Source organism: Pseudophryne corroboree, chromosome 11 (assembly GCF_028390025.1).
Source record: "Pseudophryne corroboree isolate aPseCor3 chromosome 11, aPseCor3.hap2, whole genome shotgun sequence".
Taxonomy (NCBI): domain Eukaryota; kingdom Metazoa; phylum Chordata; class Amphibia; order Anura; family Myobatrachidae; genus Pseudophryne; species Pseudophryne corroboree.
The window spans coordinates 104,247,863-104,319,951 of record NC_086454.1 but is presented as its reverse complement, the minus strand read 5'-3'; the positions used below and the strand labels follow the sequence as shown (position 1 = coordinate 104,319,951).

The 72,089-nt window shown below is 44.8% G+C and overlaps 1 protein-coding gene and 2 long non-coding RNA genes across 3 annotated transcripts; 2 read left to right on the top strand and 1 right to left on the bottom strand.

Moving 5' to 3' along the window:
- Nucleotides 1–38,757: 38,757 nt before the first annotated feature.
- On the top strand, nt 38,758–39,962 carry LOC134969003 (uncharacterized). The gene is made up of 4 exons (XR_010189369.1): nt 38,758–38,812; nt 39,299–39,366; nt 39,456–39,577; nt 39,747–39,962. It is a non-coding gene; the product is annotated as an uncharacterized LOC134969003 (long non-coding RNA).
- Nucleotides 39,963–44,487: 4,525 nt separating this feature from the next.
- Nucleotides 44,488–55,093, bottom strand: LOC134969984 (uncharacterized). Its single transcript, XR_010189601.1, has 2 exons — nt 54,935–55,093; nt 44,488–45,628 (listed from the first exon to the last, which is right to left on the bottom strand). It is a non-coding gene; the product is annotated as an uncharacterized LOC134969984 (long non-coding RNA).
- Nucleotides 48,266–49,984, top strand: LOC134969983 (uncharacterized). Its single transcript, XM_063946114.1, has 3 exons — nt 48,266–48,400; nt 48,476–48,688; nt 49,304–49,984. The coding sequence occupies exon 3, from the start codon at nt 49,315–49,317 to the stop codon at nt 49,981–49,983; it is 669 nt and encodes a 222-aa protein (XP_063802184.1). The 5' UTR covers nt 48,266–48,400; nt 48,476–48,688; nt 49,304–49,314; the 3' UTR covers nt 49,984.
- Nucleotides 55,094–72,089: the final 16,996 nt, after the last annotated feature.

Here is a 72,089-nt window from a genome sequence, read left to right as displayed (position 1 = left end):
ACACGTATCAGTTTGTACGATATGTGCACAGTATCCTGGTGATACCTCTCCAACTCTCATGGTCCTACTTCCTAGGGTATACCTATATCGGAAATATTTCCCACTACCGGCTATGTGGCGTATAAGTTCTGTATCTGTAGGCATTCTATCGGCTCTGTATGAAAAGGTCATGGTTTGGTTATTCCATGACACTTCCCAATTTCCTGGCTTTCGGGGATTGGAAATGCTAAAACATACTAGGGATCTATCCACATGATATTGGTGGAGCTTCAAACTAGGAGGACTGGAGATATTAAACCTCCTGTCCACCGGCCTCCCACCACTTAGCTCAAGTACCTCCCCTATAGTTAAAGGGAATGGCACTAATCCTGATTTGCTATGGCCTTGAGGTACTTGAGCGCATACCCAACAATCTGTCTGATTTAACACTTTACCCACTAAGGAGTGATAGTCACTCAATGGATGCCGGTCCATGTGGATATTAAAACTGGATTGGCATTTCTTGATACACCCATCCTCAACTACACTGTCACAGAGTCTACAGATACATTTCTCTTCAGCTAACAATCCTTCACAATGTCTATAAATAACATGGCTGCTGGATCGTTTCCGGTACTCGCCTTTGCTCGGTGATTGTGTTGCTATTGGAAATTTACACCTCCGTCTTAGTCATCAGAAACCCATTCTGGATCCTTTCTCGTCCTCACTGGTACTCTCACCGAAACAGACTGCTCTGGTCAACATCATGGTCAACAGGAAAATCCATATCACAGTCTCTTGGGGCAAGTCCATCTTACAGGAGGAGAAAAGGAGAAATTTGTAATGGGGGTACAAAAAAAACAGTTTGAGGGGGAGAGAAACTTGTTACGATAATTAGTTCTCTAGTCTTGTTGTTCTTCTTGTTCTGCTGTCATCTCAAAGGTGCTGTCTCTAAGTCTTCCAACCGAACACTACGGTGATACAATATTTCTTCCAAACCAGCGATCTTTCTGTAAGGAGCAAAAATCTTGCATCGCCATTTGTCTAACTGATGTGTGACATACCATCTTTAAAACACAAAAACATGAGTGAGAAGAGAGAAAACAGAAAAAAAAAAAAAGAGAGAGAGAACAATTCATATACATATATATTACATAAACCAACAATAAACAACAACAGGAAAAAAAAAAAAACATTTTTCAAACATTTTAAAACATTGTCAGATCTGCCGTTCATCATCAGGCTGTCATATCTACATGTCCAATGGTATCCTTGCTCAGTCCCTCCCACCAGCACCTCCATACTCCACCCTTTGTATCTGGCCAGGATACATTGATGCGGATAGGTCATGCTGGGGTTTGGTAGACTTCTGCAAAGACCAAGTAGCTATGCAATGTTTGAGTCCTGCTGATGACCGTCAGAGATGGGGAAAAAGAAAACATTTCACAGATACATTACAAATTTTACCCGGTCATTCCTGTGTCTTCAGGGAATGACCTCCCAATTTATTAACCGTTACCTCAGGCTTACCATCAGTCCTAATGATCAATTTTCCTAATCATAAATTATATGTGTGGACCAAAATTTGACATGCGTGATACCTGATTATACTTCCAAGTGTCGTAACTCTGCTCGTGTTCTTGTCTAGGGGGTTTGACTTTTGTATATTTCTTGATCTACAATCTCTTGCATAATGGCCTTTCTTCTGGCAATTATAACACCTTATCACCTTGGACTTACCCACAGGGATCTGAGGCTCCTTACGTCTCTGTGTTTCCCTGTGCTTGCTGATGTTTTGCTCATGCCCAACAGCGGACTTTCTTAGTGCAGCCACCGAGATATTTCTCCAGTTTGGGTTGGTGGTCTGTACCCTTGTTCTCAACACCTCCTTTAAACCATTCATTAATACTTTAACCGCTACTTCTCTATGCTTCACATTTGTTTTAATGTTTGCTATACCGGTATACCTAGTCATGTCCTGCAATGCCCGATGGAAATAATTAGAAGTACTTTCCCCTTCGTTTTGTCTTATGGAGAAAATTTCATTCCACTTGACAACGGCAGGGAAATATACTCCTAACTGTCGGTTGATCTGCTTAATACATTCCTGATTGTGTTCCTCCGTACAAGGTACCTCTGTGTCTAATTTACAATCAGCAATAACTTTCGCAGGGTCAACACTGGAGGGCAAACATGCCCTCAGCACTGTCCGCCAATCTTTGTTGGTGGGTTCTGTGGAGTTTCCTAGTTCTTTGATAAATCTCTGACATGCATCTAGATCTTTCCTAGGATCAGGGAATTCAGACATAATTGACCTTAATTCTGTCCGAGACCAGGGACGGCGCATTGCACTGTCCTTGACGGGAATGATTCCCTGAGCGTCAGTCTTCCCATTGGGGACTGTGATCACCCTGACAGAACTAAATTCAATTACATCATCTTGTGTTGGTCTTACAATATGGGGTACATTTGTTTGTGCGTGATGTATAACACCGTACGTACCTGTGGACACGACCTCACCTGACCCTCTGTTAGGGGGTTTGATTACTGCCTTTACCGATTTGGTCGCGTCCACCTGGATGTCTTGTAGGATGGCTTCTGGAAGAGGTGCCGACATCGTTCTGGGCTCACTTTCTTGCTGGTAATCCTGAGGGAAGTTTAACATGGGGTGCGACTTGCACAGGTTAACAGTTGTACATTGAACAGTATTGCAATTATCATTGTTACGTTTATTACAATTATTCTTATCATTTATAATACATTTGCTAAGTGCATTTTTATCGTACACCATTGTGCCATTCTCTGCAACCATAATCCTCTCCATTGCCATGTCTCTCTTCCCAAGATGAGAGTCAGATATATAAGTTAAATTTCTTTGCATTTCACTTTCCTGTTGCCACAATTTTAAATAATCATAATGTTTACTACGCCTTTTTGAAGATTTAATCAGGCACACTCTTCTCCTTAAATTCTGTAACACTTCTGGATTAAAACCACCTACCCGGGGAAACTTTTCCCCGTCATGCACAGTCATCCTTTCCCATTCATTGCATAATATTTCTGTGTGATGACCATATTTCTCACACATTACATACCTTGCCGACCCGATTGGTCGGTTTACTAAATCAACCCGAACCAAGGTTGATCGCCCCCTACCTGAACAACTGGCCCCCATCTCTTGCAGGTGTTGCTTTCACTACCTCTGACCTTCAAATCAGGGTCTTCAGCTAAACCTTACAAAAACCAAGATGTTCGAGATAGGCCGGCGGTGGCAGTTTACCGAGTACTCCACTCACTCGCCCACGCCGACCAATACGCCCACACACTGCCTTAGCTCTGGCGTACTCGACCTAGGGCCCCTGCGACCTGAACCTCTATTTACTGGAACATGTGGGTGTGATCCGAAGAGCACTTAACCCTTTCCAGTAACTATTGGTTGTTGGATAGTTCCCAAGTGACCAGCGAACCTCCCTTATCACGTTAGAATGTACAAATAGCGTTTATGACCCCTTTCGTACGCAAATGGTACTGGGTCAAATTACTAACTAATGCACACAATTACGTGCGGTACAATCGTTCGGCACATAAGCAACTAATCTTATGTGCGGAGCGACCAGTGGAATCGAAAATTATGGCTGCGAATTCCTTCAGCCTGAGCTTAATGGCCTATATGGGTTCCGCACCAACCCTTTCTGGTGTTGTGCTGTTTTTATCTATAGCGGACTTCTTAGTCTGCTGTACCTGGACCTCCTGGTCTGTGCTACAGTAGACCTCCTGGTCTGTTATACTCTAATGCTCTTTTTTTAAATGTTTAACAAGGGATGCCTCCCAAGCCACCATGCATGTCACTTACATGTATGTACCTCACGAGAACTCGATTTCCTGTGGTTCAATCCCAAAAAAATTGTAGAAACTTATATATATATATACACACACTCACCACATGTACACTTTTAATTTTTATTTCTGCGCAGAAATCCTTTCATTCGGTATTAGCCTAACCCAGAAGAATTGCAACAGAGAAAGTCTTTTTCTTTTAACTTTTAAACTTTTGGATTTGAGATAGATTTGTGTTATTTTCGCGTTATTTCCTTATTGCTTACTAAACAATACTATCGTGCGGTTTGTATCATGTGGGCGTATCCGTACGCTCCGTTGCGTAATACACGCTCCGTGCGTCGACCCTTGCTGCGTACGCCCTGCCCTTGTAAGGACACGTGTACACAGACCAAGTACGTCCACAGTTACACACTACACATTTATCAATGTGAATGATCTTTAACAGTAATCCTTCACTGACCACCACTCAAATCTCCCTTGTATTCTAGGCGAGATTGTGTGCGTGCCTTTTACAATTATTCCCTTAAATATTACTTTTAACTATTAATAACAACAAATGTCTCAACACGTTATCACTAATGTGTGGCAATCAGGAGAATGAAATACGGACAAATAATAAAGACAATAACGTACTGTTCCTACCTTTTACGTTCCGGATTCCTTCAGCACTCCTTACTAAGCGAAGCAGACGCTTATCTGGTCAGCACTACGAGGAATATTACCTCCCGCCTTTTTGCTGACCGATAATGTCTGCTGAAATTACCTAGTGCAGATATGTGAAGAGCGGGCGAGTCCCCAATTGACAATGCCTATTCTATACCTTGTATAAAACACTCTAAAAGGTTAAAGAACACAGTACGCAATAATTGGTGCACGAGGTACCGTAAGGGTACGCCCTTAGCGTAGCGGACGCTGTATCGGAAGCGAGCCGCTCGAGCGACACAAACCCTCGCGAGAATACGCTGTTGGTATCGGGCACACTATAGGTGAGCGACTACCGTAATGCTACGCTAACAGCGTAGCGGACGCTCGAGACCACGAGGAGATCACGAGCGGCGCAGACGCTCACGAGATAACAATCAGTAGACCTTAAATGTAACACACAGAAAGGATATTCTTATACTGTAGACCTTGTACTGAAACACTGTAGCGATATAAAGCTGCTTAACCTTGTTTACACTAAAGCTGTTTGAGCGATAGAGACGCTCCTATTACCCTCTGCAATATAATGAACACACAATACCGGTCTAAGGGTCTAACGCCTTTTAAGGAAATGAATGAACGTTCAATCGCAAAAGAATAATACAATACAAGTTATACACTACCAAGATAACATAAAATACCTAACCGAATCACTACACATAAAATACAATACAGATACAATTACATTTAAGGGGGGGAGGAGAGAGAGAATGGCTTATAACATTACATAAGAGACAATATGGTTGCAGAGAAACTTACGCACAAGGGGAAACAATCACATGCGCCTTTCTGGATATCCAGCTCCCGATTATCAGCAATGAGAACCGTTGAAGAGAGTAGAGAGCTGGCCCAGATCGGCTTGTCCTTTTATACACTTACACACAGTACAGTACAATGGTCCCTACATTCTTATTGTTCATTGGACACAGGAATTCGTCTTCGCATTATAACAAAAGGTCATAGGTTGGTTCATACAGGTGGGCTGTGACTATTTCAAACTGCTCAGGTGGGAGGGAAACTGGGTTTCCCGCCGCATGGGTAATAAAGTGCAAATATAGTAAATGTCCATAAACTTCTTATGTCCATAACTATACGCACGAGCGATTAATCCGCTTCAAACCAACACCGGAATTTTGCTAATTATATTCTCTTCCGATGGATACTAAACACCACTGTGTAACCCCTGTCTGACCCTTCGTATCAAACAAAGAGGGATCTCTTTGTCTCTGAACATACTACATTAACTAAACTTTCAGATTCTATCAAAGGGACCATAATCTACAAAATACATTATATGAATAAAATATGTTACGATTGAGTCGCCCGCTAGTCGTACACAAACTCTACCGTAAATGCGCATACCGCGCGTCCGCAAATGCACGCGACCGCAAATATACGCACGCACGGGAGGGCTCATGCACGTGCAGCGGGCACACGCATGAGGTGCATATATGGCAGTGTGCAGCGTGATATTTTTCTGACTTTGACAACCGGAAGTTGTGTACCATCGGCGCCGCGCTGTATAAACAGCCTAGTCAATCACCATAACTAGCAATGTTAGACTCCCTTCTAGGCAGCCTTCCCAGTTGTACAGTGTAATCTGCGGCCGCTGCGGTCAGCCGAGTAGTTTCCCCGGCTCGACCGCTGGTTGCTATGGTAACGCGTAATGCCGCTAGGTCACTTCCGGTCTAAACCGGAAGTAGTGCGTTCCACGCTCGTAGTGTTATGCGTGTCAGGCAGTGATCATGTTCACTGACAGGGGACTTTTACAAACATGTAGTGGCATAAGAGTAAAGGATGTAGAAGTGGTAATACAAGGGAGTGTTGGTCGGTATAACGGAGACCTGGGAGACTACACATAGTATTATAAATATAAGTCAAATCATAACATACATAATAGTGTGCGCTACGCGCGTCACACCAATGCAGAAATAAAACTGATATATGCCAAACAAGGTTTAAAGTCAATTGTGTATAAACGTTACCCTAGGCGAGCCTTCGCCCCAGGGATATATATACATAAATATGCAACAAGGAATCAGGGCAGAGGGGCTGCCCACCCGGGTCAAGTCAGAGATACCCAGTCCTACTTAGGGCACATCTTAGGGCCCAGTTGTGACCAGTAAGGTGTTTTAGCAGTGTGTCATGCGCAGATGACCCCTCAGGGTGATGGTGTAGTAGTGCGAACTAAAGTCTTGCCGCCAGCCCAGATACTCTTATGCCACTACATGTTTGTAAAAGTCCCCTGTCAGTGAACATGATCACTGCCTGACAGGCATAACACTACGAGGTTTAGACCGGAAGTGACCTAGCGGCATTACGCATTACCATAGCAACCAGCGGTCGAGGCGGGGAAACTACTCGGCTGACCGCAGCGGCCGCAGATTACACTGTACAACTGGGAAGGCTGCCTAGAAGGGAGTCTAACATTGCTAGTTATGGTGATTGACTAGGCTGTTTATACAGCACGGCGCCGATGGTACACAACTTCCGGTCTAACCGGAAGTGACGCGGCGGCCACTGAGACATATGATTCCGGTGTCCATTAGCATTTAGGTATATATAGGGGACCTGGGAGGCATTATGCAGGTCCTGGTTCCTCCTTGAAGCTGCTGTTGTTGCCACTGATACTCTGAATATGGATTGACTGGCATATACCTTGAGAAAGGTCCTAATATAGGACCGAAACGTTGGTGAGCCCCTTCTGTGTATATACTGTATTTGTGACATTAAGTTACATGGAACCAAGTTTTTGAATAAATGACTTTATTGTTTATACTATATCTTGCAAGTCTGGAGAGTGCTATCTTTCTCCACTGAAGTGTGGAGAAACACTGTATTAGATATATATATATATATATATATATATATATCAGGGACGTGCAGTCAGGGGAGGCAGGGGAGGCAGTGCCTACCCTGTCATTCTCCCCTGTCATTAATGATTGCAATAATATAAAGAAGATACTTCTGACACATATTCTGTGTCCTAAGTATATGCTTTATATTATTTTAATCATTTCTACATTTTCAAACAGGTGAAAATTTTTTTTAGAGGCATCGAGAGCGGTGCCTCCTGTAGATAATGACAAAGGTCCGGGGGCGGGCAGGGGGCGGGGCCAAGGAGAGGGCTGCAAAAGCCCATTAAAAAAACCAGGAAAAGCGGCACCAGTGTGAGTGCCTCAGTGACAGGGGCGTGCTTTCTGCCCATATGAAAGCACGCCCCTGCATCTGAGGCAGATATGATTGGGCACTGTCCGATTCTCCTTCCTCCGGCCAGACCCGCATCACCCGCACACCGCCGGCGCCGCCGCTCATCACCCCCGACCCCTTTCCCCCTCACCTGGTGCTGACCTCTCCTCCTGACTAGGCGGCCGTGTAGAGCTGTGCGCCGCTAATCACCCGCACACCACCGGCGCCGCTCATCCCCCCCCCCGCCCGCTCACCGTCAGTGCTGCCCACCCCCCGCAACCACCGCTGGTGCCTCTCATCTCACGGTGTGCTGCTCATCATCCCCCCCTCCCCCCCCGCTCAGTGCTAGTGAGTGTTGCTCATCTCTCCCCAACCCCCTGCTCACCTGGTGCTGCTTATCATCTTCTCCCCACCCCCTCCGCTCACCTGGTGCTGCTCATCTCCCCCCTGCTCACCATCACTGCAGCTCATTTCTCCCCCCTCAACCACCACTAGTGCTTCTCATCTCCCCCCGCTCGGTGCTAGTGCTGCCCGTCTCTCCCCCCAAACCCCCCCCCCACTCACCTGGTGCTGCTCATCTCTCCCGCCCCAACCACCACTAGTGCTTCTCATCTCCCCCACGCTCGGTGCTAGTGCTGCCCAGCTCCAAACCCCCCCCCCCTCCCGGCTCCGCTCACCTGGTGCTGCTCATCCCCCCCCCCCCGCTCACCATCAGTGCAGCTCATCTCTCCTCTCATCTCCCCCCCCCCTCTCAGTGCCAGTGCTGCTCATCTCTCCCCCCCCCCCCTGTTCACCTGGTGCTGCTCATTACCTCCCCCCACCCCACTCATCTGGTGCTGCTCATCTACCCCCCCCCCCCACCACCACCCGCTCACTGTCAGTGCTGCTCATCTCCCAACCCCCCCACCCCCCAAACAACCGCTGGTGCTGCACATCCCCCCCCCCGCTCAGTGCCAATGCTGCTCACCTCTCCCTCCACGCTCACCGCCAGTGCTCATCATCCCCCCCCCCCCGCTCGCTGCCAGTGCTGGTCATTCCCCCCCCCCCCCGCTCACTGCCAGTGCTGCTCATCTTCCCCACAGCCCCCACCCCTCCTTCCGCTCACCGCCAGTGCTTCTCACTTCCCATCCCGCTCACTGCCAGTGCTTCTCACTTCCCACCCCGCTCACTGCCAGTGCTTCTCACTTCCCACCCCACTCACTGCCAGTGCTGTTCATCTTCCCCACAGCCCCTTCCCTGCTCACTGCCAGTGCTGCTCATCTCCCCCCCGCTCACTGCCTGTGCTGCTCATCTTCCCCACAGACTACTCCCCCCCCCCCCCGCTCACCGCCAGTGCTGCTCATCTCCCCCCTCCACCTCATTACCGCCCGCCGTTCACTTGCCAGCTGAGCTGAGCTGGGCTGTCAGCTGGAGGGAGCGCAGGAGAAGTTGCAGAGGCTTGGCCGCAGCATCTGGGATTATGTGAGAGGCCACAGCCGCTATTGACAGACACTGGTGACTGGTGAGTAGCTTGTAAATTCCCAAACTCTCCCCACCCAGTGGCGCCGGGACGTAATTACGTCGCCGTGGCTGCACACGCAACAGACCAGGAGGCTGACTGTGAGCTGGGGGTGGAGCCGCGAGCTGAGGAATTTACTGCCCATGGCTCCACCCCCAGCTCACAGTCAGCCTCCTGGTCTCTGGGGTATTGGGCGCCTGGGGGAAGCTGTAGTGCCAGCCCATGCCCAGGGCTTCACTGACACTATCCTGCGCTCACCCCCCGCTGGCAGCTCATTGAGTGTCGGCCGGGGGAAGCTGCAATGCTGTGCCTGGGGCTCCGCTGAGACTGCTGCGCTCACCCCCGCTGGCGACTCATGTGATGTATGAATACACCACATGAGCCACCAGCGGGGGTGAGCGCAGCATAGTCATACGCCAGATGTGAATTTCGGCTCATTCAGTGTGCTATAATGTGAATTCCGGCTCATTCAGTATGCTATAATGTGAATGTCTGCTCATTCAGTGTGCTACAAGGTGAATTTCGGCTCATTCAGTGTGCTATAATGTGAATTCCGGCTCATTCAGTGTGCTACAATGTGAATTCCGGCTCATTCAGTGTGCTACAATGTGAATTCCGGCTCATTCAGTGTGCTACAATGTGAATTCCGGCTCATTCAGTGTGCTACAATGTGAATTCCGGCTCATTCATTGTGCTACAATGTGAATTCCGGCTCATTCAGTGTGCTACAATGTGAATTTCGGCTCATTCAGTGTGCTATAATGTGAATTTCGGCTCATTCAGTGTTCTACAAGGTAAATTTCGGCTCATTCAGTGTGCTACAAGGTGAATTTCGGCTCATTCAGTGTGCTACAATGTGAATTTCGGCTCATTCAGTGTGCTACAAGGTGAATTTCGGCTCATTCAGTGTGCTACAAGGTGAATTTCGGCTCATTCAGTGTGCTACAAGGTGAATTTCGGCTCATTCAGTGTGCTACAATGTGAATTTCGGCTTATTCAGTGTGCTACAAGGTGAATTTCGGCTCATTCAGTGTGCTACAATGTGAATTGCGGCTCATTCAGTGTGCTACAATCTGAATTGCGGCTTATTCAGTGTGCTACAATCTGAATTGCGGCTTATTCAGTGTGCTACAATGTGAATTTCAGCTCATTCAGTGTGCTATAATGTGAGTTTCGGCTCATTCAGTGTGCTATAATGTGAATTGCGGCTCATTCAGTGTGCTACAATCTGAATTGCGGCTCATTCAGTGTGCTGCAATGTGAATTTCAGCTCATTCAGTGTGCTATAATGTGAGTTTCGGCTCATTCAGTGTGCTATAATGTGAGTTTCGGCTCATGTGTGCTATAATGTGAATTTCAGCTCATTCAGTGTGCTATAATGTGAGTTTCGGCTCATTATGTGTGCTATAATGTGAATTGGGCACCAGTACTAGACAGTATAAGGGGTTCTACTATTGTGGGGTATATGGTGTGGTAAACTACATGGAAGGACACGCACCCCTTGTGAGTGGCCATGCCCCCTTATCAGGAGCGCACGCGCCTTCAGTGCGCACATAATTGCAACCGTCACTTTTCCATATCCCCACTTCAAAATTCCACTTCGACCACTGTGAGGGATGGTATCAGAATCCTGGCACTTCAGATGACGACGGTCAGAATACCGACAGCGTCATCCCGATGTGCAGGATCCCAACAACCCCCCCAACCCTGGCCTGCAGCCTGTTTCTAAACTGCGCCAGGTAGAGCCCATTCCTATACTGGTACTGCTTGCCAGGGATGACTCTGCTTGTCTCCAGTCTCCATCACAAGCAGCAGTGCAGCTGTTGGGAGACCTGCTGCTGCTGGCAGAGAATGGAGGTGAGCAGAGTCTGTCCCCATGCTGTCCAAGAGGAGGCTCTGGAATCTGCTCCCTACTGCTTTAGTGCAGGTAGAAGGAGACTCAAGCACAGCAGGCACAGCCAGGGGCGGTGATGACAGGATATAGTGCTATGGATTGTATGAGGAAGGGGGCCCCAAATCCGTGTGTTGCTTAGCGCTCCATGAGGTCTAAACTCGCCTCTGGTAGCAGCCATAGCGGCGGCTTTAGTGGGCATGCCTCACCAGCCACTGACCTCACTGCACGCCACTGATATATATATATAGTTACCAAATGTCTTTTTCAAAGAAAGGACGAGGCGGCACTCCCACAAATTGAAATCAAGCTGGTGTATTTAGGCAATCATCATAATCTCAGATGGGTGGATGTCGACGTTTCAAGGCTCGCAGGCCTTTTCGTCAGGACGTGAATACAAGTGAAAAATTCCTAGAAACATATCTCATTACTGTGTCAGTCTTACCTTTAAATAAGAGTGTGCAGTCCGGTACACGGACGCCCGCTGCTCCCGCCTGGCCGGAAGTGAGGAGGGTCCCATACTGACGTGTTTCCTGTCAGACGGTTACCTCGGAGACGCTGTAGCTTCGGAAACACCGTGGCCACACGCGTCCTACTCCGTTGCCTGGGTAACAGCGCCGCGGCCGCCACTCGTTCCTGCACATAAATACACAATGTGAAAGCATCGTGATACATTATGTATAGATACATCGGTGTATAGATAGTGTTAAAAAATGTGAAACATACAACATATATAATTAAAAATTGGTATATCTGAGAATACATCAACTGCACTTTAGTTAAAAAATTCCATTAATAATTCAATTAATAACTAAATCATAGACAAAACACCTTATATACAGTATATTCACTTAATATTCATAACATTATTCTTTAAATACCCGCTGGTTTATAGCAACTCTCAGAATTACAGGAATATATTCCAGGAAATTTTTTCGTTAAGGCCTCTAGGTGAAATGGTGTCCAAAATATATATCCATTTTGATTCACACTGACTAAGGCGTTTCTTACGGTCACCACCTCGAATATCATTAGGAATGTGATCTATTATTTTGTACCTTAAAGAGGCTAAAGTGTGTTGAGCTTCCTTGAAATGGCGAGTCACCGGTTGGTCGCAATCTTTATTCTCCAATGCTGCTTTTATAGCCGAGCGATGTAAAGCCATACGCTCTCTAAATGTGCGAATAGTCTGACCAACATAATATAGCCCGCAGGGGCACATAATAATATACACTACAAATTGCATCATGCAATTTAAGACATGATTAATCTTAAATTTACGGCCCGTATGTGGATGTTTAAAATATACTCCGGGTTCCATAAAACTGCACGTTGTGCATGATGCACATTTGTAACAACCCAACTTCTTTTTCTGTAACAGGAAAGAGCTACTGGGACTGACGGGTACATGCGTGATTGATGAATTTAACATCAGTTACAAAATATAATTGGAGGATAAAAACATAAAGCGACCTGGGAAAAGCTTGCACAACAATGTGAGTCCTATCGACAAGAGTTACTGAAATTTAAAAAAAGCAAATTGACCGTGGTACAAACTGACTATGAGGATCAAAGGGTGTACCATTGGTTGTCGGGTACTACTACCAAGGGCAATCGTTCATATAACCGCCCTCGTACATCTCAAGATAGAAGACAACAACGAGGAAACCAATCCAACAGTGATAGCGACTTCAATGTCAATGATTCTGATGAAACTCACTCATAAAGAACGCCTGTGAGTAGATTTACCCGGTCAAAAAACGAGGTTCCTGGAACAAGCCCACGCGACGGGGGAGGCAGTCGGAAAGAATATACAAAGCCGCTAATAAACAAGAGCAAGGCCAGGAACTAGTCTTTAATTTATCTTCACGTACCTTGTCGTCTACAGAGATCTCGGTACTCAATAAAGGACTATCATTTATTCCCAGTAATCCACACAACGACCTTAAATGGAAAATTGATCTTCACCGGTTCAATAGATCTCTTCGGATCAAAGAGTTTTTCCAAAACCAATTGCCTGTACAAGATGATCCATTCCGGGACTTTCATAAAAAGTTTTCTAGATCTAAATTTGATCCGGCTTCTAATAATTCTTCTTTAAGAACATTCTCACGTTTGCTAGATGAATCCGTAAATAAATTTGATATGGCGTCCAAAAAACAATTTCATAATCTGGATAGATTACAGAAACAAGCTTTACGGGACTTAAGATCATACCCTGATATTGTTGTACGGCCCGCGGAAAAGGGCGGGGCAATAATTGTTATGGACACTAGCAAATACATTGAGGAAATAGATCAACAGCTAGCAGAGCCAAATACCTATTTGAAATTAACGCAAAACCCGAGTGATCAATATAAGCGTGAACTTGATTTGATCTTAACTACTGCTGTGAGGAACGGAGTTATCAATAAAAAATTTCATGATGCATTGATCCAGTCTCATCCAGTCACCCCCTATTTTGTATACGATTCCCAAGGTACACAAGAATGCCCAAAACCCCCCGGGTAGGCCGATTATATCGGCGAGAGGGTCTCTTTTACAACCAATATCTCAATTTTTGGACTATTTGTTACAACCGTTAGTGGTTAAACAAAGTACGTTCTTGAAAGATACCACGCAATTTTTGTTAAAGTTGGGCCAATTGAAGAATATTCCAAGCGGGGCATTCCTGTGTACCCTGGTTGTGAAAAATTTATATACAGTAATACCACATACTATGGGTCTAGACTGTATGAAGCTATTTTTACATTCTAATAATTTTACTGATTTTGATATTTCACTGTTTTTGGAATTACTTAGATTTATCCTTACAAAAAAATTTTTCTTACACAACGGGAAATATTTACAGTGCACTGGCTGTGCGATGGGGGCGAATGTGGCCCCATCGTACACCAATGTATTTATGTTTGAGCAAGAGCGTAATTTTTTCTTTACAGATCCATCTATATCTAAAAAGATCATGATGTATACAAGAGACATAGATGATCTTTTCATTATTTGGACAGGCTCAGAATCTGAGCTAATAGAGTTGGTAACAAACATTAACTCTTTAAACCATCCGGTAAAATTTACGTTTCAATACAGCCAAACAGAAATCAATTATCTGGATGTATTGGTTAAAATTAAGGAAAACCAATATATTTACGGAAGTTTTCCATAAACATACAGATCGGAATACTCTGTTACATCACAGTAGTTGTCACTCTCCACCATTAAAAAAAGCTCTCCCAAAATCTCAGATGCTTAGAGTAGCTAGAATCACTAGTAACCCTAGTCAGCTTGCACCTGCCCTTGATCTAGTTTCAGAGAAATTCACTAAGCGAGGATATCCTTTATCCTTATTAGAGGAAACTAAAACAAGTGTTAGCAACCCCGAGACAAAATTTGCTAAAGTCAGAATCAAGGGATAAAAAACAGGATAGGATTCCACTAGTTTCTGAATACACTTTGGCTAGCCAGGTTTTACCACGTGCCACCAAAGCATTGTGGCCTATTGTATCAGGTGATAGTGAGTTACCGGTTTTTAAAAATAAAAATATCATGCCCTGTTACAAAAGGGGTAGAAACTCGCGTGATCTGTTAGTGAAAACTAATATCAGGCATGTACCCGTCAATCCCAGTAGCTCTTTCCTGTTACAGAAAAAGAAGTTGGGTTGTTACAAATGTGCATCATGCACGACGTGCAGTTTTATGGAAACCGGAGCATATTTTAAACATCCACATACGGGCCGTAAATTTAAGATTAATCATGTCTTAAATTGCATGATGCAATTTGTAGTGTATATTATTATGTGCCCCTGCGGGCTATATTATGTTGGTCAGACTATTCGCACATTTAGAGAGCGTATGGATTTACATCGCTCGGCTATAAAAGCAGCATTGGAGAATAAAGATTGCGACCAACCGGTGGCTCGCCATTTCAAGGAAGCTCAACACACTTTAGCCTCTTTAAGGTACAAAATAATAGATCACATTCCTAATGATATTCGAGGTGGTGACCGTAAGAAACGCCTTAGTCAGTGTGAATCAAAATGGATATATATTTTGGACTAGAGATGAGCGGGTTCGGTTTCTCTGAATCCGAACCCGCCAGAACTTCATGTTTTTTTCCACGGGTCCGAGCGACTCGGATCTTCCCGCCTTGCTCGGTTAACCCGAGCGCGCCCGAACGTCATCATGACGCTGTCGGATTCTCGCGAGGCTCGGATTCTATCGCGAGACTCGGATTCTATATAAGGAGCCGCGCGTCGCCGCCATTTTCACACGTGCATTGAGATTGATAGGGAGAGGACATGGCTGGCGTCCTCTCCGTTTAGAATAGATTAGAGAGACACTTGATTTACTAATTTTGGGGAGCATTAGGAGTACTCAGTACAGTGCAGAGTTTTGCTGATAGTGACCAGTGACCACCAGTTTTATTTATAATCCGTTCTCTGCCTGAAAAAAGCGATACACAGCACACAGTGACTCAGTCACATACCATATCTGTGTGCACTGCTCAGGCTCAGGCCAGTGTGCTGCATCATCTATTATCTATATATAATATTATATATATCTGTCTGACTGCTCAGCTCACACAGCTTATAATTGTGGGGGAGACTGGGGAGCACTACTGCAGTGCCAGTTATAGGTTATAGCAGGAGCCAGGAGTACATAATATTATATTAAAATTAAACAGTGCACACTTTTGCTGCAGGAGTGCCACTGCCAGTGTGACTAGTGACCAGTGACCTGACCACCAGTATATATAATATTAGTAGTATACTATCTCTTTATCAACCAGTCTATATATTAGCAGCAGACACAGTACAGTGCGGTAGTTCACGGCTGTGGCTACCTCTGTGTCGGCACTCGGCAGCCCGTCCATAATTGTATATACCACCTAACCGTGGTTTTTTTTTCTTTCTTTATACATACATACTAGTTACGAGTATACTATCTCTTTATCAACCAGTCTATATTAGCAGCAGACACAGTACAGTGCGGTAGTTCACGGCTGTGGCTACCTCTGTGTCGGCACTCGGCAGCCCGTCCATAATTGTATATACCACCTAACCGTGGTTTTTTTTTCTTTCTTTATACATACATACTAGTTACGAGTATACTATCTCTTTATCAACCAGTCTATATATTAGCAGCAGACACAGTACAGTGCGGTAGTTCACGGCTGTGGCTACCTCTGTGTCGGCACTCGGCAGCCCGTCCATAATTGTATATACCACCTAACCGTGGTTTTTTTTTCTTTCTTTATACATACATACTAGTTACGAGTATACTATCTCTTTATCAACCAGTCTATATATTAGCAGCAGACACAGTACAGTGCGGTAGTTCACGGCTGTGGCTACCTCTGTGTCAGCACTCGGCAGCCCGTCCATAATTGTATATACCACCTAACCGTGGTTTTTTTTTCTTTCTTTATACATACATACTAGTTACGAGTATACTATCTCTTTATCAACCAGTCTATATTAGCAGCAGACACAGTACAGTGCGGTAGTTCACGGCTGTGGCTACCTCTGTGTCGGCACTCGGCAGCCCGTCCATAATTGTATATACCACCTAACCGTGGTTTTTTTTTCTTTCTTTATACATACATACTAGTTACGAGTATACTATCTCTTTATCAACCAGTCTATATATTAGCAGCAGACACAGTACAGTGCGGTAGTTCACGGCTGTGGCTACCTCTGTGTCGGCACTCGGCAGCCCGTCCATAATTGTATATACCACCTAACCGTGGTTTTTTTTTCTTTCTTTATACATACATACTAGTTACGAGTATACTATCTCTTTATCAACCAGTCTATATATTAGCAGCAGACACAGTACAGTGCGGTAGTTCACGGCTGTGGCTACCTCTGTGTCGGCACTCGGCAGCCCGTCCATAATTGTATATACCACCTAACCGTGGTTTTTTTTTCTTTCTTTATACATACATACTAGTTACGAGTATACTATCTCTTTATCAACCAGTCTATATATTAGCAGCAGACACAGTACAGTGCGGTAGTTCACGGCTGTGGCTACCTCTGTGTCGGCACTCGGCAGCCCGTCCATAATTGTATATACCACCTAACCGTGGTTTTTTTTTCTTTCTTTATACATACATACTAGTTACGAGTATACTATCTCTTTATCAACCAGTCTATATATTAGCAGCAGACACAGTACAGTGCGGTAGTTCACGGCTGTGGCTACCTCTGTGTCGGCACTCGGCAGCCCGTCCATAATTGTATATACCACCTAACCGTGGTTTTTTTTTCTTTCTTTATACATACATACTAGTTACGAGTATACTATCTCTTTATCAACCAGTCTATATATTAGCAGCAGACACAGTACAGTGCGGTAGTTCACGGCTGTGGCTACCTCTGTGTCGGCACTCGGCAGCCCGTCCATAATTGTATATACCACCTAACCGTGGTTTTTTTTTCTTTCTTTATACATACATACTAGTTACGAGTATACTATCTCTTTATCAACCAGTCTATATATTAGCAGCAGACACAGTACAGTGCGGTAGTTCACGGCTGTGGCTACCTCTGTGTCGGCACTCGGCAGCCCGTCCATAATTGTATATACCACCTAACCGTGGTTTTTTTTTCTTTCTTTATACATACATACTAGTTACGAGTATACTATCTCTTTATCAACCAGTCTATATATTAGCAGCAGACACAGTACAGTGCGGTAGTTCACGGCTGTGGCTACCTCTGTGTCGGCACTCGGCAGCCCGTCCATAATTGTATATACCACCTAACCGTGGTTTTTTTTTCTTTCTTTATACATACATACTAGTTACGAGTATACTATCTCTTTATCAACCAGTCTATATATTAGCAGCAGACACAGTACAGTGCGGTAGTTCACGGCTGTGGCTACCTCTGTGTCGGCACTCGGCAGCCCGTCCATAATTGTATACTAGTATCCAATCCATCCATCTCCATTGTTTACCCGAGGTGCCTTTTAGTTGTGCCTATTAAAATATGGAGAACAAAAATGTTGAGGTTCCAAAATTAGGGAAAGATCAAGATCCACTTCCACCTCGTGCTGAAGCTGCTGCCACTAGTCATGGCCGAGACGATGAAATGCCAGCAACGTCGTCTGCCAAGGCCGATGCCCAATGTCATAGTACAGAGCATGTCAAATCCAAAACACCAAATATCAGTAAAAAAAGGACTCCAAAACCTAAAATAAAATTGTCGGAGGAGAAGCGTAAACTTGCCAATATGCCATTTACCACACGGAGTGGCAAGGAACGGCTGAGGCCCTGGCCTATGTTCATGGCTAGTGGTTCAGCTTCACATGAGGATGGAAGCACTCAGCCTCTCGCTAGAAAAATGAAAAGACTCAAGCTGGCAAAAGCAGCACAGCAAAGAACTGTGCATTCTTCGAAATCCCAAATCCACAAGGAGAGTCCAATTGTGTCGGTTGCGATGCCTGACCTTCCCAACACTGGACGTGAAGAGCATGCGCCTTCCACCATTTGCACGCCCCCTGCAAGTGCTGGAAGGAGCACCCGCAGTCCAGTTCCTGATAGTCAGATTGAAGATGTCAGTGTTGAAGTACACCAGGATGAGGATATGGGTGTTGCTGGCGCTGGGGAGGAAATTGACCAGGAGGATTCTGATGGTGAGGTGGTTTGTTTAAGTCAGGCACCCGGGGAGACACCTGTTGTCCGTGGGAGGAATATGGCCGTTGACATGCCAGGTGAAAATACCAAAAAAATCAGCTCTTCGGTGTGGAGGTATTTCACCAGAAATGCGGACAACAGGTGTCAAGCCGTGTGTTCCCTTTGTCAAGCTGTAATAAGTAGGGGTAAGGACGTTAACCACCTCGGAACATCCTCCCTTATACGTCACCTGCAGCGCATTCATAATAAGTCAGTGACAAGTTCAAAAACTTTGGGTGACAGCGGAAGCAGTCCACTGACCAGTAAATCCCTTCCTCTTGTAACCAAGCTCACGCAAACCACCCCACCAACTCCCTCAGTGTCAATTTCCTCCTTCCCCAGGAATGCCAATAGTCCTGCAGGCCATGTCACTGGCAATTCTGACGAGTCCTCTCCTGCCTGGGATTCCTCCGATGCATCCTTGCGTGTAACGCCTACTGCTGCTGGCGCTGCTGTTGTTGCCGCTGGGAGTCGATGGTCATCCCAGAGGGGAAGTCGTAAGCCCACTTGTACTACTTCCAGTAAGCAATTGACTGTTCAACAGTCCTTTGCGAGGAAGATGAAATATCACAGCAGTCATCCTACTGCAAAGCGGATAACTGAGGCCTTGGCATCCTGGGTGGTGAGAAACGTGGTTCCGGTATCCATCATTACTGCAGAGCCAACTAGAGACTTGTTGGAGGTACTGTGTCCCCGGTACCAAATACCATCTAGGTTCCATTTCTCTAGGCAGGCGATACCGAAAATGTACACAGACCTCAGAAAAAGAGTCACCAGTGTCCTAAAAAATGCAGCTGTACCCAATGTCCACTTAACCACGGACATGTGGACAAGTGGAGCAGGGCAGGGTCAGGACTATATGACTGTGACAGCCCACTGGGTAGATGTATGGACTCCCGCCGCAAGAACAGCAGCGGCGGCACCAGTAGCAGCATCTCGCAAACGCCAACTCTTTCCTAGGCAGGCTACGCTTTGTATCACCGGTTTCCAGAATACGCACACAGCTGAAAACCTCTTACGGCAACTGAGGAAGATCATCGCGGAATGGCTTACCCCAATTGGACTCTCCTGTGGATTTGTGGCATCGGACAATGCCAGCAATATTGTGTGTGCATTAAATATGGGCAAATTCCAGCACGTCCCATGTTTTGCCCATACCTTGAATTTGGTGGTGCAGAATTTTTAAAAAAACGACAGGGGCGTGCAGAGATGCTGTCGGTGGCCAGAAGAATTGCGGGACACTTTCGGCGTACAGGCACCACGTACAGAAGACTGGAGCACCACCAAAAACTACTGAACCTGCCCTGCCATCATCTGAAGCAAGAAGTGGTAACGAGGTGGAATTCAACCCTCTATATGCTTCAGAGGTTGGAGGAGCAGCAAAAGGCCATTCAAGCCTATACAATTGAGCACGATATAGTAGGTGGAATGCACCTGTCTCAGGCGCAGTGGAGAATGATTTCAACGTTGTGCAAGGTTCTGATGCCCTTTGAACTTGCCACACGTGAAGTCAGTTCAGACACTGCCAGCCTGAGTCAGGTCATTCCCCTCATCAGGCTTTTGCAGAAGAAGCTGGAGGCATTGAAGAAGGAGCTAAAAGGGAGCGATTCCGCTAGGCATGTGGGACTTGTGGATGCAGCCCTTAATTCGCTTAACAAGGATTCACGGGTGGTCAATCTGTTGAAATCAGAGCACTACATTTTGGCCACCGTGCTCGATCCTAGATTTAAAGCCTACCTTGGATCTCTCTTTCCGGCAGACACAGGTCTGCTGGGGTTGAAAGACCTGCTGGTGACAAAATTGTCAAGTCAAGCGGAACGCGACCTGTCAACATCTCCTCCTTCACATTCTCCCGCAACTGGGGGTGCGAGGAAAAGGCTCAGAATTCCGAGCCCACCCGCTGGCGGTGATGCAGGGCAGTCTGGAGCGACTGCTGATGCTGACATCTGGTCCGGACTGAAGGACCTGACAACGATTACGGACATGTCGTCTACTGTCACTGCATATGATTCTCTCAACATTGATAGAATGGTGGAGGATTATATGAGTGACCGCATCCAAGTAGGCAAGTCACACAGTCCGTACTTATACTGGCAGGAAAAAGAGGCAATTTGGAGGCCCTTGCACAAACTGGCTTTATTCTACCTAAGTTGCCCTCCCACAAGTGTGTACTCCGAAAGAGTGTTTAGTGCCGCCGCTCACCTTGTCAGCAATCGGCGTACGAGGTTACATCCAGAAAATGTGGAGAAGATGATGTTCATTAAAATGAATTATAATCAATTCCTCCGCGGAGACATTGACCAGCAGCAATTGCCTCCACAAAGTACACAGGGAGCTGAGATGGTGGATTCCAGTGGGGACGAATTGATAATCTGTGAGGAGGGGGATGTACACGGTGATATATCGGAGGGTGAAGATGAGGTGGACATCTTGCCTCTGTAGAGCCAGTTTGTGCAAGGAGAGATTAATTGCTTCTTTTTTGGGGGGGGTCCAAACCAACCCGTCATATCAGTCACAGTCGTGTGGCAGACCCTGTCACTGAAATGATGGGTTGGTTAAAGTGTGCATGTCCTGTTTTGTTTATACAACATAAGGGTGGGTGGGAGGGCCCAAGGACAATTCCATCTTGCACCTCTTTTTTCTTTTCTTTTTCTTTGCATCATGTGCTGATTGGGGAGGGTTTTTTGGAAGGGACATCCTGCGTGACACTGCAGTGCCACTCCTAGATGGGCCCGGTGTTTGTGTCGGCCACTAGGGTCGCTAATCTTACTCACACAGTCAGCTACCTCATTGCGCCTCTTTTTTTCTTTGCGTCATGTGCTGTTTGGGGAGGGTTTTTTGGAAGGGACATCCTGCGTGACACTGCAGTGCCACTCCTAGATGGGCCCGGTGTTTGTGTCGGCCACTAGGGTCGCTAATCTTACTCACACAGCTACCTCATTGCGCCTCTTTTTTTCTTTGCGTCATGTGCTGTTTGGGGAGGGTTTTTTGGAAGGGACATCCTGCGTGACACTGCAGTGCCACTCCTAGATGGGCCCGGTGTTTGTGTCGGCCACTAGGGTCGCTAATCTTACTCACACAGCTACCTCATTGCGCCTCTTTTTTTCTTTGCGTCATGTGCTGTTTGGGGAGGGTTTTTTGGAAGGGCCATCCTGCGTGACACTGCAGTGCCACTCCTAGATGGGCCCGGTGTTTGTGTCGGCCACTAGGGTCGCTAATCTTACTCACACAGCTACCTCATTGCGCCTCTTTTTTTCTTTGCGTCATGTGCTGTTTGGGGAGGGTTTTTTGGAAGGGACATCCTGCGTGACACTGCAGTGCCACTCCTAGATGGGCCCGGTGTTTGTGTCGGCCACTAGGGTCGCTTATCTTACTCACACAGCGACCTCGGTGCAAATTTTAGGACTAAAAATAATATTGTGAGGTGTGAGGTATTCAGAATAGACTGAAAATGAGTGTAAATTATGGTTTTTGAGGTTAATAATACTTTGGGATCAAAATGACCCCCAAATTCTATGATTTAAGCTGTTTTTTAGTGTTTTTTGAAAAAAACACCCGAATCCAAAACACACCCGAATCCGACAAAAAAAATTCGGTGAGGTTTTGCCAAAACGCGTTCGAACCCAAAACACGGCCGCGGAACCGAACCCAAAACCAAAACACAAAACCCGAAAAATTTCAGGCGCTCATCTCTATTTTGGACACCATTTCACCTAGAGGCCTTAACGAAAAAATTTCCTGGAATATATTCCTGTAATTCTGAGAGTTGCTATAAACCAGCGGGTATTTAAAGAATAATATTATGAATATTAAGTGAATTTACTGTATATAAGGTGTTTTGTCTATGATTTAGTTATTAATTGAATTATTAATGGAATTTTTTTCCTAAAGTGCAGTTGATGTATTCTCTGATATACCGATTTTTAATTATATATGTTGTATGTTTCACATTTTTTAACACTATCTATACACCGATGTATCTATACATAATGTATCACGATGCTTTCACATTGTGTATTTGTGTGCAGGAACGAGTGGCGGCCGCGGCGCTGTTGCCCAGGCAACGGAGTAGGACGCGTGTGGCCACAGTGTTTCCGAAGCTACAGCGTCTCCGAGGTAACCGTCTGACAGGAAACACGTCAGTATGGGACCCTCCTCACTTCCGGCCGGGCGGGAGCAGCGGGCGTCCCTGTACCGGACTGCACACTCTTATTTAAAGGTAAGACTGACACAGTAATGAGATATGTTTCTAAGAATTTTTCACTTGTATTCACGTCCTGACGAAAAGGCCTGCGAGCCTTGAAACGTCGACATCCACCCATCTGAGATTATGATGATTGCCTAAATACACAAGCTTGATTTCAATTTGTGGGAGTGCCGCCTCGTCCTTTCTTTGAAAAAGACATTTGGTAACTATTAAGAATTTGGGATGGCACCCCATTTCGATGCAGTATTTATCCAGAGTGCCAAGCTACAGTATATTATATTTATATATATATATATATATATATATATATATATATATATATACCAGCCCAAAAAATTGGGGAGCATCACCCCCCCCCCTTTTTTACCCCACGCCCAGTGCCAAAAGATGTCGTCCCCCCCAATTCCCCCCACTTCTGTGGAAGCCAGTCCCCCTAATCTCTTTGCAGAGTGCAGCATAAACTGGGCAGAGCCAGACATACACTGTAGGTACAGATGTGTCCACATACATCTTTGCTATATCCGGCCATGTATGGCTTGGTTTAACATACTATAGACTCAGAGATTTAGCCATGCCTTGTGATTTTTCTTAACTTGCTTCTTTAATATGTTACTTTATACATATTCTATTATGGCAAACAAAAATTTAAAAATCCATCCACTCGTTACTCATGCAAAACACCTGAGCCATGTTTTGCATGTTGTGCCAAATTTAGCAAATTAGCAAAGATGTAAGTGGACACATCTGTATTATAGGCAAATGCCTATCATTTGGAATGCCTTGTGGCATCCCTACTCTAGGACCAGCCTGTCTCTCACTGGTGGCAAAGTGTATTAAAAAGTTTTTTTTATTTTTTTATGAACAATTGCAGTGTAGCCTTTGGCTGATGCAGGAGTGGAATAGGGGTAGAGTAGGCACTGTGACTGATCACCTGCTCACCCAATTAATTACTTTGACATACTGATTTGACCACCATGGTGACCAGTGTGTGGATGCCGGGGCATGGCGTGGGTGGAGCAGGAGCTAATGAGGAGTAAGGGCAGGCTCCATCAGTCATGGAGAACACTGCTGCTTTTACCTGCTGCGGGCCAATGGAGAAATGATGGCGGTTGAGCCTATGGGAGTGCCGGTAAGGCCCCACATCTGTGAACAAGCTGCATCCTCTGGTCTGAACTTCACCAGTGCGTGCTCAATTTAGTCTGAGCAATGCTGCTTACTATATCAATGTAGCTGTCTCTTCTTTCCTCCAGGCACCAGTAAACTGTATGTGTCACCATGTTGACCCCCCGAACAGCTACAGTGTGCGTGTGTCTTATGTGTGTCATTTTGTACCCTACAAGGCCCCAGTGTGTATGTAACCATGTTCCTCCCCAAACTAGTGTGTGTGTCATTTTGTACCCAACAAATTCCCACTGTGTATGTATCCATGCCCCCCAACCAAGATACAGTGTGTGCCATATTGTACTGTCTTTGGTCACAATGTAACCATTCCCCCCTGTTTCTGCCCCACAGTCTCCAGTGTGCCACCTTGCAACCACTCCCCAATATGTATGTCTTCATATCCCTGTCCAGGCTCCATTATGTATGCCACCATGTCCTACCAGACCCCATGGTGTATGTCATCATGCACAAGCCCCAGTGTGTATGTCACCATATCCCCACCAGGCGCCTGTATATATGTCACTATTCCCCCCACAGGCCCCAGTGTATATCATCATGCCCCCACCAAATCCCAAGTATGTGTGTCACCATATACACCCAGGCCCCAGCATATGTCCTATGCCCCCATGCTCCTAGTGGGTATGGCAACATGCCCCCAGGCCCCAATATGTATGTCACCATGTCCTCCAAGACCCCAGTATGTACATATGTCACCATGCCAAGGTCACAGTGTGTCACCATGGCCTCAGGGTGTATGACAATATATCTTCCCAGGCACCAGTGAACCTCCTCCAGGCCCCAGTGTGTATGTCACCGTGCACCCCCATCCAGGCTGCAGTGTGTGTGTCACCATATCCCTCCATGGCACTGTATGTATGTCATCATGCCCCCCCCCCCCCTGGTTCTAGGGTGTATGTCAACATGCCACCCTATTTGCATATAAACACTAAGGTTTGTGGTGGGATTATCTGCTAGGGGGCATTAACCAAAGTCTTGAAGTCTTGCCAAATCGGTTAGGGCCATGTCTGAGTGCGGGTCATGGGCAGGACTGATAATCAGTACCCCCTGCTATAACTGATCTCTGCATATGCAGTGATCAGCATAATTGTGCTGGGAGGGGAGAAATGTTCCCATCATCGCATGTTTACTTCCGGCGTATGATCCCCACTTTGAATTCTGGGGCATGATTTTGGGAGTGATGCCGGTGGTGAGAGACTGCCGCATCACTCCCAGGGGTGGCTACAGCAGGATGAAGTCTATATTGCCCCTCCAGGTCCACTGGGATGGTAAAGTATAAACAAATCTGTTTTTGAGCAAAAATTCTTTAAAAACGTATGTTGGCATTTTGACATGTCGCCATTTTGAACATGTTGGTATAATGAATGTCTGTATTTTGACCATGTCAGTATTTTGAATGTTGATCAATGGCTGTTGGGATTATGACCATTGTTATTGTGTCTGTCTTTATATCAACTGCTACCCATCATATGTGCTAAGACATTGCCAAGTAATGCACTATTGGCTGCGGTCATATCACATACATTATTGCCAGTTAAGTGGTGAATCCAAACCTTGATCCTAACAATAATGCTCTAACCAAAACTTTAACCCAAACCCCTAATCCAACTGTAACCCCTAACCCTAATAACCACACCCTAGAAAGATAGACAAGATGGCCAAATGGTTCTTACCTGCCTTCAAATTCTGTTTCTATGACATCATGCAACCCGGGTGGAAAAAAAATAAACTTTGAATGTGTTTCCTGCCAGTCTCCCTCTTTCTGCCTGCGCCCTGCTGAATACAGCACAGTATGTGATCTGGAATACCAAGAATCTTGGAGCCCAGTACAATTGTCTTCCATGAACTCCCCTGTTGCCGGGCCAGCATAGTGCTTTTGAATACCCTTGGACTCTTCTCTAGGTTGTTCTTTGAACTCTGTGGGCCTAATTCGGACCTTATTGCAGCAGTAAAATTGTTCTCCAATGGGCAAAACCATGTGCTCTGCAGGTGGGGCAGATATAACATGTGCAGAGAGTTGAATTTGGGTGGGGTGTGTTCAAACTGTAATCTAAATTGCAGTGTAAAAATAAAGCAGCCATTATCAGTGGCAAATGCAGGATTTCCATGGGGGGGTTTCCAGAACTGGGAGAAGCCAAGCACGGGAGGTGACCCAGTATATGCTGGGTCCGTAAAACTAGTGTGTGTGTGTGTGTGTGTGTGTGTGTGTGTGTATATATATACACATATGTATATATATATATATATATATACACACACACACATATACATCTATATATATATAGGTAGATGGAATAGGCGGCACTCTGCAGACTGATATGAAGAATATTTCCTTTATTGGCAACGGGCCCAGACTAACATAGAATGCATACAAGACATATATAGCAAAAACCACCAACAATTAACAACCCTGACCATACTCACCTGCTCCACGGCGCACCCGCCCGCCAGCCGTCGCGATCCACTTCCGCGTCTCACAACCGTGACGTCACGGATGCGCCGCGTCCCTCCATTAGAACATTTCTGCGCATGCTAGAAAGGGAGGGTAATGTGTCTGTAGGCCATAACCCATTTAGCAACATGTCTAAAGCAGAGATGAATACATTGAGGGAATTATCAGCTAGAACAGATATTGTTGTGCGTAAGGCTGATAAGGGGGGTTCAATAGTCATCCAGGATCTTGATGCCTATGTGAGGGAATGCAACCGACAGTTGGAGGATGCTAATACATATAGCAGGCTCACAGGGGACCCCACGCGGGAGTTCAAAGTAGAACTAGATCAGTACCTGTCACGCAGTGGGGACCAGGGTCTTATTTCCAGTGAGGTGGTTAATGCTTTAACGGTGGATTTCCCTAGGGTACCCCTTTTCTACACTGTACCTAAGGTCCACAAGTCGTTGGAGGACCCGCCCAGCAGGCCCATAGTGTCTGCAAGGGGGTCCTTATACCACCCAGTGGCAGTGTACTTGGACGCCTTTTTAAATCCATGCGTCCAGGCACTCCCCTCTTATCTTAAGGACACCAATTCTTTGCTGATAGAGTTACAGGAGCTGGGAGAAGTCCCTGAAAATTTGCTTTTGTGCAGTGCAGATGTGACCAGCCTCTACACTTGCATCCCCCATGATGCGGGTGTGGAGGCGGTCCGACTGCTGATACAAGATAATGATAAATACTATGTTAGTCTGGGCCCGTTGCCAATAAAGGAAATATTCTTCATATCAGTCTGCAGAGTGCCGCCTATTCCATCTACCTGTATTATGGGAAGCCTTCTCTCATGAGGAGGGCACCGCAGCATTTTTTCGTTCTTTTCTTCTGAGTGCCGGACACCGCTTTGGACTATATTTGGGAATGTGCAGCAGCAGTAGCTTTACTGCAGAGTGCACTATCCGGTCAGGGCACCTTTCAAGCATTAATACTCAGTAGTGGATACCTCAGCAAGGGACCAGCCTTCAGTTGACAGCCTACACTCAGCTGTTTTTTAATCATATTAGCATCTGGGGCTAAAGGAGCATTGAGGGGCCTGATGATATCTACTAGCTGACTGTAGATAAAGGCTTAACATACACAGTTACCATGGCAGGAGTACACTCAGATCTGGAGGTGGCGTTTGAATTAATACACAAGGACGCCAGTGACCGACTGAGCTTCTCCGACGCGGAGGCTAATGCCATTCTCATAGAGAGACGATTGGAGGATGAACCTGTCACTAATTCTAATGAAGAGCTGTTTAGAAACTGGCTTCGTCTTAAGCAGAGAGAATGTGACTTCACGTATCATGGCATAACACTCTCAGATTACTATCGTAGTAATCTCATCCCTCGTGGTTTTCGGATACGCAACTCACCGACCATAGGTCGCTATAATGCGCAATTCTGTCGGCGGTGGGTTGCTATCCTTAACAAATGTTCCATGGACTTGATTCTCTTAGTAGTGGAGGAGTCTACAAGGGAACTTAATCAGATTAAGGAACAGTTAACACAGTTTGAATCACTACATAAGACCAATATGGCCCAGGATACCCAGAATGATTGGATCAACAAACTGGGAGTGCAGGTAGAACAATACCGTCAGAATCTTATCAGATTCAAAAAAGATAAACTGACGAAGGTACAGAGAGATTATGCACAAAGACAGGTGTATCCGTGGCTTGGCAGTTCCACACCTGGTCAGGAACACAAAAATCAAAGACGCAGGTATCAGCCGAGACGCCACAAGGAACACCCCCTGGGCACCAGTACATCGGCAAGTGATTCAGATGTTGCCTCCTCATCAATGGAACATCAGGAAGGACGTATCCCTTTAGGACATACTCCAGCAGGGATCCAGACTCGATCCAATCGAACTCCCCCTGCCGGACGAGGAAGAGGACGCGGCGCTCGAGGCAAAATCAAAGGATCCTACGCTCCCAAACCACCTCGAGCCTAAAGGAACTTATATTTAACCTTTCTTCTACCCCCTTATCTGATGAGGAATATAGATTGCTGGCCAAAGGACTATCATTTGTCCCCTCGAGTGGTCCTGATCCTTTTGAGTGGAAGGTGGAGGTCCACCGTTTTGGCAGGACACTGAGAAGGAAGGAGTTCTTTAACAATAAACCATCGAGTGATACCAGCAGCCTAATTCCATCTAAACTACGACGCATCATCCCTGGCTCGAACTTTGATCCCCCTAGTCAAAATCCCTCCATTAGAACATTTCTGCGCATGCTAGAAAGGGAGGGTTATGTGTCTGTAGGCCATAACCCATTTAGCAACATGTCTAAAGCAGAGATGAATACATTGAGGGAATTATCAGCTAGAACAGATATTGTTGTGCGTAAGGCTGATAAGGGGGGTTCAATAGTCATCCAGGATCTTGATGCCTATGTGAGGGAATGCAACCGACAGTTGGAGGATGCTAATACATATAGCAGGCTCACAGGGGACCCCACGCGGGAGTTCAAAGTAGAACTAGATCAGTACCTGTCACGCAGTGGGGACCAGGGTCTTATTTCCAGTGAGGTGGTTAATGCTTTAACGGTGGATTTCCCTAGGGTACCCCTTTTCTACACTGTACCTAAGGTCCACAAGTCGTTGGAGGACCCGCCCGGCAGGCCCATAGTGTCTGCAAGGGGGTCCTTATACCACCCAGTGGCAGTGTACTTGGACGCCTTTTTAAATCCATGCGTCCAGGCACTCCCCTCTTATCTTAAGGACACCAATTCTTTGCTGATAGAGTTACAGGAGCTGGGAGAAGTCCCTGAAAATTTGCTTTTGTGCAGTGCAGATGTGACCAGCCTCTACACTTGCATCCCCCATGATGCGGGTGTGGAGGCGGTCCGACTGCTGATACAAGATAATGATAAATACTCAGGCCCTGACGTAGCTGTGTTTTTGAAGTTGTTAAGTCTCGTACTCAGTCGAAATTATTTTGTATTTAATGGGCGGTTCTTTCTACAAGAGGCGGGCTGTGCGATGGGGTCAGCAGTGGCCCCATCGTACGCCAATGCCTTTATGGCTCAGGTAGAGAACCAGATGTTTTATTTAAATACGCAGGTCATGCCCCAAATCGTCTTTTATAGACGTTTTATAGATGATCTATTAATTTTTTGGCAGGGGCAAAAAGAAGAGCTGCAGCAGTTGTGGTCAGATCATAATCAAACAGCACATGTAGTGAAATTCACAACCACCATGGATTATGAGGTTATTAATTACCTCGATGTTACCATTAAACACAAGGGTGGACAACTGTCTACGTCCATCTATGTCAAAGCCACTGATAGAAATACACTTCTAAGCCATGAAAGTTTCCACCCATTGGCATTGAGGAAGGGTCTCCCTTACTCGCAGTTCCTGCGGGTCAGGCGGATCACCTCGGACCCCAAGGAGACAATAATAGCGCTTGATAATATGTTAGCCAAATTTGCCCAAAGGGGATACCCAGTGAGAGAGTTACAGGCCTCTAGGTTGAAGGTACTCCAAAAATCACGTACAGAATTACTTAATCCAGCTGTTAGTACACAGAGACCAGGGGACTCTAGACTGACTATGATTAATAGATATACCACAGCCAGCCCCAGGGTGGTCCGAAGGGCCAAACAGCTATGGCCCATTATACAGACTGACCAGGCACTTACATCGCTGGTCGACACACGTCTTATGCCCTGTTACACGCGGGGCCGAAATTTGGGTGATCATATCATGAAATTGGACGTCACCAATCTCACCAGGGATAATGAACCCCACTTTCTGCGTTTGAAACCGGGATGTTTCAGGTGCTTGGGGTGTGCCACCTGTAATACTCTTATTACAGGGGCCACCTTCAATCACCCCCATACAGGTCGCAAAATTAAGATCAAGCATAGGCTTACTTGCACTACTACGCATGTAATATATCTCCTCACTTGCCCCTGTGGCCTTGCCTACATAGGCAAGACCATAAGACAATTTAGGGAACGTATGGCCCTACATCGTAGTGCCATTAAAAAAGCCCTTGAGAAGGGCCATAGTGAACAGCCATTTGCCAGACACTGTAAGGATTTTAAACATGGAGTTTCCAGCATTAGGGCCATACTCATAGACCATGTTCCTAGGTCTCTGAGGGGTGGAAACAGAGGTAGGCTTTTACTACAGAAGGAGTCCAGGTGGATTTACACCCTGGGGACTATTTTCCCTAAGGGTTTAAATGAGAACCTGGGATTGCAGTGCTTTTTATAACCAGTCATCAATGTAGTTCTGGATTGCTAATCTAGCACTTTGGAAGTCGATAAGGATGATTGTCAGACCCATCATAGTGGTTGTGGGTGTGCATATAGGCTAGTAGTTGTAATGCATCATTATATTAACATATTCCTACGTTACATATGTTTAGCTTTTGATGGCCCTTTAATGTTGATCCTTAGCCCTACATTTAGGTGTTTTTTTAAACATAGGTTTGTTTTTATCTGATGTTTTGTTGCAATGTCTTTTCAGCTGTTGCCGGGGCTTGTTGATTACACTCCGGTTACCATGGAGCTCCCCTGCGACGCGGCGCATCCGTGACGTCACGGTTGTGAGACGCGGAAGTGGATCGCGACGGCTGGCGGGCGGGTGCGCCGTGGAGCAGGTGAGTATGGTCAGGGTTGTTAATTGTTGGTGGTTTTTGCTATATATGTCTTGTATGCATTCTATGTTAGTCTGGGCCCGTTGCCAATAAAGGAAATATTCTTCATATCAGTCTGCAGAGTGCCGCCTATTCCATCTACCTGTATTATGGGAAGCCTTCTCTCATGAGGAGGGCACCGCAGCATTTTTTCGTTCTTTTCTTCTGAGTGCCGGACACCGCTTTGGACTATATATATATATATACCATATCAACACCTATATATATATATATATATATATATATATATATATATAACAATAGAAGAATTGGCTCCAGGGGGTCGCATCAACTCCCAGTATTCCAACCCCTGATTGGTCAATACTTTTTTTTAAAATAACATGTTCCATCATAAAACATTTATTAAAAACATATTCAAATTAATACACAGGAGATATATTATTCCACACTTTAAGATGTATGACTCTTAGCGCTGAATACAAATGTTGAAGGATCACAACAATCTCCTCCTTCTCCTTATAGTTGGTTCGGAGATAGCTTCACAACACAGACAACCCAACGCGTTTCGTCTTATACAAAAGACTTCATCAGGGGTATCTCTACAATAGTAAAAAATCTTATCAGAACTAAAAATAATTGTTCCTTAATAAAAATGCATAATACATTCAATCAAAATATATGAGGAACATATCATTATAATAGAACAAGGATATATCAGAGCAGACAGAATGAAAAGGAAGAAAATTACAATTGAATCTTGGGTCCTACCTCAAGCAGCTGAGAAGTACAGTAGTTTATACAAACAGTATAATGCGACAAAACTTGTTCATACATGCATGATGGAAACTTCAATATAACACCGAGGCTTTCTGATGAACAATCAGTGTGGCCTAATTGGAAAAATATTGACCTCATCATATATACTGAGTGTTCATATTATATATGTAATAAAAATACAGGTATATCATAATGTCCCCTCACATACCTTGTGGTGAGAACTTGTACAAAAATTCGGAAACCAAGGTACTGAAGGGTCACTTAGAAAGGAAACCTAATAAATTCATATTTAGGGCAAATTAGTGAATGGTCATTATCAGATATTTAATTAGTCAATGATATCAGTTTTGACTTAGGATAATTGATGCATTTTATAATGAAACCGTATTTAAAGAACAACCTCCCTTTTTAGGTATAACATTTATTGGAGGTTTTTAAGACAAAAAAACTCTTGCTGATCACTACTACCATTCTGGCCCATAGCAATTAAATACTCTAATGAGTCCAGCTGTTTCATTGATTGACATAATGAAAGTGCTGATCATTAAACCTAGACTCTAAAAAGTGCTGGAATGAATTATCAAAGAATAAACTTTTAATTACATACTGTCACAAAATCAAAAGAGATGTGAAAGTGAATATATCCAACCATTGAAAGCACTAAAGTGCAATATTGCAAATATACATGAATAAAATATACATAGTGACATTTACAAATTTAAACAAAGCTTTGTTCAGAATGATGCCATATTCCCTCACCTTCTATATATCTGCAGTGGACGCTCAGTACCTGTGCAATGAAGCACCAGACTAAATGTTACCCCTTATAAAGGGAAAGGTGATGATGTCATCACATATCCTATTTTGATTGGTGCACAAATAAAGGCTAATTATAGCCTGATTATTAATGGTATAAACTAACCAACCTATGAATTTTATCCTCTTATCATTAGGATTGATTCACTATAATAATCCTCACCCTTATATCCACCCAATATAAGTAAAAGTTTAATTGTTATATGACCCACAATGCATTGCAGTGTGAGTATCATTGAAAGCTGCTTTTGTGAATGAATTACAGTATTAGTAGCCAATCACTGTGTAATAGGGGCGGGTACTTTAGCCTCTGATATTAGAATATCTGTGTATATCTATAAATAAACATATTGTGAGCACTTAAGAGACACTGCTGTGGGGAAAGTGCTTCCCTTCAGCCCCCTCCACCACCTCTGATCGTTAAAACGAACGGTCCAGGACGCTGCACGCGTCCACTATAGCAGGACCTAATGCGTTCCAGCGCCATCTTTGTTTTGCGTTCCACCAGCCCCGTCCGGCGCTTCCCGTCATCTGACCTGGTCACAGGTTATAGGCGGCCAATAAGGAGACTCTCTACCGATTACAGAAGCTAGAATACCGAACGACCGTTCAATAGATAGCCACTTGTACATACTTTAACCCCCGCTTGAATCAATCATTAGTGTCTCATCTGACAATAAATTCCATACCTATGGGGCATACTTATTTCTATTCCATACATTAGAGGAGAAATGAGAGGTCAGAACCCATCATATCCCATATAGTGTACCTATATGAACTATACAGATAGCCTCAGGCCCTATTTAAAAACAGGACTAGGACCCTCGTATAGTTCACAACTCTTATGAGCCCGTTTTGTGGGAAATGCATATCCCACATACGTTTCCCGTATAACGTAAAATTTCATTCGAATTGATTTATACTTCAACGGGACCACTAGTATACCCATCTTCTAAATAGTATTTGATTTAAATGGGTCGTGAATTCTTCCACTACCAGTGTAAAACCTTATAAACAGTCATGTTCAATATATTATTAAATTGTGCTACATATGATCAATTGATGCCCATACACATTCTTATAAGTGAAATCTCGTAGCTACTACACTAACGTGATATCATCTTTACCTCATAAATTAGTGATATATTATTACAACCCACACCCTTTACAACGCTATATATGAATTGATACTTTACTGTATATGAATCAACTCGTAAAAACTAATGGTTGATTCAGATTAATTTAAAACTTTAAATATAGAACCTAAGGTTCTGTTATACTATACTATTACCTAATGTGCTATACGTGTTACTTGAATCCATATTAACTCTATACTATCCTCCCTACAGCTTGAAGTGATGTACAGTATACGGACACCCCCAGGGGCAAAACTCTGGGAGGCAGTGGAGTCGGCTGCCGCCGGGCTCCTGCCCTCAAGGGGGCACATCTCCTCCATTGTCTCCAGCTGACTGACCCTGGCGATCATTTGCTGCGAGGAGCTTTCGAGTCAGTGACACAGAAGCTGCCTCCTCATATATACAGAGAGCTGTCTGTGGCTGCAGCTAGGGGGAGCTCCAGAGTGCAGCTCCTGCCAGGCCCTTCCAGTTGAGTTGGCCGAGTGAAGCTCCCTGTTCCTCCGTTGGGCTGTTAGCAGCAGGTAGGCACTGGTAGCACTTGCCTCAAGCTGCACTGTGTGGGGGTGTGTGTAGTTGGAAGGGGGTGGGGTGCTGGGGGGTCTTTAATAAATGTTGGCAGCACTGTGTTTTATGTGTGCATGTTTAAGTGAGGTGTGTGTGGTGTGTGTGTGTGTGTGTGTGTGTGAAGGAGGCATGTGTTTTTGTTTGTGTGTGTGTGTGTGTGTTTTTAAGTGAAAGAGGTATGTGTGCATGTAAGGGAGACGTGTGTGTGTGTGTGTGTGTGTGTGTGTGTGTGTGTGTGTGTGTGTGTGGCATATGTGTGTTTAAGTAAAAGAGGCATTTGTTTGTGTGTAAAAGTGAGAGGCGTGTGTATGTTTAAGTGAAAGAGGCATGTGTGTGTTTAAGTGAAGGAGGCGTGTTGTGTGAGTTTAAGTAAAGGAGGCATGTGTGTAAGTGAGAGGCATGTGTGTAAGTGAGGAGTGTGTGTGTTTAAGCGAAGGAGGCATGTGTGTTTAAGCGAAGGAGGCATGTGTGTTTAAGCAAAGGAGGCATGTGTGTGTGTGTTTAAGCGAAGGAGGTGTGTGTAAGTAAGAGGCGTGAGTGTAAGTGAGAGGCATGTGTGTTTTTAAGTGAAAGAGGCATTTGTGTGTGTGTTTAAGTGAAAAAGGCGCTTGTGTGTTTTTAAGTAAAATAGGTATTTGTGTTTAAGTGAAAGAGACATTTGTGTGTGTGTGTTTTTATGTGAAATAGGCGTTTGTGTGTTTTTAAGTGAAAAAGGCATTTGTGCATTTTTTATATATAGATATATATATCGGCACACCACTGCGCCAAGGCATCTACATTGTGACACGCTGGTGGGTGAGGGAGTACTGTAGGTGTGCTATAAAGGTATGCTGGTGTCTATTTTATTGTGATGACTGACTTGGAGTGCCGTCCACTTTGCTTGTGTATCTATATTACTATTGGGAAAGGCACCTGAGCACGCTGCTACTGTTCACCATGAGTGCCGGATAGCTACATATGAAGAGGGTGTGTGTGTGGGGGTGTGTATGTATGTAGGGGGGGTAACAACATTTATCATGCCTCCGGGCGACTGGGGCAAACTTACGCCACTGTACACCCCTATGAACAAAGCTCCATCTTTACAATAGTATAGTCATATAAACATAAATACACATACTGACAATTTATTAAATTACATCCTACTCTTATGGCCTAAAATACCTTCTTAGTTTGAACCGGGGGAAGGTATAAGCTAATAACTGAACCTGTCACTGAGCAAGCATAGTCAATACATCAAAGGAGGGTTTGTCTCCCTTAAAGGAAGACTGCCATGTCTATGCTCTCGTTCAATCCATTCGGAATGAGGGTATTGAGGGTATAGATCCAGAAAGATTCCTTCTTAGTTAACTGTTTATCTCTATCACCTCCTCTCTTATCTTCCTGTATATGTTCAATCACTGTAAATGTCACGCCCTGAACATCTGAATCATGTTTTTCCTGAAAGTGGCGGGGGAGGCTATGATTCTGAACTTTATTTCTAATATTCCGCAGGTGTTCCTGTATCCTTATTTTAAGGCTTCTCTTGGTTTTGCCTATATATGATAACTTGCAACTACATTCGATCTTGTATACCACATAGTTAGTATTGCAGGTAACCACTGACATTAAGCTGTGTGTTTTATTACCCTCATCCTTCCAATGGAAGCCCTTCTTATCTACAAAACGGCAGCAGTTACATTTATTACAAGGAAAAAGGCCCCTTCGCTTCATGAGGGGGTGTCCGTTGGTATTCTCTACATTTTGTTGGATGGTTTGAAGTTGACTGGGTGCCAATAAGTTCTTAAGATTTTTGGATTTTCTAAAGACGATGTTTGGTCTGTTGGGTAGATGTGGTCCCAATACAGGGTCCTTGAGGAGAAGGTGCCAATGTCGGTACATAATGTGCTTGATCTTAACATTTTCTTGATTGTGTTGCGTGATGAAGGGTCTCTCCGACTGACGTTTTGCTATTTGTAAACGTCAGTCGGAGAGACCCTTCATCACGCAACACAATCAAGAAAATGTTAAGATCAAGCACATTATGTACCGACATTGGCACCTTCTCCTCAAGGACCCTGTATTGGGACCACATCTACCCAACAGACCAAACATCGTCTTTAGAAAATCCAAAAATCTTAAGAACTTATTGGCACCCAGTCAACTTCAAACCATCCAACAAAATGTAGAGAATACCAACGGACACCCCCTCATGAAGCGAAGGGGCCTTTTTCCTTGTAATAAATGTAACTGCTGCCGTTTTGTAGATAAGAAGGGCTTCCATTGGAAGGATGAGGGTAATAAAACACACAGCTTAATGTCAGTGGTTACCTGCAATACTAACTATGTGGTATACAAGATCGAATGTAGTTGCAAGTTATCATATATAGGCAAAACCAAGAGAAGCCTTAAAATAAGGATACAGGAACACCTGCGGAATATTAGAAATAAAGTTCAGAATCATAGCCTCCCCCGCCACTTTCAGGAAAAACATGATTCAGATGTTCAGGGCGTGACATTTACAGTGATTGAACATATACAGGAAGATAAGAGAGGAGGTGATAGAGATAAACAGTTAACTAAGAAGGAATCTTTCTGGATCTATACCCTCAATACCCTCATTCCGAATGGATTGAACGAGAGCATAGACATGGCAGTCTTCCTTTAAGGGAGACAAACCCTCCTTTGATGTATTGACTATGCTTGCTCAGTGACAGGTTCAGTTATTAGCTTATACCTTCCCCCGGTTCAAACTAAGAAGGTATTTTAGGCCATAAGAGTAGGATATAATTTAATAAATTGTCAGTATGTGTATTTATGTTTATATGACTATACTATTGTAAAGATGGAGCTTTGTTCATAGGGGTGTCCGTATACTGTACATCACTTAAAGCTGTAGGGAGGATAGTATAGAGTTAATATGGATTCAAGTAACACATATAGCACATTAGGTGATAGTATAGTATAACAGAACCTTAGGTTCTATATTTAAAGTTTTAAATTAATCTGAATCAACCATTAGTTTTTACGAGTTGATTCATATACAGTAAAGTATCAATTCATATATAGCGTTGTAAAGGGTGTGGGTTGTAATAATATATCACTAATTTATGAGGTAAAGATGATATCACGTTAGTGTAGTAGCTACGAGATTTCACTTATAAGAATGTGTATGGGCATCAATTGATCATATGTAGCACAATTTAATAATATATTGAACATGACTGTTTATAAGGTTTTACACTGGTAGTGGAAGAATTCACGACCCATTTAAATCAAATACTATTTAGAAGATGGGTATACTAGTGGTCCCGTCGAAGTATAAATCAATTCAAATTAAATTTTACGTTATACGGGAAACGTATGTGGGATATGCATTTCCCACAAAACGGGCTCATAGGAGTTGTGAACTATACAAGGGTCCTAGTCCTGTTTTTAAATAGGGCCTGAGGCTATCTGTATAGTTCATATAGGTACACTATATGGGATATGATGGGTTCTGACCTCTCATTTCTCCTCTAATGTATGGAATAGAAATAAGTATGCCCCATAGGTATGGAATTTATTGTCAGATGAGACACTAATGATTGATTCAAGCGGGGGTTAAAGTATGTACAAGTGGCTATCTATTGAACGGTCGTTCGGTATTCTAGCTTCTGTAATCGGTAGAGAGTCTCCTTATTGGCCGCCTATAACCTGTGATCAGGTCAGATGACGGGAAGCGCCGGACGGGGCTGGTGGAACGCAAAACAAAGATGGCGCTGGAATGCATAAGGTCCCGCTATAGCGGACGCGTGCAGCGTCCTGGACCGTTCGTTTTAACGATCAGAGGTGGTGGAGGGGGCTGAAGGGAAGCACTTTCCCCACAGCAGTGTCTCTTAAGTGCTCACAATATGTTTATTTATAGATATACACAGATATTCTAATATCAGAGGCTAAAGTACCCGCCCCTATTACACAGTGATTGGCTACTAATACTGTAATTCATTCACAAAAGCAGCTTTCAATGAGACTCACACTGCAGTGCATTGTGGGTCATATAACAATTAAACTTTTACTTATATTGGGTGGATATAAGGGTGAGGATTATTATAGTGAATCAATCCTAATGATAAGAGGATAAAATTCATAGGTTGGTTAGTTTATACCATTAATAATCAGGCTATAATTAGCCTTTATTTGTGCACCAATCAAAATAGGATATGTGATGACATCATCACCTTTCCCTTTATAAGGGGTAACATTTAGTCTGGTGCTTCATTGCACAGGTACTGAGCGTCCACTGCAGATATATAGAAGGTGAGGGAATATGGCATCATTCTGAACAAAGCTCTGTTTAAATATGTAAATGTCACTATGTATATTTTATTCATGTATATTTGCAATATTGCACTTTAGTGCTTTCAATGGTTGGATATATTCACTTTCACATCTCTTTTGATTTTGTGACAGTATGTAATTAAAAGTTTATTCTTTGATAATTCATTCCAGCACTTTTTAGAGTCTGGGTTTAAAGATCAGCACTTTCGTTATGTCAATCAATAAAACAGCTGGACTCATTAGAGTATTTAATTGCTATGGGCCAGAATGGTAGTAGTGATCAGCAATAGAGTTTTTTGTCTTAAAAACCTCCAATAAATGTTATACCTAAAAAGGGAGGTTGTTCTTTAAATACGGTTTCATTATAAAATGCATCTATTATCCTAAGTCAAAACTAATATCATTGACTAATTAAATATCTGATAATGACCATTCACTAATTTGCCCTTAATATGAATTTATTAGGTTTCCTTTCTAAGTGACCCTTCAGTACCTTGGTTTCCGAATTTTTGTACAAGTTATCTCACCACAAGGTATGTGAGGGGACATTATGATATATTTTTATTACATATATAATATGAACACTCAGTATATATGATGAGGTCAATATTTTTCCAATTAGGCCACACTGATTGTTCATCAGAAAGCCTCGGTGTTATATTGAAGTTTCCATCATGCATGTATGAACAAGTTTTGTCGCATTATACTGTTTGTATAAACTACTGTACTTCTCAGCTGCTTGAGGTAGGACCCAAGATTCAATTGTAATTTTCTTCCTTTTCATTCTGTCTGCTCTGATATATCCTTGTTCTATTATAATGATATGTTCCTCATATATTTTGATTGAATGTATTATGCATTTTTATTAAGGAACAATTATTTTTAGTTCTGATAAGATTTTTTACAATTTTAGAGATACCCCCGATGAAGTCTTTTGTATCAGATGAAACGCATTGGGTTGTCTGTGTTGTGAAGCTATCTCCGAACCAACTATATGGAGAAGGAGGAGATTGTTGTGATCCTTCAACATTTGTATTCAGCGCTAAGAGTCATACATCTTAAAGTGTGGAATAATATATCTCCTGTGTATTAATTTGAATATGTTTTTAATAAATGTTTTATGATGGAACATGTTGTTATTAATTTAAAAAAAAAGTATTAACCAATTAGGGGTTGGAATAGTGGGAGTTGATGCGACCCCCTGGCGCCAATTCTTCTATTGTTGTATATTCCTTATTTCCAGTCCCTTCTAACAGGGGACTTAGTTGAATCAGGCTGCCTATACCAAATAGTTTACATACGTATTTATTCAGGGTGACAGGTTTTACAAATTAGCGCAAAGGGAGAGTATTTGTTTATATATATATATATATATATATATATATACACATACACATAGCATATTAAACATGCATATATATATATATATATATATATATATATACAGTACACGTGTGTGTATATATATATATATATATATATATATATATATATATATATATACATGTATATACTGGTTGAGTATCCCATATCCAAATATTCCGAATTACAGACTTTTTTGAGTGAGACTGAGATAGTGAAAACTTTTTTTGATGGCTCAATGTACACAAACTTTGTTTAATACTCAAAGTTATTAAAAAATATTGTATTAAATGACCTTCAGGCTGTGTGCATAAAGTGTGTATATGAAACATAAATGAATTGTGTGAATGTACACACACTTTGTTTAATGCAGAAAGTTATAAAAATATTGGCTAAAATTACCTTCAGGCTGGGTGTATATGTAACATAAATGCATTCTGTGCTTAGATTTAGGTTCCATCACCATAATATCTCATTATGGTATGCAATTATTCCAAAATACAGAAAATTCCGATATCCAAAATTCCTCTGGTCCCAAGCATTTTGGATAAGGGATACTCCGCCTGTATATCATATGTGTGTGTGTGTTTATATGTATTTGTAATTAAAATAAAGTAAACTTTTATTAAGCACTTACAAGTGCCAACAGGAAGACAGCAGGCTGCAGAGGACACTAGACAGCCATTAATAATACTCGGCTCGAAACATGCAGCAAAAAAAGAAATAAAAAAAGAAAGAAATTTTGGGGTAGAGGGGGGGGGGGGGGGGTTTCTGGGTGCTCGGAAACCCCCCCCCTGCATGTGCCACTGAATATTTACCCTGCACAGAAACAAAATAACCAACCCAAATCTAACTCACTCCGCACATGTTATATTTGCCCCTACTGCAGTGCATATAGCTTTGCCCGTGGGACAACAATTTTGCTGCAGCGATAAGGTCTGAATTAGGCTCTTGATTTGTTCCTCAGCCTCAGTGTTATTTCAGAGATGGATGATACGTGTGTTTGGGAAGTGACATTACTACTACTAGTGAGAAAATGGTGCATGGGAGGCTGTACTTAATGTCTGTTGACCACTTATGTGCAGTAGGGTGACCAGCCCCCACAGCATGAAATACATAGATGACATTACTTTTGCGCATCACACAGATGGGCTCCTTTGGCATCTCCTAGCTGTACCTGCAGGTGTGCTTTCACACATCCCAGTGGTACATAATTTCTAAGTGATAAGAAATTATAATTATCAAGTATAAAACCGGATAATTAACCACTTAACCGGCATGGTCAGATCACATGTGACTGCGCCGGCCCACTGTCTCCCCGAGTTTTTGACGAGGAGATCCGTTCTGCAGATGTGCATAATATAATATTTAAATATTTTTAAAAAAAATATGTTTTAAACTATCTTAAATAAAATGTAAACAAACCCCCCCCCCCCCCCCCCCCCCAATCTTATAAACTGTTTTGAAGGGAAAAATCGTCAGTTAAATGGTTTTAATAAATAGACCTCAAAATGCGTGTACATGTGATAGGGAATATGGATTGTAAGCTCCACTGGGGCAGGGACTGATGTGAATGACCGAATATTCTCTGTAAAGCGCTGCGGAATTTGTGTGCGCTATATAAATAACTGGTAATAAATAATAATAAATAATAAATAAAATGAGGGACTGTTACCTTTCAATAAAAATAGTTATTTTGTCTGTGTTTTAACATTAGGATTATTCTAATCCAGCATGGTCTAACACCAAAACAAACCTGGTTTTATGCCTCTGCTATAAAATCTATGATATTGGATCTCACCTGACAATAACACTTCACAATATAAAGATACATCTTATAAATAAATACAATAAACTATAATATAAAGCTATAAAACCTTTCATATTTTGAAGAGTGTTAACTGTCAAAATACCATTGAGGGCCCCACATTTGTTTGCAATTTCCTAGCAGGGACGTGCGGTGAGCTAAATAGCTCAGAAGGCACTGGGTAGCCCCAGAGCCAGATTTACATGCAATTTATGGGCCAAAGCGTACATCTGGGCATTATACCAGGGACGTGCAGTCAGGGGAGGCAGTGCCTCCCCTGTGATTAATTATTACAATCATACAATGAAGATACTTATGACACATAGTCTGTGTCATAAGTATCTTCTTTATATAATTGTAATAATTTGATGCATGTAAATGCATTTGGGAGGCACTGATAGCAGTGCCTCCCGTGGATAATGAGAACGGGGCAGAGCGGGGGGCGGGGCCAAGCACTGGGCTGTATAAGCCCATTCAAATAGATAGGGAAAGCGGCACTGAAAGAAGTGCCTCGCTGACAGGGACACCACCCCCATGTCAGCGAGGCACCTGTGATTGGGCAGCGGATCAAGTGCTGGATCCGCTGTCCAATCACCCACGCGACGCTGGAGGCGGAAGAGGCGGCGGGACCCGGCAGCTGTGACCGGCGTTGGAGTGTCGGGGCTGAAGCAGGAGTGAGGGGTGAGTTAGTTTTCTATTTGTTTTGTGTAAAATGTCCCCGCAGTGCTCACCTCTCCACTGGGCCTGCCGCCTCCAGATCCCATCCGTCTCTGCAGCCGTCCGCCTCCATATCCCGTCTGTACAGCCTCCGCTCAGACTGCTTGTTGTTGCCAGGCGTCCCGTTACTAAGCAACGGGCCAGAGCGACAAGTGAGCCTCTCTCTTGTGCGGCTGTTCTCTCTCTGCTTATTTTCATTCACTGTTACAGGTACCCGTATTGGATTCTGATTCTGCTGGACAAGTGGACGTGATTCTCGGCGTGGGATGTAGGTAAGTAATCTCTCATTTTTTACAGGTCCGCTATAGGATTCTACTGGACAAGTGGACGTGATTCTCGGCGTGGGATGTAGGTAAGTATGTGTAAGTGTGTTATAATAAAATTTTACTTTCACGGTGTGTGTGTGTTGTGTTTTTATTTGGGTATTTTTTTGTTGTAGAACTACAAGTACCAGCGAGCCCCTTATTTCCCCGAATGCTGGTACTTGAGGTTCTCCAAGTACCAGCAAGCGGGGGAGGCTTTCTGGGCCTTGTAGTTCCACAACAAAAAACAATATTCTTTTTTTAACACTCATGATTATCAGCCTGGCACCCACCGCCCAGGGGTGCTGGGGACAGCCTCGGGCTTCACCCCTGGCCCTTGGGTGCCTGGAGGGGGGACCCCTTGATTTAAGGAGTCCCCACTCCTCCAGGGAACCCCGGCCAGTGGTGACTAGTTGGGGGGGTAATGCCATGGCCGCAGGGACCTACGTAAATGTGTCCCCCGGCTGTGGCATTATGTCCCTGGCTAGTGGAGCCCGGTGCTGGTTTTAAAAATACGGGGGACCCCTACATCTTTTGTCCCTCGTATTTTTGGAACCAGGACCGGACTAAGAGCCCGGTGATGGTTGTCTAAATACGGGGAACCCCTGTCCAATTTTTCCCCAGTATTTAAACAACCAGGACCGGCTCAAAGAGCCCGAGGCTGGTTATACTTAGGAGGGGGGACCTCACGCATTTTTTTTTTACATTTTTTAACCCATTCAGACCCTTCTCCATTAAGTTAATGGTAGCCCTGGACAACAGAATTGCATTCATGTCCTCCTCCCACTCCCTTCCCAGTACCAAACACTCATTTTTTTTCTATAAAAATTTACAATATATCACAAGTATGATGAGCAGGCAGGCAGCGGGCATTGGCGGCATCGGAGTGAGATGCAAATTAGTGGCGGAGGGATGGGTCAGTTTATGGTGGCCGAGTTTGTAAGCCAGTGGCGGTGGCAGCGGGGATCGACTCAGGGGCAGTAGCGGGTATTGGCTCGGCGGCGGTAGGGGTCATCGGCAGATTCGGCGGACATTATGGCTGTAGTGCCTCACCAGCCACTGACCTCACCGCACGCCACTGCATTATACACAGGTGAAGCAGTGTAAACTACTGGAAATTTGGTAAGCTTTGAACAGAAATGTGCGGAAAAGATAGGCAGGTGAGGCACTGCCTCCCCTGCCATAGACTTTTTACTCCAGAGTTTTGGCTATAAAATTATTAGAATAATGCAAAGAAGATATTTCTAACATATTCTTTGTATTTTTTATATACTTTATACAGTCAAAACTCTGGTGCAAACGTTAGTATGACAGTAAAGACTCTGCCTCACCCCACCGCACGTCAGTGTTTCCTAGGTACTCTGTGATACTGCAGTACTAGAATGCAAACAGTTTAAGTAGAAATAAAGGAAAAGGTGTACTGGCGCTAGTAGAAGTTTCTCCAATATTAATAACAAAAACGTGGATGAATTGAACAAGTAAATAATTTATTCACTAAACAGTTAAAATGTCACTTAAAAACAAATAAGATTGGGCATAGATTGAAGCTGAGGATCAAAATAAGAATAGCTGCTAGTATGCATCCACATGTGATCCCGGACTGAGAAATAAAGTTCCCTGGGGAATAGTGTTGTTTAAATACAGCTGGTGTTACCCATGGTGATGGAGTCCTCCAAGAGCTTGGAAAATAACAGCAGGCAAGCTGAGATGTTTTATGCAGAGGCTGATTAACTCCAATCAGTGCTGTAATGATGCAGTCCCACAGAGAAATTTCCAAGGCAGGAATATTTGTGTTAAAAGTCCATATCTGGATCCTCACAGGATGGAATGCATATGTTGGTGGCAGCTTGTCACTTAACGCGTTTCCCTAGGCACGGTCACCTAGCTTCATCAGAAGTAAGAAATAAGTTTGAACAAGATTATTTTGCAGCAGGTTGGGGGTGTATAAATTCACTGACAAATACCACAGTAGTACCCTGATTTTTTGTAGCTTGCTAGGTAATATGTAAATACTGGCTGCTTATGTGTGTAGTCCACAAGTGTTGGGCAGCTATATTATTACACTGTAATTTAGATCTGAGTTTTGGCACGCCCCTTGTTACATCTAAATCTTTCTGCACAATTTACATCTGCCCCAACTGCAGTGCATTCCCAACTTCAAATCAGGCCCTTTGTTACAAATAAACCTTATGCAGATAAGTGTAGGTTTCTTTCTTTATTAGAAAACAAACTGATACATTATTATACAAATAGTCTCCAACCCCCCAGAATCCTTCTTCCCTTTATATCCCCAGACCCTATTAGTCCTATACTGTAATTCCAGGTTCTTCAAAACCAAATTGTTAAATTTTTAAACAAATACTCCCCAGAACCAATCTTCCCTCTATACCCCTAAACCCCCTTGTTCCTATACTGGAGATCCAGAAAATTGGCCTTGGTTATCATGAAAATATGCAGCAAATTGGTCTTGGTCTCCATGATTATCTGTGGATGAGCCTTGGTCTGCAAAATAGTTTCCAGAGGTATCGCCTTGGTCACGTGCCATAAAGGTGTTGCCTTGTTCCTGTGTGATAATTGGATCTACTCCTGATCCCTTGTCTTCATTATCTACAAAAATAAAGATATGGTTGCAGTCAGTGGTCTATCTGAGCGTGGGAAGGTTTCTATTACATAAAATCTACATCAGCCATTATCCAGTGAAGCATTGGGCCTGCACTTTGTGACTATTCTAAAGGCCCATATAGACGGGCCGATGTGGGAGAGATGTGTGCTGAGCGAACCGCTCAGCACACATCTCTCCCGCTGCTCAGCACAGCGCGATGTGTGCTGAGAGTGCGGGGGGAGATGGGGGGCCGCTCACTTCACCCAGCGGGTGAAGTGAGCGACGCGCTAGATTGGCCTGCATGCAGGCCAATCTAGCAGCAGCAATAGCAAAGCGCAGGGCTGCGCATCGCTATCGCTGTAAGGGGTACACACGGAGCGATCAGGCTTAAATTCTAAGCAATCTAGTCAGATTGCTTAGAATATCGCTATGTGAGTACCCACCTTTACTATACCCACATGGTGCAGAGTTGACAATGTTCCTCCACTGTAAAATGATACTTAGAGGCTGATTCAGTTAGTGGTGATGTGCACCAGGGTTCATCTGAGAACATATCCGTGATGTGTGCAGCTCCAGAATGGCACATTGCAGTCTATCTGATAAATGGTCAGTGTATAACCATTTGCTACAAATGGGTATTCTGGGATTTTAGGCCTTGGAGAAAATATTACTGATCAATTTTATTAAAAGTGAATGAATTGGACCATTTCATCTGAACTTTTACCTGGGCAACAATGTAAATCTATAGAATGACATCTAGGAATAGTAATTGTTATGAAGTACAATGCAAACAACTCCATCTAAGGGGTAAATTTACTAAGATTCGTATTTTCCAGAATCATGTCCAAGTTCAATCACGAATGACATCGACAGTGTAAAATTGCAACTTTTTGAATTGATTACGACTAATTTACTAAGCTGTCGTATTCGTGTTTTTCGTTTCTTCCGATGTCGATGTCATTCGTGCTTTTCTGCTGTAGATTGCGGCCGCGTTTGCTGTTTCGCGGCCGCGTTTATGTGGTTTTTTTACGACTGCGTCACATGTCTGTTACGGCAGTGATTTAGAAATTGCTGCCGCGTTTTTAGTCCTAAGTTTCGCTTTCGTCACGCGGCCGTGATTGGTTGTATTCGTGAAGGATGAGTGTCTGTGCATATTACTATAAAACCGCCCCAAACACACCGCACCTCGTGGGTTTAGCTAGTGGAGAGGAGAGAGGAAGGTGTATTTGGAGTTGGTGAGTTTGGTGGAGTTTTTGGTGGATTTGGAGAGGAGTTTGGTGATTGTTGAGTGCTGTACTGTGTGTGTAAGTAGTCTTGTCATATTTGTAGTATTGTTTTTTCACAGTTTGTCTACTTTTTTGTCCTTGTTTTTTTTTTACAGTCTTTTGTCATTGTTTGTGAGTGAGTGAGTGAGTGAGTGAGTGAGTGAGTGAGCGTGTGTGTTGGCTGTGTGGTGTGTAGTAGTAGGAGTAGTGGAGGAGTGTGTTTTGTGTTTTGATTTTTCAGTGTTTTTTGTCGTTTGTCATGTCAGACTCAGAGGTCAGTGTGGTGGCGGAGGTTAGTGAGGTGGAGGCTGGTAGTGAGGTGGAGGCTGGTAGTGAGGTGGAGGCTGTTAGTGAGGTGGAGGCTGTTAGTGAGGTGGAGGGGGGTAGTGAGAGGGAGGAGGTTAGTGAGGAGGAGGGGGTGCCTGTTGCTGTATTTTCCAGTAATAGTGATGGTGTTGTGGCTCCGCAGCCACGCACCACTACCAAGACTGGCAGGAATATTAAGTTCAGCTATGCTGAAAACATGGCTTTGGTGCGTGAGCTGATGAAGCACCATCGCCAATTGTTTGGTCAGGATGCTGGCAAGGTGTCCTCCCGCAGGAAGTCTGTCCTGTGGGGGCAAGTAATACTTGCCGTGAATAGTGAGGGTGTGGTGAGGCGGACTGAGGACACGTGCCGCAAGAGGTTTTATGATATAAAGCGGCGTGTCAAGGCCAAGATGGCCAAAGAGTCCAAATCTGCACGAAAAACCGGAGGTGGCCCCCCTTTCCGGGCCACCTATCGGGACTGGGAGGAGCCTGTGCGGGCATTGATTCCTGCCAAAGTGGTGTCTGCTACTCATGTCCGGGATTCGGACCGACCCACGCAGGATGGTAAGTTTGATTTGTTAGATTTTTATTTAAATGTCCTCTAAATGTTGTAAATGTCATTTTTAAAGGGTAAAGGATGCATAAATTGTGTTTCACATATTTCAGGCCTATGCACCCTTAAGGTGTGTTTGTGTTTCGAATTTGCTTTTTTCACCTTGCATTGGCTGTTTGGTAAATTTAATATTGCGCAAAAACATGTGCAATGGCTGCTGTTTTTTTTTTTTTAATAAAATATTTTTTGCGATATTGCTTGGACATCTGTGTTGTATGCTTATTTTAAAAATATTTTTAGATTTATTTACTTCTGAAAAACGGTGCAATTATTCCAATATTACATTTTTCAAACATTTGCAAGTAGTCAATCTCTGCAATATCTGAGGCATAATTCTCAAATGTAACAGATTTATTGTGTGCAACATCATGTACATTTGGATATACAACACAAAATAATGAAGCTTGAAGCTCTTAATCAGAAATTATTTGTTTATCCAATACCTAATAGATGGTTACAGTACACTAAGGCTTTGCAGTTATAATTTTTACACAAAGCATGGTAATAATGTTTGGTCCACTTTTTCAACAGTCCCACAGACCAGCCGGCCAGACAGGCCTCAGACAAGTCAGGATGAGGCTGGGATTGCAGGTAAGACTTCACTGTAGTCACATATTCTGAAAACACATAGAAGTACAAAATATTAATGTTTATATTTTCACATAGGTTCTGCTTCTGGAAGCCGACCTCCTGTAAGGCGCCCATCACAGGGCTCGGGCCACTTACCCAGGAGGCCAAGTAAGACACGGCGTCTTGGCACGGAATCTGCGGCTCCATCATCCCCACCCAGGCGACGCATTTCGGCAGTGTCACCCCAGCCACCACTGGCACTATTGGCGAGTTCGCAGAGTGATGAGCCCCGATCACCTCAGTTATCTGGTGAGTAAAAACAGAAATTAAACACATAGGCAATAATATACACAGTACAGTTAATATGTTGTTAGTTGGTTTTGAGATTACATGTTTTCCAGAACAAGCAATATGATGTTACGTCTTCAATTGCTAAAGGTGAAAATGTTTTTTTTTAAAAGGTCTTAGTGGATGATCTCGCCAACATCATTTTTAATAAATAACAGACATTTGTTTAAAATTTGGCCACACACGTGCACATTAAAATAAAATACCAATAAAATTCCCAAACAAAAACAGCATCCACAACATTATATTGTTCACACATCTCCCCTGTCCAGTATGTAGATGGCTTACTGGCTCCGCTCATCTGGACTATCCAGGTAAGTAGCCTATGTCGTGGTCAGGGGAGGTGATATAACACTGTAATGCTGTGGAGGGGAGGTAGTTAGGTGTGGATTATGCAAATCTGTCTATGTGGCCGCCTGTGTTGGTATATATGTTTTTGAACAAAAAAAAACATTATAAGTTTTGAAAAACAACGCCAAAAACTATACAAATGGAGTATTATGAATGTAGTAATGTGTAGAAGTAGCCTTTAAACAAATTGACAAATAAACATTGCATGTTGGCCACCCCATACAGAGCCCAGCTTGATGGCCGACGTGGACCAGCAGGGACAAGACCAACAGGCAACCATCACACTGCAACTTACACCTGTTGACCCAAGCCAGCCAATACAGCTGCAGGATATCCCCCAAGCCTCCATCAGTCCACAACTGGCACAAGCTCCGCCCCCAACCCAAATACCAGATGACTTTTGGGCCAGTTGGACAAGCCAACAGGCCCAAAGCAATGCCAGCCTGACCGCACATACACAACACCTTGCCAGTCTGCCCCATCATCTACCGCGCATTAGTCGCAACTCGGGCAGACTGATTGTACAAGTAGGGCGAATGGCAACCTCAATGGAGCAAATAAGGGCTGACAACAGCCAAATGCTTGCTCATTTAACGCGCATCATACATGAGCAACAGCGCCATCAGCAGGCACTCGTTCAGCTCATTCAGCACAACCAGGTTGTGAATGAGTCCTTATCCCGGATTGTAGCCAGCCACACTGCAACCAACACTCAACTGATTGCAAGCATTAATAATTTGAGCAGCAATATTACATTGATGGGAGCTCACCAAGTAACCTCCAGCTCGGGGACCACGACCCCTATCCAAACGCCAGTAACCTCCCCTGTTCGGCGTTCCTCCAGAGCACGTGCCAGTGAGCCAGCACAAAGCACAGCACCCAGCACACACAAGCGGAAAAAATAACCCCAATGTGATTTGCAAAATAAAAATTTGTATTTGACAAACACACAACTTCCTGTGTCCGTCTCAAACATTGTCGAAGCTGCTCTGTATGTATGTATGTTTTTCATGGGTAATGACTGAAAATGTATTTTTAGCATAAACTAAGTACAATGTACACACCACTATAAACAACAAACAGTAAGTTACAAAACACACAATAGAAAGTAGTGCAAAGTGTTTAGTCAAGGATAATTACAGCCTACTAAAACTGACCTGAAAAATAGCGCAGGATCACTTCTTGCCGTACCTGCCTCCCTACATATGTACTCACACTGTCACCAGATGGGTCTAACTCCTCTGCTTGCTGACTGCTTTCTCCCTCATCATGTGCCAGATGTTGGTTTAAACACAGATTATGGAGAAAACAGCAGCAGAACACAATTCTAGTCACCTTTTGAGGGACTATACAACAAAAGGCCTGCAGATTTATCCAGACACCGAAACCGTGACTTCAGCACACCAAAACATCTTTCTATCACATTCCGCGTAGCCTTATGTGCATGATTGTAACTGTGTTCAGCAGGAGAATCAGGTTGGGACAATGGAGTAAGGAGCCAAGAGTAGCAGCCGTAACCCCCATCACCTGAAAAACAGATATAGTCAACATTAGTACATATGTTAGATTATTCTTTCACCTAATCAAAACTCGAGTTTGTGGTTAAAAGACATACACACAAAACATTTTAAACATACCCAACAGCCAGCCATCAGGCATTTGTCCGTCCTCAAATTTATCGAAGAGCGATGACTGACTGAGGATGAAGGAGTCATGGCAGCCACCAGGGTAACCTGCAACAACACTCATAATTTTTATGTTTGCATCACAGACCACCTGGACATTAGTTGATTGTGCCAGATGCCTATTAGTATATATATATTGGCGGCCCTTAGGTGATCTCAGCTGAACGTGTGTGCAATCTATGGCCCCCAGCACATTGGGCATGCCAGCAAGCTCATAGAAAGCTACCCTGACAGCACTCCACTCCGACTCCTCGGTAGGGAAGCAGATTGAGGCATTAATGTGTGGCTCCAACACATCCAAAACCTGAGTGGACATTAAACAAGCTAAGGTGAGTGTCATGTTAGGTATTCTCTACAATACTGTGTTGTTTGTACTTACAGAAGCAACACTTAGACATAACCGCCTATGTATTTTTAGACTCACCTGATTCAAATATCTGGAAAAGGTGGGCTGTGAGATACCAATGACGTCGCCTGCCACAGCCTGGAAGCTCCCAGTAGCCATAAAGTGTAACACAGCCAGGAGTTTGTGTAGGCCTGAGACAGAGCGAGAGCGTGCTGTCTCAGGGTCTATGCCCAGTTTGACAAGGTCATACAGGTGGAAAATGTTGGTTCTATTTAGGCGGAACATCTGTATGACCCTATCATCGGACAATGCATTTAAGTTTAAACGCCCTCTAAAAAAACGAGGCTGGCGTAGCCTCCGCGGTACCTGGACAACCTGTTGACCATGTTCACTTACCTGGGCCTGATTCCTGGAAGCCTCATGGAGCAGTCTAAGGTATCCCACAGCAAACCAAAAATCATTGGCACACACCACAGCCGCCATTTCAGAGTGAGAGAAGTTCAAAATGTGCCTAGAACACTTTTATAGGGCCAAACATTCAGGTGTGAGTAATGGATAATTGAGTACACATGTAAACACGGTTTTCAAATGCTGGCGCGTTTTTTTTTAGGAAAAAAATACGATGTGTCATTTTTCGCGGCAGCGAATGCATTTTCACGGCAGCAATTACAATTACGAATGGATAGTAAATGACCGAGATTCATATCTAAACAGGCGTAATTTGACCGATGGTGTATTCATTCGTAATTTTTTACTTGGACTTGCAAAAAATTACGAATGCCCTCATCTCTGCCGTGATTAGTGTTTAGTAAATTACCGAGATGACACTTTGCTGAAAAAACGGCATCTCGGTCAAAATCGGGAGCTTAGTAAATTTACCCCTAAGAGTGCTAATTTGTTTATTATCAGTTTCTTATATAATGCAGCATATTCCATAGCGCTTTATAATTCACACTAGCTATTAAAAAAACAAGTGTAATAAAATTCTTTTAAAAGACCCCTGGCTGCTGTCTTTTCTTACTGCCTAGATATCCGTTATTTATTAGTATATATGGGCTAATTTGCCTTGTTAGAAATAATTATCTGTATTATAAAATACATTAAATCAATCAATCAATCAATCAATCCGCTTAGAGACCTATCAGCAGTGGTGCAGAGGTGAGAGGGTACAACTTACCTGGGCCCAGGTCTGATAGAGGGGCCCAGTAGGGGCCTTGGTCCCCCTTACCTGGCAGCAGATGCAGCTCTTCCCCTCAGCCCGGCACACGCTGCTGTGTGGCCATGTAGGTGCTTAAAATACCATTTTTTTTCAGTATTTTTTTCTAAGGGTGCATGACCACACCTCCTGTGATTAGGCCACACCTCTTGAAAAGCACCTGGGCCCAGTCAGGCTCTGTACTGCCCTGCTTATCAGTACTCTCTCATTGCTTCCAGTGTATCTTTTATTTAGTGAGATTAGATTTATCACTTCCACAAATACTGTATCTCCTCTATTATACAGCTGCAAGTATTTATAACTTTATAAGCATTCAGCTATTCCCTCTGTAATAATTATAGAGGTGTAATCCTACTATGCAGCATTGTTATTAGGCAATTAATCTAACAATTCCCTTAATGAGTGATATTAAATATTATAGTGATCTTATAAGGGCTGAGCACAGGTTATCTCCAAGTTGCTAATACACTCATACTGCTAATTTCTGTAGTTAAAAGGGGTTCACTACGATATGCCGGCGGTCGGGCTCCCGGCGACAAGCATACCGGCGCCGGGAGCCCGAACGCCGGCTTACCGACAGTGTGGCGAGTGCAAATGAGCCCCTTGCGGGCTCGCCACGCTACGGGCACGGTGGCGCAATACGCGTGCCACGCTATTTTATTCTCCCTCCAGGGGGGTCGTGGACCCCCACGAGGGAGAATAATTGTCAGTATGCCGGCTGTCGGGATTCCGGCGCCGGTATACTGTGCGCAGGGATCCCGTCAGTCGGCATACTGAAGACCACCCGTTGTGTGGGTTATATTTTTCTGTGCATGGTAAATACTGCTGCTTTATTTTACACTGCAATTTAGATCTCCGTTTGAACACACCCCATCCAAATCTAAAGGGGGGGGGGGGGGTACTCAGAGCGATCACTGCTTTAAACATAAGCAATCTAACTAGATTGCTTAGATTTTAAGCAGTGATCTCTCCGTGTTTACCCCCACAGTGATAGCGATGTGCAGCCCTGCGCATCGCTATCGCTAGTGCTAGATTGGCCTGCATACAGGCTCAATCTAGCAGTTCGCTCATTTCACCCACTGGGTAAAATGAGTGGCCCCCTGTCTCCCCCTGCACACTCGCACTGTGCTGTGTGAGGGAAGAGGTGTGCTGAGCAGTTCGCTCAGCACACATCTCTCCCCAAATTGGGCCGTGAAACGGCCCTTAACTCTGGCCCCAAATGACAATGAAAGGAGATGGATTAGTTGTGGGTAGTCTAGTGCAAGTGCAGTGACTGGGGAAAGATTGTTCTGTAGTTGCTGGGGGTTCCCACATGTCTGTTCCCCGTGTCATCACTTCAATAAGAAAGTCTTTGTCATTGTATCTACTGTATGTGGAGTTATCATGTAAACTGCATATAAATGTGCTTTACTATCGCAGCATATACAAGACAAACATGTCTGTATACCTGATGCATCTTTCAAGCATCACAGCCAGGAATGTGCTGGATCTTACACCCGGCAATTTCCAGGGTCTCAGCCCCGATCCTGCTAAAGAGCAGGTTGGGTACTTAGTCTCAGGTAGATTGCATTCACACACAAACATCCCAGGTTGATGTGTGTTCATGTGTAAAAACCCAGGACTTTTGTGCTAGTGTAAAAGGGGTATAACTAGATTTATCCTAGTTATTAATTCCCATATACATGCAGGTTGTTTTATTTGCAATGGTCACACTCGTAAAAATATATTACAGTATAATGAGTAACACAATATTACATTTATGTACTGATGGTGTAATGGATAGCATTACTGCCTCACAGCACTGAAGTCATGGGTTTGATTCCCATCATGGCCCTATCTGTGTGGACTTTGTATATTCTCCCCATACTTGCATGAGTTTCCTCTGGGTTCTCCCGTTTCGTCCCACAATCCAAAAATATACTGGTAGGTTAATTGGTTCCCAACAAAATTAACCCTAGCATGAATGTGTGTGCTTTTATATGTGATAGGGTATATAGAATGTAAGCTTCACTAGGGCATGAACTAATGTGAATGGCCAAATAATCTCTGTAAAGTGCTGTGGAATATGTGTGCTCTATATAAATAACTGGTAATAAATAAATGAACATGCAAATAACTAATTCATATATCATTACACTGATAGAGCTTAGGATACCATAGATCAGTTTCCCAAAATCTGTCATTACAGTGCAGGTTTTAGGTATATCTATAATTGAGCACAGGTGACTTAATACCTCAGTCATTATGTTTTAACCATCTGGACTCTAGCATGGATATCCTTAAAACCTGGACTGTTATGTCGGCATTTGGGAAACTCGGCTATAGAACATACAGTAGGCTCCCAAACTCAGTCCACAGGACCCCAAACAGTTCATGTTTTCCAGGTCACCTAGAAGCTGCACAGGTGTAGTCATTACTCACTGACACATAAACAATCTACTTGCAATGCTAAGCAGAGCCCCAGAAAACATGAACTGTATGTAGTTCTGAGGACTGAGTTTGAGAACTTTTGCTACAGATGTGATAATGACAGAACTACAGTAAGTAGATATATTATATACACTCATGCACATATATATAGCAATACAACTAATGGGAGCATGACTTACCTGGTAATGACAGGATGCTGGTAAAGCAGCAGAGGGTGAGTATGAGTGCTAGCTGCATTGTGAGCCACAGATCTGAGTCAGTACAGAGTACAGGAAGAGTGAGTGAGGAGTGGAGGTGAGAGGAGTCTTTATATAGGAGTCCCATCCTACTCTCCTACTGTATGTTGGAGGTCTGTGTATTCTGGGAGGGGCCACACTGAACAATACAGACTCCATGTCTACAGTCACATAATAATGTTATCACACTACAAGTTACATTACAGGGTCACACAGCTACATGGTATCTCTAGTTATTAGTCTTATCTGCTTACATTTTACATAGCAAACGTTACATCTCTTTCTCACCTAAATTGTTTCTGTTACACATTCAGTCATTCATCTTCTAATATTTCTGTTATTACTGATAGATGTACTGTTCATGTTATTTCCCAACATTATAATTGTTCTGTGTTCCGTATTGCAACATATTTTATTGTTACACACATAACATGTATACTGCACCCATTATAAACTGGTGAGTGAGGGCTGCAAAGGGGACCATTCTAAAAAATGGGGGATATGTTACCCACACGTTGCAGGAGTGCCAGGCTCTGCGTGTTTGGATGCAGATTTCCTGGTCCCACAGCAGGAGTTCCGGTATCCAGCCTGAGTATGCTGGGACTGCGATTGATGGTGATCTGATGCTGTATCATCAGACGCAGTACTCGGGTCAGTGCTGCATGCAGGAGGCGTCTTTTTCCTCAGGAATATTTGAGCATCGCTGCTGTGACCAAAAATGCAGCATTAATGCTCACTGCCTGCATCTCTGAATCAGGGCCAATGTCCACAATACAGTCAAACCTACCATCTGTGTTATATTGTATGTTGTATACATATACAATATTGTGTATATTGTATCTTATATAAATTGATTACTTATTGTATAACACAAAGAGGTTTCTATAGACACCAACCAGTCATTGTTCCACAGTTACAATGATAGAAGAAGGGGTGTCAAGTAAACAACCATGTTGTAGACAAGTTCTAAATGAGGCCATAGTAACTTACAATGCCCATGCCAGACCCAGCTCTGAATACAGCCCAAGGCTGCACACACTTCACAGGAAGAAGTTTTATTTAGCTAAAGGCTCACAGAACTTATACCGTAGTTAAGTATTCAATTTAGGCAATGACAGCCGGGTGCTGCAATATCAATGGATTCTTTGTCATCTTGCAACCACCAGCATTGCCGATTTTATTATATTCTGAAAAGGTCAGATCTCATGTTACCCTGGTGGCAGCTCAGTGTGAATGGGTCCTTGAAAAACATCCTGGGTCAAGTGCCCTGGCATTTCAGGGTAACTAGCAGGGTTGAACATGGGAGAAACCCAGGTTACCTGGCAGTGTGAATGGGAAAACCGGGTCATTTAACGTCGGTCCCGTTCAAATCCCATGGAGAGCCGACTCTCTAACACTTGAAGATAATTTACTCTTTAAACATTGGTAGAATCAGAGGTGGATTTAAATTTTAAATCCACCTCTGCCCTCCACCCCTACCTATCCTCCAGCGGTATGGGTGGAGGGCAGCTTTGATGTCACATGGGCAGTAAGGGGTGTTCTATCTTCCCCCCAGCATGTAGTACCTGGAGCAGTAATTTCTGCTAATTACGCCTTTACTGCACAGATGGTGGGAGATGGGGCAGGAGGGTAAACACTGAACTGTAAAAGGGGGCATTGGGAATGAAGGGGCTCCTGTACATGACTTCAAGGACGGTAGGGGGGGTTTAATATGTAGGAGAGTGGTGGATAGTGGAGTAGGTTTAATATTCATCATTTTCCGGTCGGAGAGCATCTTGCTTGACTCCAGAATCCAGTTCCTGGATATAGATTTCTTAGCTATCAATTAGATAAAACACTAAAGAGTCCCACCTTTTAGGAGGTACTGGGGACTTGGGGATCAAAGTTCAGGAAGCCAGAGAAATCCATCAGAACATATAAAACTGCATACCAGGCGTGTGGAGTTGAATCAGGGACCAGCTGCTGGAAGGCTGATATCTCTGGTTTTGGGCATAGCAGTGACAAACTTCCAGTCTCCACCGAGGGAGAGTCCCAGCTTTTGGAATATTCCCTCAGAAACCAGACAGAACCTGTGATATCTGGCTGGGAAGAGCCATTAAAAGGCTCAGATGGGGACCACTGCTTTGAAGTCTGATTATTCCGGTTCCCCATTGCCAATTTTCAAAAATCTGGTACCCCTGTAAAAAGGGGACCCACAGCTATCAGCCTAGGGCCCTTATACTCCTGGGCCCATGGGCAAGTGCCCATTGAGTCCATTCAAAAAGATGGCCCTTAATACACCACTTCCCTCACTGAATGTATCAGGTCCCCATACCACATTATTACACCCTCACTCACTGACAACATTGTATATGAGTGACCCAAGCTTACTGATTATAGCAGGCCCCATCACCTAAAATACTCATTATTATCCCCCCTCACTCACTGACTGCATTTCTAACAACATTTTATAATATCCATTATTACACCCCTTCGTCATTGTCTGTATTAATTATATAGTATATCAGTGCTTCACTCACTGATTGTAGTGCCTAAAGGCACTGATATATAACACAATAAAGTCACTGATTGAGAAGTGCAGTAATGGGTATTATAAAGGATGGGGTATATAGTACAATCAGTAGGGGTGGTACTGATAGATAATGCAGGCACCCATACCTTATATTAATTATTATTACAACCAATGACATTAGTGCCTCCCCCTTACTGATTGTAGCAGCCTAGCAGGTCACCCATCCCTTATAATATCCATTATTACACCCCTTAGTCAGTGTGACTGTACTGATTATATATCAGCACCCCTTACAGCATATGGCAATGCCCCTTGGGAGGCCCCTGTGATTGCATTTCCCTGGTGGGCCCTTCATGCCCCAGTCCGACACTTTAGCTACACATACACACAAACACATGGGGCCAGCCGAGTGAGACAGCCAGATATCGGAGATTCCGGATGGGCTCGTATGTTTTTTTTTTTTTTTTTAAAGTGGCAATCATTTATAAGGCAAAGCCAGGTTGGTTTTACCTTGTAAATAATTGCCACTTTTAAAAAGGTACAAGGTCGGCCAGAATCTTGGAGCTTCAGCCACCTCGCACTTCATTACAGCCTATGAAGAGAAATAGGGCTAATTTGGAAGTAGAATAGAACAGGAAGAGCTTAGGTCATGATAGGGATAGTCTTTCAAACTGTCAGTTTTAATTGAATATATGCAAATAAAACAGCTCAATGAAGCTTAATATTCTTTGGTGACATATTACAGAGTACATGTAATTATATTTTGCACTGCACTTTCATTTAGAATTCATCTGAATAAAGGGGTAATTCAGACCTGATCACTGCTGTGCGTTTTTGCACAGCGTGTGATCAGGTCTAAACTGCACATGCGTAGGCGCCGCAGTGTGCCTGCACATGCCAGAGATGTGATAGGTATTTCAGCCCAGCGATTGCTTCTGCCTGATTGACAGGCAGAGGCGTTCGCTAGGCGGGAAGGGGTGGGCCAGCAGCGTAGGGCTGCCACTTTGGAGGCGCGGTCCGGCAACGCAGGTGTGCCCGGACCATGCGGGGGCAGGCTGCAGTGGCTGCGTGATATCATATGCAGCTGCTGCAACCCAGAGAGCAATGGGTAACTCCCTGCCAGTGTGCAGGAGCTGCGCTGGTAGGGAGCTACTCTTCAGGTACAAAAGCATCACTGCCGTGCAATGCTTTTGTACTTGTGCAGGGGGGGGGCAGAGCCAGACATGTGGGTGGACTAGCCCGGTGCTGGGCGTCCCCCCACATGTCTGTGAAAGTGATTGTGGATGTGCTAAATTTAGCACATATATGATCAAGTCTGAATTACCCCCAATATCAGGTGTTTAACTAACCCTTATAGCGTATGAAAGTAGCCGCAGTGATCTATTGTTTCATGCAACTGCAGATATATCATAGAACACAATTACCGTATATACTCCGACTTTTTCAGCACTTTTTTTTGTGCTGAAAAAGCCACCTCGGCTTATACTCGAGTCAGTGCAGTGTGACAGGGAGTGAAGGAGGGACACAGAGCGCACAGCGCGCGGCTCTCCTGTGTCCCTCCTGCATCTCCGGCGGCAGCGGCGGGTCTATCAAAGGAAGAACCCGTTCGGGACCTCTGATCACGAACCGGCACTTCCTTTAATAGACCCGCCGCGGCCGCCGGAGATGCAGGAGAGACACAGGAGAGCCGCGCGCTGTGCGCTCCGTGCGCTCCGTGTCCCTCCTTCAGAAGACAGCGCGGGATCGACGGAGGGGTAAGTAACAGCACTGGGGGAGCATATTTGGCACTTGGGGAGGGGGCATATCTGGCAGCAGCATGAGGGCACATCTGGCAGCAGCATGAGGGCACATCTGGCAGCAGCATGAGGGCACATCTGGCAGCAGCATGAGGGCATATTTGGCAGCATGAGGGCATATCTGGCACATCAAGCACTGTGGGGGCATATCTGGCACTGTGGGGGCATATCTGGCACTGTGGGGGCATATCTGGCAGTATGAGTGCATATCTGGCACTGAGGGCTGTGTACGGCTAGAGCTGCATTTCCCACCCTAGGCTTATACTCGAGTCAATAAGTTTTCCCAGGTTTTTGTGGTAAAATTAGGTGCCTCGGCTTATATTCGGGTCGACTTATACTCGAGTATATATGGTACTTATTTGCAGTCTTATGTCCCTTTCGCACCAATAACCGGGTCCAACCTGCGTTATTGAACATGGTTTCATGCTGAGTCCAGCTTCTTGAAATCGTGTTTGCACTGCAGGCTGGACCCTGGTTATTGCTGGGTTATCTCTTTGCTGGCGCATGGAGATGACATCATCTCTAATTGCCGGTAATCCAGCTCTCTGCATACTAATAGCTTGACTCTTTGTCACATTTTCAAGATCAGTACCGGGTTTAACCTTGGTCACAGTCCAGGCGCTGAACCTGGGCATTCCCTTTCATACAAAGCCAGGACACAGGTTGCCCAGGCAATATAAAATATGTGTTTTTGGTCCAATTCAGCCCCAGCCCCATAATGTTTCTAGGACAATGTAATATAAGCAGGATGTGACCTTAGCAGTGATTATTAATATCACCTCATTCAATCTACATCTCATAGGAGTATTGGCTGTATATGTACTCCCATCTGACATAATTGTACAACCGGTCTGATAAGCACAATACTCAGCACTATAGAGCAGAAGAAGAGACTATTTCTACCATTACAATCCATACAGTTTGTGTCAACTGTAATAAATTAAAAGGTAACTGTGTTATTCCTTATTGTCTGATAAGAGCTCTTTGATCTGCGATGACGTCTGTCGGTGGGTATCAGACAATTCAAATACAGATTAGTCTGTTTAAACATATTCAAACTTTGCTGTGATTGAATTAACAAAGAAGCGCTAAATTATCTAATCATCAGCAAACCGGCACAGACATCAGATGAGATTTCCAGTCAGATGCAGAACAACTTACTTTATTATATTGAATCCCAAACTCAGCAACAAAGGTCAATAGTATTTAATTTGTAGCACTCAATACAATTTGTGATTAATCTATAATATCTTCTTTGCACTGCTGAGGTCCATCATGTTATCACCTCTGCTCTCTGCTGCATTTTCATGATGCTATTGGGACTTTAATATGTAATTGCATGAAGTGCCATAATGATTAGACCGGAGGTGGGGCCAACACTATACCGCAGTCTACTCACAGATCTGGGCCGTCTACTCATTGTGGGTAAATTTACTAAAGCTTCTAAAAATGAAAAGTGGGGATGTTGCCCAAAGCAACCAATCAGATTCTGTCTATCATTTCTCTATTGCAACCTAGAAAATTATAGAATCTGGTTGCTATGGGCAACATCACCACTTTTAATTTTTAGAAGCTTTAGCAAATTTACCCCATAGGGTCATAATTATCAGATTACAGTAATTCACCAGTTCTCAGAAAATTGACTTTTTTATGTAATGTTGATATTTATCAGGGTACTGCAGCAGAAATCAGAGCTATCTATTGTGGTGCAGATCATCCAAGTATGGCCTCCATTGTGTGTGATTCAGTATTTCTGTAAACAACCACTATCAGCAACATGCCCATACTACATTACCTTTTGTGTCTGGATATCAAACCCTTTTCTAAACGCCCAGGGAATTCCAACACATTTTTAATACATTTCTTGATGCATGCATCTGAATCCGTGACTCTGTACGAACAGCATCAGGACGCATGTGTGGTGCAACACAAATGCATGCACAGACTAAAAACACATTGGCCCCACAAAAAAAAAGCACATTAGCCCCCACAGAGAACAAAAAAAGTCTCCCACAGAGAACAATAAAAAAAATCATTGCCCCCCACAGGAAATTAAACAAACATTTTCCTTCACATTGGCCTCCACAGAAAAAAATCCACTGACCCCCACAGAAACCCCCAAAACATTGGCCCATACAGAAAACAATAAAACACATTGGCCCCCACAAGAAAAATGTAAAACACATTGGCCCCCACAGGTTTACCCACACACACTGTTACGTGGACTACAGTGTGCAATAGGCTTTCCAATGGTTCTGGCTGGTGCTCATGCAATTACCCTTGCCCAGCAGTCTTTTAGCCTCTTGCAGCCAAAGACTTTGCCTATAGCAGCCGCCTCTCCAGGGCAGATTAGGTCCACCCCGTACGCAAATGCCCCCAGGTTTTATGTATAGACACGTTCTCACATGAGCAGACTGGTTCTCACGTGAGCTGACAGGTTCTCACAAAAGCAGGAACTATCACCAGTGTTTTGGGAGTGTACTGGGGAAGAATATAAATGATGCTGCACCAATCACTGCTAGATTGCACAGTCCCGGCTCCTAAGCAATGCCCATGAATGCGTGCCTCTTGGTGCTAACACACACACTGGCCCTACAGAAAAAAAAACACATTGGCCAACACAGGAACAAAAATATGGTGGATACTGTATGTCCCTGGGTTGGAAGGGAGTATTGTGTCTATAGGGGCTGACACACAGACGCTGCCACACTGGCCCACACAGTAATAAAAACACATTGACCCTCATATAAAAAACATTGAAACCCACAGAAAAAAATATTGCCCCCACAGGGAAAAAAACACATATGGACACCCACAGAAAAATACAAAACATATTGGCGCCACACAGAAAAAAACACATTGACCCTGGACAGGAAAAATAAAAAACTATCCCCCACAGGAAAAAAATAAAACACATTGGCTCCCACAGATAAAAAAAATAAAAACATTGGCCCTCACATGGAAAAAAAACACATTGAGCTCCACAATAAAAAATTTGGTGGATAGTGTACATCCTTAGGTTGCAGGGGTGGGGTGGGGTGGGATGGGGACACTGATGCTGACACACTGATGCTGACACAGATGCTGATACACTGATGCGGACACACAAACAGATGCTGACACACTGACACAAATGTATATATAGACATGAGCACAGTTTAGGAGGCTCATAGCAGGGACCCCTGACACCCACTTAAGCACATACACACACCCCTGTGCAGTAGACACCAGCAGGCCCCTCTCTCCCTCCAGCAGTGAATAGCAAACACCCTCTCTGTCACCCCACAGCAGCCAGCAATCCCTTTGTGCCCCCCCACTGTGGCTCTCTCCCCCTGCAGCAGCTATCATGCCCCCCTCTCTGCCCCCAGCAGTGTCTCTCTCCCCCCACAGTGTCCAGCAGCCTCCCTCTCTCTCCCCCCTCTTCCACCAATGAGTCTTAGTGCCCACTTATGGGCAGACTGGGGCACAATATATGAATTGGCCAGGAATGGGGTAAGCACAGCCAGTAAGGAGAGGGTGGGGCCTGGGAGAGGGTGGGGCCATGGGGCCAAGCCCACCAGCAAACCATTCCAGTATTCCCATGGGCCAATCCAACCCTGCTGAAGGAACACATGCAAGGCACTCATACACCAATTGTAGTGTAATCATGCAAGTGGTTCATCCCAGAATCTTTAGTCTCATGCAATAAGCTGTCCAGTAACAGCTAAAGCAGCATGGTGGCATTCCTCATGCAATCTTCTCTGCCAGCACCCTTATCACTACTAGCCTCCGAAAATAAGCCATACATCAGACCAACTTTCCTCCAGCCATCCAACTGACCAACTGGTCTATACAACTGAAAATGGTGCTTCACACATCTAACCAAATTTCTCATCAGAGTAGCCAACTAGAAAACGTTATTAAACCAGCCAACTTACCTCCAACTTGTGATGTCACAGAAGTAGACAGATAGTGTCTGCCTACTTCTGCATGTTTTGAATAAATATTTTTTTTATTTTATTTCAATATGTGTGATTTTATTTTAATTTTACCAATTATATTTTTTATTATACCAATGTATCACAGCTTATTCTGTATTGTGTGTTTTGACTTAGCTGCAAAAATTTATAAGAACAGCACTTTGTATCTCACAATGTAAATGTAGCACAATGTAGCTGTAACACAATATAGATGTAAAACCAACCATGCTGAATATAATGGGCAACAAAAGACAGTATGTGTGTGTGTGTGTGTGTGTGTGTGTGTGTGTGTGTGTGTGTGTGTGTATATATATATATATATATATATATATATATACATATATATATATATAAAATATCATTTTTATAGCCTGCTGCACACAATTATAGTCCATGGTAAGAGTGCTGGTCACATAATCAGTTGTAGTAGTCTCAATAAAAGAAACCAGCACCTCCAATTAATGCATAATAAATCCTTTATCAAAATATATGTGCTAATTGAATTAAACAGCAAAGGCATCAAAAAGGAGTATCAGAACAAGCACATGGGATACCTGCAGGGCCGGTTCTACCCCTTGTGGCCCCATTGCAAAACAGTTAGTGTGCGGGGGGGGGGGGGGGGGGGGCTTCATAGGGGAGGGGCATGGCCAGTTATGCTCCCAGTAGCTGTGCCCCCCAGTCGGGCCGGATTAACAATGGGGCGGATGGAGCTGCAGCTCCAGGCCCCCCATAGAAAATAGGCCCACAGAACTCCAAACCGACTGTACAAATTTCCGACCACGGAACTCTGAAACTCTGCCGACTCAATCCCGAATACTCCTTAGGCTCCGCCTCTGGATCCGACCATAGCCCCGCCCCCTGGCCTATCCAAAGTTACCTTTTTGATGCTTCACAGTCAGACTTGTGCTGGGCTGTTGGTTAATCCCAGGTGGGTCGGTCCCCTGCTCTGTAACTCCTCCCACTATCGGGGCGTGGACAAGGCAGGGTCGTCGGGCTGGTGACATGCTGCTGACTGTATATGGTACCAGTATTTCAGCTGCTGAGGCTGTGCTGCGCCCTGCTGTAACGCTGAGGAGATTCCTGATCAGTGCAGGAACTCCTCAGCAGTGTCTGCTGTGCTCTGATTGGCTGAGTGACTGAGTGTGATGTGTCACTCAGCCAATCGGAGCACAGCAGACACAGAGCACAGACTCCAGGACACCCCCACTCCCCCACACACCAACAACTAGCCGGGCAGCAGGCTGAGATGATATTGCAGGAGAGATGGTAAGTCACCTGTCAGTGTGTCACACACTATATATCTATATACTGTAGTACTGTCCAGGATAATTACTTTTATAAGTGTGACTCCAAAACATACAAGTTCCATCTCTATCCTCTGGATTTACAGTAGCAGCGCCCCCTGTAACACCCTCCCTGCTGTATTGCAGTATGTGTACAGGTATTATCACTATACTATGTAAACAATATGTACTCTGCATACAGTATATATGGATATGATATGTATATTCTATGTATGTGCTTTATGTACAAATATATATATTATATATATATATATATATATATATACATATATATATATAGGGATGGTGTCGGGATCTGGCGTTCGGGATGCCAGCCATCAGAATACCGACAGTGGCATCACTACGTGCCAGATCATGACACCTGGAAGGTAAGTATACAAACCCTCATCTACTCCCCCCCCCCCCCCCCCCCAACCCTCCCTTCCCGTAGCCTGACCCTAACCCTCCCCGGTGTTGCCTAAACTTGACCCCCCCTACCCGTAGCCTAAAGCTAACCCTCCCCTCCCCCCGCCCCTGCAGCTTAACCCTCCCCGGTGGTACCTAACACCCCCTCCCTGCAGCCTAATCCTAACCCTCTCCCCTGAAGCCTAACCCTAACCTTCCCCCCGCAGTCTAAACCTCCCCCATGGCCTGACAGTAAGGAGCCTTTCCATACTTACATTCGGGGAGCCGGCAGTCGGGATTCCAGCGCCTGCATTTTTATCCATGTCAGGATCCCGGCACCAGCATACTGACCAATGTTGGGATTCCGGCATCAGCATTCCAATTGCCAACATCCCGAACGCTGGTATGCTGACTGCGTCCCATGCATGGTATATATATATACATACATATGTATATATGCATTACTGTTCTACACAGGGGCGCCAGAATGATTTCACGCAGGGGGTGGCCAAGTTTGAATTCCATTTTTGCGCCTCTCCTTCAACCCCCCACCTCCTCCCCCTCATGTGGTGCCGGTCTCCTCTCCTTCAAACCCCCCCCCCCCCCTTCATCAGTGCGGGGGAGCGCTTACCTCTGTATCCCCGTGGGCGGCTTTTAAAGTAGTGTGCTGCCGCAGGCAGGGTGCAGTGCCCCTTCTGTACTGGCCGGCTGTCTCTTCTTTGGTGATGCATTACTGGGAGGAGGCGTCGCATTCCGGGACCACAGCCACGCCTCCTCCCAGTAATACATCACCAGTGAAGAGACAGCCGGGCAGTACAGAAGGGGCCCCGCAACCTGCCTGCGGCAGCACATTGCTTTTAAAGTTGTAGCCGCTTACGGGGATGCTGAAGGAAGCGCTCCCCCGCACCAGCGCCTGCGCCTCGATCATATTTGGGGGGGTCAAGCTGCCCCCTTGCCCCCCCCGTTCCGACGCCTATGGTTCTACAGTATATACAGATGCGTCAGCGTACATTGATGCTCGCAGAACAGCTCCCCATACAGTATGTACAGGGTGCCAGCCAGGGCTGGATTAACAATGGGATGGATGGGGCTTCAGCCCCTGCTGCCAGCGGCCACTTCAGGTCCCGCTCACTAGCACCACAGCTGATCTCTCCCCCTGCCATCCAGCCGAAGACTGACCCCATACGGGTTGTTCAAATGCCGGCAACACTGTTAAAATTGGTGGTGCAGTAGAAGCTTCATTAGCCCTCCCTGCGCCTCACAGTTTCCCGTCTCCTCCTCCGTGCTGTGCAACATCATGAAGTGTGATTCCACACCAAGTGCTGCCACACCACCAGCGTACCAGGGGCAGATGAGCTGTGGTTACCCTTGGTTCCGTAAAGGCGGCCTACATGATTGTGACAGGGGCTGCTTCTAATCAGGTGAGAGCCTGAGCCCTGGTTTAGTGGGAAGGAGCTCTGATGTCTCAGGCCCGCTCCGGCAGCAGAGAAAAGTTTTGGGAGAGCACAGAGCCGCTGCTATGGGTAACCCCGTCTCAACTCCCCGCCAGGGGCGGATCTAGACTTCTCCTATAGGGGGGGCAGTTTTAAAATTAATCCAGACTCTTCCCCCTTCCAGTCCGCTAAGCCCTAGTGATACACCATACATACACTACTAACACACACAGACACTAGTGATACACCATACATACACTATTAACACACACATACACTTGTGATACATCATACATACAATACTGACACACACACACTAGTGATACACCATACATACACTAGTAACACGCACACACTAGTGATACACCATACATACAATACTGACACACACACACACACACACACACACACACACACTAGTGATACACCATACATACACTACTAACACACGCACACACACTAGTGATACACCATACATACAATACTGACACACACACACACACACACACACACACACACACACACACACACACACACACACTAGTGATACACCATACATACACTAGTAACACACACACTAGTGATACACCATACATACAATACTGACACACACACACACACACACACACACACACACTAGTGATACACCATACATACACTACTAACACACGCACACACACTAGTGATACACCATACATACAACACACACACACTAGTGATAAACCATACATACAATACTGACACACACACACACACACACACACACACACACACACACACACACACACTAGTGATACACCATACATACAACACACACACACTAGTGATAAACCATACATACAATACTGACACACACACATTAGTGAGACATAATACATACACTACTAACACACACACTAGTGATACACCATACACACACACTACTAACACACACACACACACACACACACACACACACACACACACACACACACATACATTAGTGATACACAGCACACACAACCCCTAGTAACACTCCATGCACATATGGTTGATTCTATATCGGAGTGGGAGAAGGGACCTTCTGACGTACAAGGTTTCCCCGAAAAGTACCCTCGCGGGCTCGCTTCGCTCGCCACGCTTCGTAATAGTTGGTGGCGTGGATACTAGAGCAACTGTCCCGCTGGAGTAGCTCCTCCCCCTTGTGTCGTGGCTCCTCCCCCTGACGAAAAAGGACCCTTAGGCCACTTGGATCTAGCCTCAACCATGCACATATAGACACTAGTGATGTACTATACAGCACAGACACAATAGGATAGAGTCCGGTCCACCTAGGGCTCCTCCTCCTCCATCTGCCGGGACAGGTCCCCTGTCTCTCCTGCCCTGGCTCTCCCCAGCACAGCACTCTGGCCGCTCCCTCCACACCAGTGAATCACCTCCTGTCCTCTCCCCGCCCCTCACCTGTCTGGTGTCACTGTCCATGCGGTTCCCGGTCTGTTAGACATGGTGGCAGCAGCTCCTCCGCGGCCGAAGGAGCAAACAAGGACGCGCCGTGTAGAGTTGTGCTGCTGCCGCTGGTGGCAGGGCACACTGGGTGGTCCCGCCCAGCTCCCGGCGCCGTCTCAGCTGTCCTGTCAATGTGGCCAGGTCCTGGCCGTCACACTCAGCACCCCCGACCTCTGCTGCCCGCAGGAACAAGTGGGCGGGGCTGGGTTGCTGTGCTACGGGGGGCGATCGCCCTCATTGCCCCCTGCTGGATCCGCCACTGCTCCCCGCCCCTCCCAGGTGAGGAGACAATCTCTGTGATTGCAAGCTCTGCAGACAAAGAACCAGCACACTATGGGCCATAGTCATCATGAAAAAATTGTGAATAGAGAATTTTTAGTTTTCAGTTCTCAGCCTCTCATTTCACAGGGTTTTCAGTATTCATTATGCCTCTCTAATAAAAATATCACTTCTGAAAAACTGCTATTTTTGAGAAGCTGTTTTTCGTAAAAGTTATATTTTTTCCCTTGCAGCTTAGGTGTCCATAAGGACTTCCCGTTAGCTGCAGACCCCGGAGTTGAGCTGTTGCCTCATGGATAGACCTCCTTTGCCCTCCGCTGCTCCTAACTGCAGATAATATTTTAGAAGGTGGAGTAAGGACCTGCAGGACAGCTGAGACTGGCGCCGGCAGGAAGTGAGGGAAGCCGAAGTGGAGGAGGCTGCACAACGCCGGGGCAGGGAGACAGCTAGGACCAGCAGGAATATGGGTGGGAAGGGGGGGTCTGATAATGCAGCACAGCAGCGGGACCACTGCTGTGTGCTGGCAGTGGCACAGGACACACACAAGCTGCCGGCTGCCAGCAGCTTGTGCTCCTTCGTAAAACTGAACGCCGTCTCAGGATGGAAATGCTTCTTTGGAGTTTGATTAATGTACTCATTTCTACATCCCCATACTATAGTATGGGGAGTGTAGAGATTATTGAAGCAGGCTGTAACAAAGGAGATATTAGTCATATCTCCTTCTGTTACAGCTTTGATGAATGAGGTTTCATAAAAAAAAATAACAATTTGATAAAATTATTAAAATTTGGATTATGCTGCTGTTATATTGTAAACCGATGGAGAAGAGATTAGAAGATCTATGGCACATGTGTTAGTGTCCTGGGTGCTAGTACTAGGTACTGTATGTGTGATGACATGTTCAGCATTTGATTGTAAGCTCTGGGGATGTTGAAGGCTCAGTATCTGATATGTAAGATTGTGAGCTCTGTGGACAAGCGCCTAGTATCTGTGTGATACATGTGTTATGTAGTGAGCTCTGTAGGTGGAGAGGTATCTGTGTATAATATGTACTGTAGAAATGAAAGCTTAGTATAATGCACGTCACCTCTCCTGCCTGCTGACTACTTCCTCCCACTCCTACCTCCAAGATTTTGCACGTGCTGTTCCCTATCTCCAAATTCTCTACCTCTCCCCCTCAGACTCTCCACCTCGCTACAAAACTTCAAATGGGCTCTTAAGACCCATTTCTTCACCAAACCCAGCCAACTCTCCTCCTAACCCTCTGTCCCATGATCACTATCTACCCCATTTGTGTCACCCATGTCTGTCTGCCCTTCCCCTTAGAATGTAAGCTCTCACAAGCAGGGTTCTATTCCATTGTGTGCTTTTCCTTATCTTACTTAAACTATCTTCTACTTCATACTCCCTTCGATGGCACCAAATCTCTTGGTTTTCTGTTACCCTGATACTTGTGTCAGTGTCGTCTGCTGATGCAGCAATGTTTATTTACCCTGTACTTGTCCTATATTGTCTTCAACTGAACGTTAATGTTTTCTTGTTTTGCTTATTTGTTTATGTACTCTAATTGGGCGCTGCAGAACCCTGGTGGTGCCATATAAATAAAGGATAATAATAAATAATTAGTGACGGCCTGCTGGCTGTCGCTATTCAGGGATGGAGAGTCTGTGTCCTACAACCAGAGGAATGAGACTTAGGTTTTTCGAGGTAGGCGTTAGTCACACTCCATGGCAATGGCCACACCCCCTGTGCAGACCACACCCCCACATATCTAGTCACACCCTCATGGCAATGGTCACATCCCGTGCGGTGGCACACAATAGGCCCTTCATAAATGTCAGCTCCAGGCCCATGTGGACCTTAATCTGGCACTGCCCCCAGTTGATTTTCCCCTGTAGATATGCCCCCTCTTTATTTGCCCCCAGTATTTGTGCCTCCTCTTTATTTGCCCCCAGTAGTTGTGCCCCCTCTTTTCTGGCCGCCCGCTCCTCTCTATGGGAGAGACGTCATGACGTCTCTCCCATAGCGCTGCACAGACACTAGAGGTCAATAACGACCTCTAGTGTCTGTGCCTGGAGCCGGCTGCAGCGAATGCCCACACAGCCCACGGCGTCTGCAGCAGCCGTGGAGAGGGGTGCAGGCAGGCGGCGGTGCCTGCAGGGTGACTGCTGCCGCGCCCCCAGGCCGCAGCCCCCCGGGCAAAGGCACTGCTTGACCGCACCAAGATCCGCTCCTGGATACCTGCTGGAAGCAAACTGCATAGCTCCTGGAAAAGGTCGACATTAGTTTTTTTTTTTTTTTTTGGGGTGTTGTTTTCTTTGTAAAGTGACCGGGAACCTCAATTAGTGCCCCGTGGGCTTAATTAATACATGGTCATTAGTGTGTGTTTTTTTCATGCCTGCGATCAGGTAATCGTCTCCTACAGCGGGGGGGAATTCTCTGTGCAGGTGTGCGATCGCATGTGCGGAGAGCTGCACAAACAAAAGTTTGTGCAGTCTCTGTATAGCCCAGGACTTACTCAGCTGCTGCGATGACCGGGGCCGGAGCTGACGTCAGAAACCCTTCTTCCAAATGCCTGGATCCTCCTGTGTTTTTCCGGACACTCCTCTAATATGGTCAGTTACCACCAACAAATAGCCTCTTCCTGTCAGTCACCTTGCGATCGCCCATGCGATTACTTTGTTTGCACCATCTTGCCGGGCGATCCCCGTCACTGCAGACCAACGCACCTGTGCATTGAGGTGCATGCGCAGTTCAGACCCGATTACCCACTGTGGGAAAATGCACAGCAGCAATCGGGTCTGAATTACACCCCGTGTCTCCTTGCATGGTTTGCTTTGCTCACCGTGCTTCGGGTTTTTATTCCCAAATGTAGTTCACGTGGATCATAAAGTATGAAAAAGTTCAAAAAAATTAAGAAAAAATGTGAAAAACTGATGTTGACCTTTTCATGTGTCGACCTTTGCCATGTCAACCTGATGCATGTTGACTAATAGTGGTCAACCTATTGAGTGTTGACCTAAGTGTTGTGGACCCAAAGACCGGACACCAACTTATAGAGAGGCTAGGTGACAAGTACTGGTTGTCTAAAGGGGGGATTGTACAGTGCTGGCTGCTCTGGGGTAGTGATAACTAGGTGCTATCGCTGCTGCTGGGGGCTGTACTGGGGAGGGTAGTGTATGGTGCTGGCTGCTCTGGGATAGTGATAACTAGGTGCTATCACTGCTGCTAGTGGCTGTACTGGGGAGGGTAGTGTATGGTGCTGGCTGCTCTGGGGTAGTGATAACTAGGTGCTATCGCTGCTGCTGGTGGCTGTACTGGAAAGGGTAGTGTACGGTGCTGGCTGCTCTAGGGTAGTGATAACTAGGTGCTATCACTGCTGCTGGGGGCTGTACTGGGGAGGGTAGTGTACAGTGCTGGCTGCTCTGGGGTAGTGATAACTAGGTGCTATCACTGCTGCTGGTGGCTGTACTGGGGAGGGTAGTGTATGGTGCTGGCTGCTCTGGGGTAGTGATAACTAGGTGCTATCACTGCTGCTGGAGGCTGTACTGGGGAGGGTAGTGTATGGTGCTGGCTGCTCTGGGGTAGTGATAACTAGGTGCTATCGCTGCTGCTGGTGGCTGTACTGGGGAGGTTAGTGTACGGTACTGGCTGCTCTAGGGTAGTGATAACTAGGTGCTATCACTGCTGCTGGGGGCTGTACTGGGGAGAGTAGTGTACAGTGCTGGCTGCTCTGGGGTAGTGATAACTAGGTGCTATCGCTGCTGCTGGTGGCTGTACTGGGGAGGGCAGTGTATGGTGCTGGCTGCTCTGGGGTAGTGATAACTAGGTGCTATCGCTGCTGCTGGGGGCTGTACTGGGGAGGGTAGTGTATGGTGCTGGCTGCTCTAGGGTAGTGATAACTAGGTGCTATCACTGCTGCTGGGGGCTGTACTGGGGAGGGTAG

Excerpts from the sequence above, each read along its gene's own strand:
- LOC134969983 (XM_063946114.1), top strand. The coding sequence starts at position 49,315 with ATGGCCGACGTGGACCAGCAGGGACAAGACCAACAGGCAACCATCACA.